The following is a 62,642-nucleotide window of genomic DNA, read 5'->3' on the forward strand; positions in this document are numbered from 1 at the left end:
CTTTATCTTGGGCAGGGTTCCATTAGATCAGGAGCTTTTCATGGAAACACTGGCAGTAATATACCCATGATAAAACATTAGTTTTAAAACATAGCAGGGCCACCATTCACACACATATTCACACACTTGTTCAAAAAAAATGTGTAACTCCACAGAGACAGTAAGACAATTTTAGCTTCACACTGGAGACTGTGGGGCTGTTACCTATCACACAGTTGTATATTTTTAAACTATTACAGACACTTCTTAGTGTTAAATCTTGTCAATGATCATAGTATATGGGAATAAACATGGATTGAGACACAGTCATCAACACTACACTGTGAACTTGACAATATAATGACTTATAACATTTGCTATATATGCTTGAAATGAAGTAAGAACACTATGTATGCATAAACTGTAGCTATTTTTTTTGTTTCCCATAATTCTTTTGTTGTATTAGAGTTTCATTATCTTTTGGCCAACTTGTGTTCACACATGTAGCGTGTTATTGGCTCGGGCTTGAAAAAAAAATCTATTCACATAGTTTGTTGTTGAAACACTCTCTTTCAGATTTTTCATCAACCCATTGTTACTTATAGAAAATTGCTTCATTTGTAAAACTACTGAGCCTTTTGTAGTGTATTCCATCCTCAGACAGCACTTGAATTATTTAGCTGATCAAAGCTCCAGCTCTTTTTTCTTAATTACAGGCTTCATAGAGTGGCCATTCAGGCAAAAAGGACTCAACACCAAACCAGCCACAACAAGCTTAATTACATTAACTGTTTTACCCCTTTCAAAAAGAAATCAATGCCTTTGTCTGCACTACATTCAGTTCCAAGTATCTGATATAATCCTGAGACTCACCTATCATTTAAAAGGTTACTAAATTCTGCAATGTGGAAAATAGCTAAATTGGTCAAGTTAAGTAAAAGGATGTAAATTGACAAGCATTGTTGTATACCTTGAAAAATGTAAAAATTTTGAAAACAACTTACTGATCTTCATTTGTGTCATGTTTACATTAAATGTGAGCTCATCCATGAGTTAAACCATTCTAGTTTTAAAATTCTCACAATTGACTCACAATTGTCTATGAGGGATGTCCAGAGTTTGTATCCAGTCACTATCCAGTCACTCACTGTATCCTGTTTGTATCCAGTTTCTGTTCATCTAACAAAACTGTGTTTTACATAAGCAGGAAATTATCGCTATCATGAATGGAATGTTTGTAGAGAATCATATATCGCAGAAAAAAAATAATATTGGCACATTCATAAGACCCTCAATGAAAGTTTTACTTCTTATCAATCTGCGCCCCAAGATCTTTTATTCAGTAGTCTGGTACAAAAAAATTTAACTAAAACTACTTCTTATGTGTTGGTATTTCTTATTTTTATTTTCATTTACTTGCAATGTATATATAATATTTTTGTGCTAATTTTTGTACAAAGTATTTGTCAGGACTCAGCCCGGACTTCGGCCATGTGCCTTTTGTTTATGTTCTTCGTCACGTGTCTGCCCCGCCTTTGTCTGCTCCTCCCGTTTCCACACACCTGTTTCCTATTGTCATCATCATTGTCTATTTAACTGTGCCGCGTTGCCTTGTGCAGCGCGGAATCAACTGTTGTCTTTGTCTGGTCTAGTCTGTGTTATGTTTCATGTTTATCCTTATTAAACCCTGTTTATTTTGCTATCCTGCGTTTGGGTCCCTTTTTATCCTGCGTTCATGACAGTATTGTATTATGTATTTATATTTTTAACTGAAGGTAAATGTGTTGAATTGTGCTACCTGCCACTTAGACTATTATATACTACATGCAAACCAATAACATTTATTATTATTATTATTATTATTATTATTATTATTATTATTATTATTATTATTAAATAGAAAAAAGCAGTTACCGAAGATGATTGAATAAATTAATTGGTTGGCCCAGCATATATTCTGTTGTTGTTTTTCACACCATGTAGTCCGTGATATTAAATACAGTTTTGAAGCTATACAAACATTATTACTTATTAAGAAAGTTTCCAAGCTTATCCACTGCATAAAAAATAAGTATTTAACTTCTTTAGCTGTATTTACTGTAGGATAGTTGTCAGAAATGTTTTCATTAGCGATCATATCAGTAGCTGTCTTTCAATACTGTTAGTCAGTCAGAATATTCTAAGCTAAGAAAACAGAAGGAGACACATTACCTATGACAGAGGTGAAGCTTCCATTACACTCATGAAGCCTGCTTTTCTGGTAGTTGGCTTAGACCTCTATCAATTCAAGTCATTGTCTGAGAGTCATACATTTCTGACAACTCCCTGCTGAACAGGGAGATATTTATGGTCACAGAGGTATCTGAGAGTGACTTAAAGTGTCCAGCAGTCAAATGTTCTACACACGGAGATAATTAAATTAAAGTTGACATTTTGTTCCATTAGCTATACTGGTGTGAATAAGGATAAACCAGAAATTACATAATGTCTAGAAAAGTTCTAGCAGGCCTTCTAGGATCCCTTCTGTGTAAATATGATTAACTGCCAGCAAACAGCGGATTTAGCAGTAAATAAGAACACCCGCTCAATAGAACTAGGTTCTAATAAGACAGAAAATCCATTTGGATGGCACGGTTTTGTGCCATTGTGCTTCTAATATTCAGTGATCCTAAAACTTACAACAAGGTAATAGCACAGCGTGTTGTAATAACACACATGCGATAAGGTAATAGCACCGTGCTCGTGATAGCACATTTACGACAAGGTATTAGCACAGTGGGTTTGCAATAATAATAATAATAATAATAATAATAATAATACACTTATGACAAGGTAATAAGACACGTGGCATAAGAAAACACTTACGACAAGGTAATAACACAGTTTGCTGTAATAACACACTTACAACAACGGAATAGTACAGTGAGTTGTAATAACATAAGTATGACAAGGTAATAGCACCGCATGGTGTGAAAAATATTTACGGCAAGGTGATGGCGCCGCATGGCGTAATAGCACATTTGCGACAAGGAAGTAGCACCGCGTGGCATAATAAAACATTTACGACAAGGTTATAGCACAGTGTGTAAAAATAACACACTTATGACAAGGTAATAGCACAGTGTGTTGTAATAACACAGTTTTTAAAAGGTAATAGCACAGTGTGTTGTAATAACACATTAAAGACAAGGTATTACCTTGTTGTTAAATAAAATAACAACCCTGACTAAATAAATTAAATAAAATAACTAAATTAAATTAAATTAAATTAAATAACAACCCCCTCCTTGAACCGCCACCTTATTGTGGTGGAGGGGTTTGCGTGCCTGAATGATCCTAGGAGCTATGTTGTCTGGGGCTTTCTGCCCCTGGTAGGGTCTCCCAAGGCAAACAGGTCCTGGGTGACGGGCCAGACAAAGAGCGGTTCATTACCCCTTATGAAGAAAAATACAGCAAGGTCCGTGACGTCGCCCGGGATGGCGCAACCGGGGCCCCACCCTGGAGCCAGGCCCGGGGTTGGGGCTCGCATGCGAGCGCCTGGTGGCCGGGTCTTACCCCACGGGGCCCGGCCGGGCTCAGCCCAAAGGAGCGACGTGGGGCCGATCTCCTGTGGGCCCACCACCTGCAGGAGAAACCGTAAGGGGCTGGTGCAATGTGGATTGGGTGGCAGTCGAAGGCAGGAGCCTAGGTGACCCAATCCCTGGACACGGAATCTGGCTCTAGGGACATGGAATGTCACCTCGCTGGGGGGGAAGGAGCCTGAGCTGGTGCGGGAGGTTGAGAGATACCGACTAGATATAGTTGGGCTCGCCTCCACGCACGGCTTGGGCTCTGGAACCCAACTCCTCGAGAGAGGCTGGGCTCTCTACTACTCTGGAGTTGCCCGTGGTGAGAGGCGGCGGGCTGGTGTGGGCTTGCTCGTAGACCCCCAGCTCAGCAGCCATGTGTTGGAGTTTACCCCGGTGAACGAGAGGGTCGTTTCCCTGCGCCTTCGGGTCGGGGAGAGGTCTCTCACTGTTACTGGTGCTTACGGGCCAAATGGCAGTGTAGAGTACCCGACCTTCTTGGCGTCTCTGGGAGGGGTGCTGGAAAGTGCTCCGACTGGGGACTCAGTCGTTCTACTGGGGGACTTCAACGCCCACAATGGCAGCGACAGTGACACCTGGAGGGGCGTGATTGGGAGGAACGGCCCCCCCGACCTGAACCCGAGTGGTGTTCTGTTATTGGACTTCTGTGCTAGTCATAGTTTGTCCATAACGAACACCATGTTCAAGCATAAGGGTGTCCATCAGTACACATGGCATCAGGAAACCCTAGGTCGGAAGGAGAGGAGAATTCGGCCAATAGTCGAACCTCGGATTCAGGAGGAACAATGCGGGTTTCGTCCCGGTCGTGGAACACTGGACCATCTCTATACCCTCACCAGGTTGCTGGAGGGTTCATGGGAGTTTGCCCAACCAGTCCACATGTGCTTTGTGGATCTGGAGAAGGCATTCGACTGTGTCCCTCGTGGTGATCTGTGGGGGGTGCTCTGGGAGTATGGGGTCCGGGGCCCTCTGCTAAGGGCTGTCCGGTCCCTATATGACCGGAGCAGGAGTTTGGTTCGCATTGCCGGCAGTAAGTCAGACTTGTTCCCAATGCATGTTGGACTCCGGCAGGGCTGCCCTTTGTCACCGGTCCTGTTCATTATTTATATGGACAGGATTTCTAGGCGCAGTCGGGTGCCAGAGGGAGTCCAGTTTGGGGACCACAGGATTTCGTCTCTGCTTTTTGCAGATGATGTTGTCCTGTTGGCTTCTTCAAATCAGGACCTTCAGCGTGCACTGGGACGGTTTGCAGCCGAGTGTGAAGCGGCGGGGATGAGAATCAGGCTGGGTGCTCCCTTAGAGATAGGGTGAGGAGCTCGGTCACTTGGGAGGAGCTCAGAGTAGAGCCGCTGCTCCTCCACATCGAGAGGAGTCAGCTGAGGTGGCTCGGGCATCTGTTCCGGATGCCTCCTGGACGCCTCCCTGGGGAGGTGTTCCGGGCATGTCCAACCGGGAGGAGGCCCCGGGGAAGACCTAGGACACGCTGGAGGGACTATGTCTCTCGGCTGGCCTGGGAACGCCTCGGTATTCCCCCGGAGGAGCTGGAGGAAGTGTCTGGGGAGAGGGAAGTCTGCTCAGACTGCTGCCCCCGCGACCCGGCCCCGGATAAGCGGTAGAAAATGGATGGATGGACAACCCTGTCATCAGTGTGTTATTACAACACACTATGCTATTAACTTGATGTACGTGTGTTATTACACCACACTGTGCTATTACCTTATCGTAAATGGGCAATTACACCACGCTGTGCTATTACCTTGTAATTAGTTAGTAATTAGATAACAGTTAGTCCAAAATGCAGCTGCCAGAGTTCTCACTAGGACTAGAAAGTATGACCATATAACCCCAATTTTATCATCTCTACACTGGCTACCTGTTAAGTTTAGAATTGATTACAAACTGCTGCTACTTACATACAAGGCTCTTAAAGGTTTAGCTCCCACGTATCTAACTAGTCTCCTAGCACGTTACAATCCTTCTCGCTCTCTGAGATCACAAAACTCAGGACTTCTGGTAGTTCCCAGAATATCTAAGTCCACTAAAGGTGGTAGAGCGTTTTCTTATTTAGCTCCCAAACTCTGGAATAGTCTTCCTGATAGTGTTCGGGGCTCAGACACACTTTCCCAGTTCAAAAGCAGATTAAAAACTCATCTCTTTAGTCAGGAGTACACATAGTACATCCCATAATCTTGTGCACTATTCTCTCTTTCTACCCATCCCGAGGCATCCAGGCATTGTACCAGCTCCGATCGTCTTCCGTGCGATGAAGATCTCGGACCTCCACTGAGATGAGGCCGACTGTGAGAATCCTGAGACATCTACCAATCTACCATCTCCAGTTGGACTCTGTGATAATAAGAGGAGATCTGAACTCCATGAATTACCAATTTATGGGAGTTTTTCCTTGCCACTGCTGCCTGAGTCACCTCAGACTTGCTCATTAGGGATAAACACATATACATACGTACATACATACATACATACATACATACATACATACATACATACATACATACTGTGAACTATATATATCTTGAATTTTTATTATATTAATTCTTTATACTTCTCCTTATGTTTACCTTCTGTTCTATGTTTATGTTCTGTAAAGCTGCTTTGAGACAATGTCCATTGTAAAAAGCGCTATACAAATAAACTTGAATTGAATTGAATTAATTACCTTGTTATAAGTTTGTTATATCAACACACTGTGCTTTTACTGTGTTGTAAATGTTCTATTAACCCATGCGGTGCTACTACCTTGTTGTAAATGTGCTATTATACCATGCAGTGCTATTACCATTTCATAAATGTGTTATTACAACACACTCTGCTATTATCTTGTTGTAAATGTGCAATTACGCCACATGGTGATATTACGTCCTCGTCTGTGTGTTTTTAGAAAACAATGTGCTATTACCTTGTTATAAGTGTGTTATTACTCCACGCAGTGCTATAACTTTGTCAAATATGTGGTATTACAACACATTGCGCTATTATCTTGTTGTAAATGTTTTATTAAACTATGCAGTGCTATTACCTTGTCTTTAATGTGTTATTACAACACACTCTGCTATTACATTGTCGTAAATGTTTTTTGGCAACAGACTGTGCTATTGCCTTGTTGTAAATGTGCTATTATGTCATGCAGTGCTATTACATTGTCGTAAATGTTTTATTAAGCCACACAGTGCAATTACCTTGTCATAAGTGTGCTTCAACACACTGTCCTATTACCTTATCATAAGTGTGTTATTAGGGGGGCATGGTGGTTTAGTGTTTAGCATGTTCGCCTCACACCTCCAGGGTTCGATTCCCGCCTCCGCCTTGTGTGTGTGGAGTTTGCATGTTCTCCCCGTGCCTCAGGGGTTTCCTCCAGGTACTCCGGTTTCCTCCCCCGGTCCAAAGACATGCATGGTAGGTTTATTGGCATCTCTGGAAAATTGTCCATAGTGTGTGATTGCGTGAGTGAATGAGAGTGTGTGTGTGCCCTGCGATGGGTTGGCACTCTGTCCAGGGTGTATCCTGCCTTGATGCCCGATGACGTCTGAGATAGGCACAGGCTCCCCGTGACCCGAGGTAGTTCGGATAAGCGGTAGAAGATGAATGAATGAATGAATGAATGAATGAATGAATGAATGAATGAATGAAGTGTGTTATTACAACACGCTTTGCTATTACCTTGTCATAAAATGTGTTATTACACCACAAGGTGCTTTTACCTTGTGGTATTACAAAAACTGTGATATTAAATGATCATAAATGTGTTATTATGACACACTGTGCTATTACAATGTTGTAAATGTTTTATTACCCATGCAGTACTACCTTGTTGAAAATGTGCTATTAAGCCACGTGGTGCTATTACATTATTAAGTGTGTTATTACAATATACTTTGCTATTACCGTGTCATAAATGTGTTATTACAACACACTGTGCTATTACCTTGTCATAAATGTGTTATTACACCATGTGGTGCTAGTACCTTGTTATACATGTGTTATCGCAACACATTGTGGTATTACCTTGTTGTAAATGTGCTATTACACAACACAATGTTATTACCTTGTAGTTACCTTGTCATAAGTTTCTTATTACAACACACTGTGCTGTTACCTTGTCATAAATGTGCAATTACATCAGGTGGTGCTATTACCATGTCGTACGTGTGTAATTACCACACATGTGATTTAATAGCACAACGTTTTGTAATAACACTCTTTTGACAAGGTAAAAGCACCTTGTGGCTTAATAGCTTAAATACATTTTCTATATTTGTTGTAAGTGTTTAATTACAACATATTGTGCTATTACCTTATTGTAAATGTTTTATTACATTACCTGGTGCTACCACCTTGTCATGTCTGTTATTACAATACACTGTGCTATTACCTTGTCATAAGTATGTTATTACAATACACTGTGCTATTACCTTGTTGTAAGTGTCTAATTACAACAGATTGTGCTATTAACTTGTCAGTAATGTTTTATTATAACTGTTATTACAACACACTGTGCTATTACCTTGTAAATGTGCTATTAAGCCACGCAGTGCTATTATTTTGCCATAAGTGTGTTATTACAATACACTGTCTGATTGCAACATACTGTGCTGATACCTGGTCGTAAATGTGTTATTATGCCACTCGGCACTATTACCTTGTTGCTAGTGTGTTGCAATTCCCAATGGAGGATTCCTCTTTCAAACCCACATTGCCTGTGATTGTGTATGTGTGCAATTGTGCATTGCATTGGTTTGACACCCCAAACAGCAATGTGTTTGAGTCCTCTGGGCTGGGCTCAAGATTCCCCATGACCCCAGATAAAAAATTCAGAAAATGGATATATGGACTATAAATTACTCCATATGGGCACCTTTTAAAGATAACCATATGCTTTACTGCAGTATAAATAAAAAAATCCAAAATAGGTTCTTAATGAATTCATTTTAGTCATAAGCAAATTATGCTTTGCAGCATTGCCAATTAAATAGCTGTGGTAGTAATATTACTTTTAGTAATGAAACTCATTTCACACAGCTGATGTGTCAGACCACTGAGAATGGAAGAGAATGAAAAGTGCTATAAAAACCATCAAGCAAATTTAGATGGCCCATTTAGAGAATTTACATGCACACTAATAATTTGATTATAATCAAATTATAGGCTGTTATTAGATTATTATGATATTATGTTAGTAGATACTGTAAGTGGTCATGTGAACAACTACAAAACATATTCTGATATCAAATGAATGCTGTAATTACATTTCAAGAATTAGGCTATTCATGTATGTAATTAATCAGATATCTTTAATTGTTCTACATCTATACATGTGTGGAAATGTTGGTGAAGGTGGAGAAAACGGCTTATATTTGAGTTCACTGTAAGAAATCTGACTCAGGCTCTCATCTTGACTGTGTTTTCCTGTTTTTCTGGTTGGGACGATACAAATTTGGCATACATTAGGACTAAATCAATGTTTGACATGTCTGATAGATTTTACTTTGTAAATATTGAAGTATACTGTATTTGTCAGTTTTAGACTAGATAAAGATAGTCGTTGTAGCAGGCTGTTTTTACTTTCATGAGGGCTGTCAATTAAAAATATAACATGGTAAAAAAAAATTAACCATTTATTTATATTTTGGAAAATAGAACCTACTAAAATTGTCTTAGATTTAGATTAGATTTAGATTGTCTAAATTGGTAAAGAGCGTTTGTGGAATTGGGTAGGATTGATTAAACTGTCTTTTGAGTGGGTAGGATTGTTCAGAATTTCTGCAGGAGCCTGTGGGTTAGGTCAGGAATATCTGTAGGAGCAGCCACAATTAAGTAATGAGAGTCTGAAGGAGTGTGTGTGTGATTGGTCAATAATGTCTGCGGATGCAAGCGTGATCAGTAAAGTGCATCTGAAAGAGTGTGCAGGATAGTTCAGAATTTCTCCTGGTAGGGATACTGTGGCTTTTATTTTGCATTTGGAAATAGACTAATTTTAATTTCCTCTGATTGTTATCGGGATAGTTTGGAATGTCAACTGGGATCATTTTGGACCCTGGATCTACATCAGTACATCTATTCACTTATTACTGTGTGGAGAGATACAGAGGAATAGACTATGCTGTATGATGAAAGCTTACAATGTCATCATTACTGTCAGACTGTACATAAGCATGCACAGTTCCATCCAGCAGAGCTCCAAGTCAGCAGAGGGGAGTTTACAAACAAACACCCCACACTAGCTGCGTCTTCACGCCGCTTAATTAGACCAGATCCCACCCACCCACTGATGTTTTATTTCACATTGTAGCCAAGGGGTGCTGTTCGAAAATAGCTACAGTAATTAATATTTCACTCTATTTTATCCCAAATGGGCTAGTTCAGGGACAATGAATGGTTTAATGAGATCTTATATATATATATATATATATATATATATATATATATATATATATATATATATATATATATATATATTCAACACTCAATAGGCTGTGGCTCTCAAGTGATGATTGATTGGTATTAAATTTTGGCACTACTACATGTTTGCCTCAGCAAAAATTGGGCTACATTTTTACCCTCTTCAGCTGTCCTGTTTTGGTGAGTTTGTGCCCACTGCAGCCTCAGCTTTCTGTTCTTGTCTGACAGAAGTAGAACCCGACATGGCCTTCTGCACTTGCAGCTCAGCCGTCTCCAGGTTTGACGTATTACCACAATTTTACAGAGTGGTTATCTAAGTTTCTGTCAGCTCTTCTGACCATTCTTTGTTGACCTCTCTCATTAACAAGGCGTTTGCGTCTGAAGAGCTGCCGCTCGCTGGATGTTGTCTCTTAATTGTGTCATTTTGAATAAACTCTACACACTGTTGGAGATCAGCAGTAATATTCAAACCATCCATCTGGCAAACAAACTCACTGAAACCACATGTTTTTTCCCTTCTGATGGTTGATGTGAACATAACCTGAAGCTGCTGTCCTGCATTTGCATGATTTTGTGACACATAATTGGCTGATTAGATAATTGAGAGTGTAAAGGTGTTCCTATTCATGTGCTGATAAATATTTATGCTCATGTACAGTATAAACATACATAGCCATCCATCCATTTGCTGTATCACCTATATTACACAGTTCTGTGCGGAGCCTGGAGCCAATCCCAACAGACTCACAGCACAAGGTGGTGGACACCCTGGATATGGTGCCAACCCAGGTTGTGGCACAATCCACAGACACACACACACACACGCACACACACACACCACCGACAATTTAGAGATCAGCCTACAACACATGTCTTTTCGACTGTGAGTGGAAACCAGAAAACCCTGAGGAAATCCCTAAAACTTGGGGAGAACATGCAAACACCATGCACACTATGGCAGGAATAGAACCCTCTACCTCAGAGGTGTGAGGCACATGTGCTAAATATATTGACGTACAACTACTCAAGTGCATCCAATAATGCATTTGTATCACATTATACTAAGATTGTGAACACACTAAAACTTTATGTTCCTAATAAAGTGCTTCGTGAGTGTATATAATTCAAAGCTGCATTAAAAGGGGTGTAATAACTCATTTTGCGTAGGCATTTTTCTACCATAAGGTGGCAGCATTGTGCCACAAAAAATATTTAGTTGTCCTCAGACATCGCCCGTTGGTCCTCTTTAATTTAACTACGGTTATCTGATTGAATTGTATTTAAGTGATTAAAATCATAACGCTCTATACGAGACCCTATTAATAATTTTCCAATAGATGTCTTGAAATCGAAAAAAAAGTCATGAACCAGTCATGAATTTCATGAATTGAAATATGATCAGGCAGTCTCAGTGACGTCATCTACCCGCTTGAGTCGGCAGTGAAGTTTTGTGTTCATGTATATATATATGTGTGTGTGAGCCGGCGAGTAGGAGTCGAGTCGGAAAGATGACTCGTAAAGTGTTATGCTGGAAATAACAAGTACAGATCCTGTCGTTTGTTCGCTTTGGTTTTCCTTCGTTCTCTTTTGTCGGTTTGAACTTATTTTAGTTCAGTGTTCGGACGTAGCGTTGCTTCATTCTGAGTCGGTAGAGTTTGGCAGAAACTTTGCTAGCCTCCTCCTCAGTTAGCCTCCTCCTCAGTTAGCCTCCTCCTCAGTTAGCCTCCTCCTCAGCTAGTAATCTATCTATTATTTCTCCGGGCTAATCATGCCGCCGGTAGAGACTGACACCGCTCAGGTTAAAGCTCGGATACAGGAGCTCGTCGACAACAATCTTGTTGTGATTTTCAGCAAATCCTTCTGTCCCTACTGTAAAAAGGTAAGTACACGTTAGTCGGCTGTCTAAGTGCTCCTGTCACTAGCCTGGCTAACTATAATTAGCTTGTAAGAAATGGCGCCGAAAAAGTCATCTTAAATCCGTGTGTAGAGATACAGAAAGTTCGAGTATATCTCAATGGTGTATTTGTTAGCTAGTTAGTTAGTTAGTTAGTACGACCGCTAGTTTACCCATTTCCTCCCTGTTACTTATTTGCTAGTTAGTTAGTAAAAGGTTTTGTTGTAGGAGCTTTATATATGTACATGGTGTAAAGTAACACTACTAGGAAATGGGATTTCTCAGTAACCAGTGAATTAAACATTAGCTGAACTTTAGTAAAGTGCTACATCAGGACATAAACCCACGGCTTTTTTCTTCAAGTGAATTGCATTAATAAATCTTTGCTCTCTGTGTGAAACGACATGCTGCCTGTATCACATTAGTAGGTAAATTCTCCTCTATTAGTAATTTGGTAGCAGGTTACTGTGTGTCTGTAAATCCTCTGATCTGATCTGATGTTTGTGTCTAATCACGTTTGATTTGACTTCATAGAGAAATGCTCTTGTGGTCGTGACACAGCTTTGAAAGCTTGCTATAAGGCCCATTCAAACAGAAACAAGTAGATTAATCTGGAAAATTCTCCTTACCAGTTGTATGCATAACACGATCATTGGTCTACTCTTGTTTGTCATTTTATTATTATGGACAATAAACATTTATATTTATTTTCTCTGATTGTGTTGATAAAACCCCTGCAGTTCTTAGAGGCCTTCTTCCAAATGCATTTTCATATATGTATATTTTTAATAACATACCTCCATTATTTAGTATATTCTATTCTATTCTAGTATATTCTAACCTTGTAGTGCTCACAGGCTACATATACTAACTGAATACTAATACATACTAATAGAAACTGTTCAACACTTGTCCATTTTTTTTAGACTGATTATAACTGAAATAATGTGTATAGACCTTTTGGTGTTACAAACAGACTCTTTTTGGTTTCTTTCAGGTGAAGGAGCTCTTTAAAGAGTTAAATGTGACATGTGAAGCTTTGGAACTGGATCTAATCGGTAAGCCTGACTTGACAATCTCAGAGTTGCTTTGCAAAAAATGTACATATTGCAACATTTATTGGCTTAGGATCACTTTTGCAAACACAAATTGTAACAACAGATGATAAAGGCCATTGGAAATGATAAGATGTCCATGATTAAGTTGTTGTCATAATCATGATACTGACAAGTTTTATTTTTACAAAGCACAGCATGTGTGGTCAAATCCGTACCGTAGGTACACAAGATTACAGTATTTCACATTTGAGCTGTGTGGTTTTTATTTTTATTTGCCTTACATTCAACACCTAGAAAGTGCATTCTACATCTAGAAAAAAGAAGCATGGAAATTGGTAATTTGAGAGCTGCCATTCAGACCAGGAAGCGCATGCACCGTGTTCCCGAACCTGAGACTGCTTGTTGTAGGAGGTGGTGTGAATTCAATTCCACTTGAACTGTTCTGCAATTCCTGTGAATGTGAACACAACTGGTACTCGGGTCTTTACTTGATTAAGAAGCAAATTATCCTGCGTGTATGTTTTAGCTGATGATTACATCATTCATTTTTATAACACAGGTGTACTGTGCGCAGCTGGGTAACATTGCAGGAATTACTAATAATGTTGTGGAGTGTTTTTTGTTCTCTATGTGCATTCATGTACAATGAAAACAAGTGCACCAGAGTTTAATAGAATCAAACATGGCTGGTGTGAAAACCACCTAAATGTTCTACACTTCCTAGTGGTGTGGAAACATCAGTGTTGTCTCGTTTTACTCAGCTGATTAAATAGCGTGCCTGGATGACCGATTACCTTTCCTGAATCAGTTAACCGTATGTATGTGTAAACTTGGACAAAAGTCTGGCAAAAAGATGGCTTAAAAAAGAAGGTTAAAACACTACATGCTTGTATTAAAAAACGTCTAAAGGATGATTTAAAGCTCTTTTAATTAGAGCTTTTATACTTTATTTTATAATTATAGCCACATTATTATATTGCATTAGCTGACTTTTTGTGTGGTAGGAGGGGTGGCCTTTGTCTGACTTAGTCATAAAATAAAAAAAAACACTCAGTGTTTATGCTGAGCTGCAACTTAGTCAGTTAATCAATCAGTGACCGATATGACCAAGCATCATGTATAGTCAGATAGAACTTAAGTTTCAGTCAGAATTATCCAGATTTTTTGAAACTTCCTCTCATATAGTTATGGTTTTGTTCTAATCATTTTGAATCTTATGCTGCTGTGAAATGCCTGAAGGCAGCATGCCTAGATGGTATTACATTTAAGGTAAATACAAGTTTCATGTCAACAAGCATATTGCTAACAAATTATGTAAGAGACACTCCAACCATAATGCTGGAGGTAATATTTCTTGTGGAATATGGGTAGAGAAATAAGTATGCTGAGCTTCTAAACAGTAAAGTTAGTGTGTATGCCTATGAGCTGTATCATACATCCTGTGCAACATATGAAAGCTGCCATTTTTCTATCTTTTTTGCAGCAGACTTTGTTAAACTTTAGAATTAGCTATTGGGGACAATTTCAAGTAATAAAACTTAATAAATTTAATTTAAAAAAATACACAGGAACAGAACAACCTTTACAAAATACCAGCTTATCGCAGGTCACAATTGCGCACACACTCACACACCCGATAAAACACTATGGACACTAATATTAGTCTTTGGAGAACATGCAGACTCCACACACTTGTGGTGGAAGCGGGAATCGAACCCCTAACCCTGGTTGTGTGACGTAATCACATGTTGGATGGATGAAGAACAAATTATTGTCCTGCTAAAGATTTTCAGGCAGACTGAGGGCTGGTCTTGGACAGGGTCATTCTAAAACTGCCAGACACAGGAACAGTTTCAGGAACAGTTTCTTTCCCCAGGCAATCTATTGTATCTCATCGTCTGCATTGTCTTGTATAGTTTGAATAGTATAATGTTATTTATGTCTGTACTTCTGAGAGTCACAAACAGCTGGAACCAAATTCCTTGTGTGTCAATACACTTGGCCAATAAACCTGATTCTGATTCTGATGCACTGAGGTTTTGTAGCAGTTCGGTTTAGCTTGGAGAGTATGATTAAGGCTTTTGTTCTATTGGTATGCGAATATCCTACTCCAGTCTCAAGTAAGTTTTCTACAAATATTACTTTGTATTCTGTAGCATCCACTTTGCCCTCAACCTTGACCTGACTCCCAGTCCCTGCTACATAAAAGCATCTTCACAATGTAATTCTAACAGCATCACACATTACAGTTTTGGTCTGATCAGAATGAGAACCTCAGACATGTGATTTCATGTGGCTTTTTTTTTAGTAATGGCTTTCTTCTCTCTTATCTTACACAAAGCCCGGCCTTTAGAATGATCCTTGGCCTATTGGCCTATCTGTGGCTAATGCCTTTCCTACCGGTCACTGATTTCTGGGGCATGGATTCTCTAGGCACTGCTGTGCAATAAATAAGTTTGTTAAACCCGGTAGTTTTCTTTCCGGGTATGAGACCAACACAGGAAACAGCTTTGTGCTGTTTACTCTTCTTAACATTGTTTAGCTTTGCTGTAATGTGATTTAGGCTGCTCTCTACGTCCATTTCAGTAAATGATGTAATTATTGCATCAAGTTTGTTTGACTGCTTTTTTTTTTTCTAATTGATTTCTTTGCCTTTTCCTCGTCTGCTGGCTTGAGAGCAGGCTTGCAGCAGATTGTACGTGTTATTTAGAAACACTTGTGCTGCAACCGAGGGATGTTTTTCACTTACGAAACGGCGCAAGATTGTGGTGTAGTAGTGTTTGTATGAAATGTAATGCAGCGGGCATTGAAGTTTTTTTTTTTTTTTTTTTTGTAGTTGTACAGTAGGCAACAAACCTGGCAGCAGTTTTGTTATAAATGTACAGAAAGAATTTTAATACCAATGCCAGCATGATAATGATTAACTATATAGAGAATAGAGTCAGTCTATAGCTACTTCAGGCAGCTTGTAGATCTTGCTGAGTCATTCACCACTGCTCTGCCTGGCAGGACGTCTTATCTGATCCTGTCTCTCTTTGAGCCTTTAAACTCTCAAATAGTTTATTGCTCTTTCTCCCTTCCTGACTACTGTATCTGTGTCCTGTTCTCCCTTCTGCTATCTTATTTCTCTACACAAAAGCATGTTTTGCAGTACTATCACTCATACAAGTAGTTCCTTTCAGATAGGTTTTCCTCATGTCCTTTTTATTTGTATTATTTAACTGGTTATGATTTCAATGTGATTGTGATTTCTTGAACTTGTCCGTTTGCTTTGGTTCATGAAGTTAAATTTATAACCGTTCTAAAAAAAACCTAACGTTAATAATGTGAGATGCACCCAAAGCTTGTTTTCTGTAAAAACCTGCAGCTTATTGACCTGTCAGCTTATTGTTCACCAGGCTTTTTCCTATCCTAACATCATCTTTTCAGATAGGTGTAAATAAAAGATCTCATATGACAGATGTTTAAGCAAACAAGGTAAAGAGCTGATAGAACAGTAGGTCACTAGAAGGCTTACCCAGAGTTGGCACACTAGACATGAAACACGAGCAACCGTATCACTCTGTCTGTCTGGCATGTTTTTCAGGGAATGGTTCCAGCTACCAGGATGTGCTGATGGAGATGACTGGACAGAAAACCGTCCCCAATGTCTTTGTCAACAAGACGCATGTTGGAGGCTGCGACAAGACCATGCAGGTAATGGCTTCTAAAAAAAACATGAAACCTGAAGTGCTGGTATGATTATTTTGTGCAGGGTCTGTAGGATGTAGCACATGAGAGAAAGAAAATGTATAGTTTCTTTTAATTTTTATTGGAAAGGAGTTAGTTTTATTGTAACTGTGCTCAAGAGACTTCAACTAAAATTTATATGAAAATAAGAATCTGTTAAGGGAGTCACAGTGATCCGTGTTATTACGAATTATTACAGACGGTTTTTTTCCTAAAATAATTGAGCCTGCCACAATACTTTCCAAGCCCCAGGTTGGATCTGCCGAGTCCATATCTAGACTGCAGTTTGCTCATTCAAGACACCAGAGTTAGATGTTGCAGGGAATGCTGACATAACCATCAACCTCATATTTAAGCTTTCACGCTACTTTTGAAGCTTTCCAGGGTTCCAAATGTACTTGCAATTTGTGCAAAATAAATAACTGACTGTTTTCCAACAGGGAGCCCCGAAGTTCTTGTTCATAAACTTTAAATGAACCAGTTAAGTTCTGCTGCCCTGTTTGTCACTATGCAATGCAAAGCAACACAAGTACAGTAACGAGCCTTTTGCATTTCATTAACTTGGTTTTGAAAGGCCTCCAGATCAAAAGTTTAGCCTGTAAAATAGCTTCAGTGCATTTAGTTGGACTTGCGTAGACAGTAGCAAACATTGTGTAGCCAGCACAATTAAGATCTACAAATATGACAAGACAGCACTTTTTTTTTCTTCTTCTTTTTTTCTTTCCTCTTGTCTATTGCTTTTACCTTGGTCTTGGTACCGACCGCTTAATCAGCCAGCAGTGCAGATATGTGCCCTTTCAAAATGATTCTTTAAAGTAATTGGGAAAAAAAGGCCTTTGTAATTGAAATGAATGATACATGAGCACCTTTTGTTATTATTACCTCTTATCACTTTTTTGTGCTTATGATAATTATCTCTCGGTATCATGGTAACAGGCGTATAAAGATGGCCACCTACAGCAGCTGCTGGGAGTGGAGAGCCAAGCGTACGACTATGACCTCATTGTGATAGGAGGTGGTTCTGGAGGTCTGGCCTGTTCAAAGGTGACTGCTCATACTTCACTGTCATTATAACACTGTACAAATATACACATGTTAATATTGTACATGTAATATTTCATATTGTGTTTTATGCGCTTTAATGTTTCACATTGTATAGGAAGCAGCTGCCTTGGGGAAGAAGGTCATGGTTCTGGATTATGTTGTCCCCACTCCTTTGGGCACATCTTGGGGTAAGAAATGCTGGATGTTGTATATTTTGATGGAAATGTTATGCATTGCTGAGTTCTTAATCATAACAGTGCCTGACTAACATGTCCAGGTCTTGGTGGCACATGTGTGAATGTGGGCTGTATTCCCAAGAAGTTGATGCATCAGACTGCCCTACTGCGCACTGCTCTGGAGGATGCTCGCAAATTTGGTTGGGAGTTCAGTGAGGCAGGTGAGAACTGCTGTTGGACTTGTGGTGCTGTATTACATGGCTTAACTACAGTTTTCTCAGGGGGGGAGGAAGTATGGATTGATTTTATTCCAGAGCATAACTGATCACTTGCATAGTAGTGTGTAAACTTGTGTAAACAAATGTGTGGACTAGGATCATATTATTAAAAGTAGACAAAAAAAAATTATTCTGTTATTTACAATTCAAAAGTTCAATTGTGCTCTCCAAATTTCAGTTATGATGAAATGTCCTCTAAAATAGGAACTGTATTAGATATGTGGTTTATGATGTAATGGTTTCTTTATTCTGTTGACTTGCATTGTGTCTGATTTTAGTTAAGCATTTTACTGCCTTGGATAAAATTTAGTTAATTAATTTAGCAATCCATAAACCTGACCACTTCTTCCATGCAGTAAGTCATAAATGGGAAACAATGAAGGATGCAGTGAATAACTACATCGGCTCTTTGAACTGGGGCTACAGAGTTGCCTTACGTGACAAAAATGTCAACTATGTAAATGCTTATGCAGAGTTTGTGGAGCCACACAAAATCAAGGTTAGTGTCTTGTTGATTTGGTTATACAATGCCAGACATTTTCTGAATTATATTTTGAAGTTTTTATCTGACTGACTTGTGATTTCATTAACTCAAAAAATCTTGTTCTGATCTTTCCCACCAGGCCACAAATAAGCGAGGCAAAGAGACATTCTACACTGCAGCCACATTTGTGCTGGCAACAGGAGAGCGGCCACGTTACCTGGGCATCCCTGGGGACAAAGAATACTGCATCACAAGGTGAGTGTGTTATTAAAGAACAGAAATGCACAGGAAGGCTCACATGCAGAGAGAAACTGTTGTCTCATGAGAGCCTAGCTTAATACTGAGCATCTCAACATGGAGCTTAGTTAAACTGCATGAGCCTGCTGGGGGAGAAATGGATACGGGAGCTTTATTCCTCTGAAGTGGTCAGGGAATAGGCTTATGGCCACGTACATCAACTTTTCACTATGCATTTTCGATGGTTTTGAGTAAGTATTGGTAAAACAATCTTTACCACGTGCTACATCTGTTAAATTCATATACAAAATGCTAGAAAGAAAATGTTATGCAAACTATATTTTCATAGACTGAAACCTATGTGGGGGCCATCAGACAAACCTGCACTACAGAACTGGGCAAAGGAATTTATTGAGTTAATCTCTCAGAATTGTTGCTTTACTGTCTTAATTTTGGGTGAAATGAAAAACTAAATCCTAGTGCTTTTTTGCTGTTCTTGCTGCTGTTGCTGAAACTGGTCTAACCATTGTGAAGGCAGTGTTCAGCTGCTCAAATGAAACCTGTGTAACCAATCCCCTCCAACAAAACTGTTATCAACATACATCTGGGCAGGTATTCCAGGAGTTTTTGAAATGCATCTGTCAGATGTGTGTCCATTCAGTTACACAAACATTAAGGTTGGGCAGTGATGATGGATGAGGAGACCTGCGTGTAGTCCGATGGTGTCATTTTGCTCACTCTATTGTATGCTTGTGTCTTAACCTCTCCTGCAGCGATGATCTGTTCTACTTGTCCTACTGTCCTGGTAAGACTCTAGTGATCGGCGCATCGTATGTGGCTCTGGAGTGTGGAGGATTTCTGGCAGGTCTGGGGCTTGATGTCACCATAATGGTGCGCTCTATTCTGCTGAGAGGCTTTGACCAGGATATGGCCAACCGTGCAGGGGACCACATGGAGACACATGGGGTCAAATTCCTCAGGAAGTTTGTCCCTGTTAAGGTGTGTGAAGAAAAAAACAGGGGGAGTGGATGTAAAATGTCACTGTGAATCTCATGGTTATGTAATAGGCAACAGTTTATTGTGAATGAGAGTACATATTTCTGAATCTTCCTATTTTTGTGTGTGTGTGTGTGTCAGGTAGAGCAACTTGAGGCTGGCTCTCCAGGCAGATTGAAAGTGACTGCCAAGTCTACAGAGACTGATGAGATCATTGAAGAAGAGTATAACACTGTAAGTGTAAATCCTGCTGCTTGCTGTTTTGGAAAATGATTATGTGCAATTATAAGTCTTGTCTTCTGTCATAGGTACTGATAGCTGTGGGTCGTGATGCTTGTACAGGAACTATAGGTCTAGACAAGGCTGGGGTGATTGTCAACCCAAAGTATGTCTGTCTTTCTGTTATCTGATTCTTCTTCTTATAAATGCTTTGTGGTTATTGTCCCGCCTTCCATTCATTCAAATTTTTTTTTTTTTTTGGGTGTGGGAGGTTAGGGGGACTTCATTGTAGCTGCACAGTCAGTGTGATTCAGCAGTATTACTACTGGGTGTGGGTACATGTGTGCAAGCAAATACTGTCAGGCATCTGAACAAAGGTTTCGATAAAATGGGGTTGTTTAAACAGGGCAGGGGAAAAAGGAGAAGCAGCTTTTTCAGCTTTATTACTCATCCACACACACACACAACATGCAGCTAATTTTCCAACAAGAAATTCATTGTGTAGAATGGGGTAGTACATGAGGCCATATGACTTCATGATTAAGATCATGACAGTTCGAAACTTTAATATTTTCTCTCTCTAATCATGTTGGATATTAACAGTGTTAGTCTCTGTTCTAAGCTGTGTTTACTTTGGAAACTCATTGTGTTGGGGTGGACTGTGATTTCTTTAGGAATGGGAAGATCCCAGTGAACGATGGAGAGCAGACCAACATTCCACACATCTACGCTATCGGGGATATCCTTGAGGACAAGTGGGAGCTGACTCCTGTGGCTATTCAGGCTGGAAGACTGCTGGCTCGAAGGCTGTATTCAGGTTCCTCTGTGAAGGTGCATATACACATGTGACTGAGCATTTAGATACCTTTTTAATTTCTTGATGTGCATGTTCATTTTGTGAAGTTCATGTGCTGTATAGTAGCTGCTTCTGTCCACTTAAACAATTTTGACTTTGTTTAATTAATTATGATTTACTCAATTTGTCAATTTTTATAAAATGTTTTCTTCATGGTTATTAAATAACACATGATCTAGGATGTCTTGTACTTTTGCTAATGTGTGTTTTTATTTGCAGTGTGACTATGTGAATGTTCCCACCACTGTATTCACACCTCTGGAGTATGGTAGCTGCGGTCTTTCAGAGGAAAAGGCTATAGAGCTTTATGGGGAAGAAAACCTGGAGGTGTGTATTACATCTTTCTCTTATTCTGTAAGGAATCTGTTCACTATATATAATACTGACTTTTATACATGTTCTGTGGTGTGTAGATTTTTCACAGTCTGTTTTGGCCTCTGGAGTGCACCATACCTAACAGAGACAACAACAGATGCTATTCCAAGATCATTTGCAACAAGTCTGACAATGTGAGTGGAGCATTTCCATTTTACCTAGACACAAAAAAAAAAAACACATTTTCTAAATCTAACATGAAAAGAAGTTACTTAAGTGAATAAATGATCATTAGCATGGCTTTTACAAGCCTGTATCCTGCCTCCGTACACCCATAGTGAAATCAGTTTGTTGGATGTAAAATAAGATGCAAAAATTCCAAGTGTCAAACTGGGGGGAAAAATCTGAGATTTGTCATTTTGAGCCCATGGACCTCTAGCAGACGTGCTGATTTTGCATGAATGTTTGTGTCTAGGAACGTGTCATAGGTTTTCACTACCTGGGCCCTAATGCTGGAGAGGTGACTCAAGGCTTTGGTGTTGCCATGAAGTGTGGAGTTACTAAGGAGCAGTTAGACAACACCATTGGGATACATCCTACCTGCGCTGAGGTGTGTGCATGTGTCTAATAATAAAGCTCAAAACTATAGCTTTGTCTTCTATAGCCTTTTGATATGGCCTTTAAGATTAAACTGTGGTTTAATGATCGTTTCATCTGTCTTCCCAGATCTTCACCACAATGGAAGTGACTAAACGGTCAGGTGGTGACATCAAACAAGCTGGTTGCTGAGGTTAAACCCTGCTAGTTTAATAGGCTGTCCTAAAAGTGTATGAACTGGTTCACACTAGTTTATACTGGCCTCATCCATCCTTTTAAGAGGTTTCTCTGCCTTTTTTTCTCCTCTGCATTCAAAAGAACTTTTCCTATTAGATTCCTAGCTTTTGAGCTCTACTCAAGGATAAACCAAGTCTCCAAAGAGACAGTCAGCCACAGAGCAATAAAAGATGAAATTGGATAAAAGCGCAAGCTTGCTTAGAGAGCACTTAAGAGTTTAAATGTAGTAAGGAAACATGGGTTGACTGTTGATTCTTTAAATTCAACTGCTGGATATCACTGAGCTTTTAGGGTTTCTCCTTAGGAGCGAGTGCCTTTAGTGGTTGCATATAAAGAAGCTGAGCTTAGCCTGCTGCAGAGGAGAGATGCTGAAGAAACTAAAGTCTGGTAGGACAGCCTGTTAAACAGCGGGGTTACTCTGCTGCTATAAATCCTCAAAAAAACTAAGTCAGAGATGCTCTGGGAGGACACATGCTATTGTGTTGACACTCCTAAGTGCTGTGTGACGTTTTAGCCCTTAACCTGAATTCTGAGGTGGGCTAAGACTGATAATGATCTCTGCTTAGGCCTAAGAGGTAAACACACTTTCTTGTACAAACACTCTAGTCAACCTCAGCTCCAGGCTCATAAGTAGGACTTTGGGCTATCGATTTTTCTCAAAACTACTGCAGTGCTGCACAATCATGACTGTTAGAACTGGGTCTCTGGAAATGTGATTAATACATGTATAGGCCAGACAGAATTACTCTTAATGATTTAATCCACCATAGCCTAGGGCATTCATGTTAAACGTGTTTGGTAAACATTAAAATATTCTGGCCTGTGTTCCCCTAAAACAGTAAAGTTAGTGGTGTTTGGTCTACATTTGTTTGCTTTCTATTATTTTGTCATTTATTCTTGTATCATTTCCAACATTCCGTCCATAGATCATTAAAAATTTTTTTTTTTTTTTTTTTTTTTAAACAGCCATTTGAGAAAGTAAATTGTGGTCTAACTACAGCTCAAAACAAAACTCAAAAATAATTTGCCAATATATCTATACATCAAGTAAATAGAAATTTGTGTACATTAAATCATCACTGGGTTTGATTATAAATGCATGCAAATTTCAGAACTTAAAAATTATTTAAATGTTGTTCATGTCCTAACCAAATGCCTTGTTTATCAGCTTGGTCTCCCTGATCATTTTTGAACTATATAGACCCCCTGGTTGCTGTGGACTTTATTATATGTAAATGCTGAGGTGTTACTTAGCAACAATGCCTGGTAAATGTACAAAGCAGTGTTTCCATGGTATCATTGTTTTCCTAGTAATTGAAAGAACTTTTAATAAAGTTATGTACACTGAACCTTATCGTTTGATTGCACTGACTTTTTTTTCTTAAGCATAATGTAGAGAACTAACTGGAAAAAATCCCCAGTTTTTAGTCTTGTCCTAAGATATGATGCTAGAAATTACTAGTGTTAACTGTTGGGAGAAAAGAACAACAGAAGGCAAATGGGCTTATGAAATTTGGGTTTCTACATACAATAGAGGAAGCAGGTGAACTGTTAATTATGAAATATCCCTGCTTTGGTCAGTGTTAAAATGTTTCTTCATAAGGCAGCTCAGTACTTCTGTTGACACAACCTGAAACTGCTTGGGGTTAAGTGTGGCCTGAATCACATTGTTTGTTTGTGTGGTTATAAATATTTGTGTACAACCCAACCCTGGGGGGGGAAAAATGGTTTTAATTCCATATATTTATTTAGCGCCTTACACAATTCACATTGTCTCAAGCAGCTGTATGCAAGTATGGAAACAGAAAAAAATTAAGTCACTATATACAGTGGTATGAAAATGTTTGCCCCATTCCTGATTTATTTTATTTTTTGCACATTTTTCACACTTTAATGTTTCAGATCATTAAACCGATTTAAATATTAGTTAAAGATAACACAAGAAAACACAACATGCAGTATTTTAAAAGAAGGTTTCTATTATTAATGGAAAACAAAATCCAAACCCGCATGGCCCTGTTGCCCCTAAACCTAACTGCTTGAGCCACCCTTAGCAGCAAGAACTGCAATCAAGCGTTTGCGATAACTTGCAATTAGCCTGTTACAGCACTGTGGAGGAGTTGTAATTCAGCCACATTGGAGGGTTTTTGAGCATGAACTGCCTTTTTACGGTCATGCCACAGCATCTCAATAGGATTCAGTTCAGGACTTTGACTAGGCCACTCCAAAGTCTTAATTTTGTTTTTCTTCAGCCATTCAGAGGTGGACTTGCTGGTGTGTTTTGGATCAATGTCCTGCTACAGAACCCAAGTTCGCTTCAGCTTTAGGTCACGGGCAGATGGCCGCACATTGTGCTTCAGGATTTTTTGGTAGGCAGCAAAATTCATGGTTCCATTTATCACAGCAAGTCTTCCAGGTCCTGAAGCAGCAAAACAGCCCCAGACCATCACACTACCACCACCATATTTTACTGTTGGTATGATGTTCTTTTTCTGAAATGCAGTGTTTCTTTTACATTAGATGTAATGGGACACACACCTACCAAATAGTTCAACTTTTGTCTCGTCAGTCCACAGAATATTTTCCCAAAAGTCAAGATGTTTTCTTGCAAATCTGAGACAAGCCTTTATGCTTGCGAACACTTACACACAGGGCCCTGTAGGTTTGGATTTTGTTTTTTCCTTAATAATAAATATTTAAATTTTTGTTTTATCTGAAACATTTAAGTGTGCCAAATGTGCAAAAAAAATAAAACATCAGGAAGGGGCAAAGACTTTCACACTACTGTTAACACTTAACGATTTTCCCTAATGAGCAAGCTGCATGTGACGAAAAACTCCCTGAGATGAAATGAAATGAGAAAGAAACCTTGAGAGGAACCAGGCTCAGAAGGGAACCTCATCCTCATTTGAGTGACACAGGAAAATAAACAACTGTTTTTAGTTGAGTGGCATTAAGCAACCAAGAGCTCCTGAGGAACTAACAGATTAGCGCAATTTCTGAGTTCACCATAGACCCAACACTACTTCCTTCTTGCTGAAGTCTTCAAATGATCATTGATTAAGACCTGACCACAAAGCTGACTGATGCAACAGTAGCTCAAAGAAGGTGTGACCGTCTCCAGGCAGCCCAATCACAGCAATCCCATGAGTCATGGGCTGCCTATGCAGATCTATCCACAACAGAGCGCACACCAGGCGTCGAGACTCCAATGAGGGATTGGGTGTCAGAATGAAGTAGGTCAGGAAGAAGCAGTAATCAGACTCGGGACTCAGAACACTGGAAGCTGAGGAGTGGCATGTATAGCGAGAAAGAGAGCGGGAGAAAAAGATTGAGGAAAATATTATGTATATTTGTAATCATGTGAAAGCTAAAGACAATGTACATTATGTGCAAAGTGCAGGCAGCGACTCCAGCAAGACTAACTATGACTGCATAACTAAAAGGTAGAGCCACAGACAAGGGCTTCCTGGACATAAAGTGTCCAAACACTCCACAGTCAGCAAACCTGAGCGACTTGCAAGAGTTCCAGTTCACCAAACACTCTACTTTTTTTAAAAATATCAATCCATTCAGAACTGTTAGAAATCAGCTGACATACACATTAGCTGACTTGTTTCCACATGATTATTGCTGTGCATTTTCCCTTTTTTCCCCATGTTGTTTATACCTGCACCAAATTTTAGACTAAACTGACTGAGAACAGCTAAAATCTTTTTTCAAGATTTAAAAAAAAAGTCATATTCAGTGTTGGATTTCCTACTTGAAGGAATTTTATAACCCTTTCCATTCTTTCAGTTGACAACTTTATTGGTGGGCAGTGTTTCCTTTCAGTTAGCCAAGCTTATCAACTTGCAACTGTCAGCCCCCTGTTTGCAAACTAATCTGCATTTTTAGACGTGTTATTTGTTTTAGACATGCAGATTACACGATTCCATAACTTTTTCCTTTACCTGATCTGGAAAAAGGGGGGCACGGTGGCTTAGTGGTTAGCATATTCGCCTCACACCTCCAGAGTTGGGGGTTCGATTCCCGCCTCCACCTTGTGTGTGTGGAGTTTGCATGTTCTCTCCCCGTGCCTCGGGGGTTTCCTCCGGGTACTCCGGCTTCCTCCCCCGGTCCAAAGACATGCATGGTAGGTTGATTGGCATCTCTGGAAAATTGTCCGTAGTGTGTGAGTGAATGAGAGTGTGTGTGCCCTGCAATGGGTTGGCACTCCGTCCAGGGTGTATCCTGCCTTGATGCCTGAGAGGCACAGGCTCCCCGTGACCCGAGGTAGTTCGGATAAATGGTAGAAAATGAATGAATGAATGAATGATCTGGAAAAAAAAATGTGCTTAATTAAAATAAATTAACTGAATTGAACTGTCTGGTTCAGAAATGCAGAATGTCAAGCTAATAAACAAAAATGTTTTGTGTTATCTGTGACAAAAGAAAACCTGGGTCAACACCCTCTAAGCGAGTTGATTATATAATTTGCAAACAGTTTTATTATGACACGGGCATCAACATTTTATATAAGGTACCATTGTCAGTGAGTGAACAGTGGTTTAGATGAAGCAACAGCAAAGTATCTGTGAACTGAAGTGAGTTCATTACTAATTACTGTATAAGAAATAATAAATATTTAAAAACCTGGCCATTGTTCATTGTATTTTAACAGAATTCCGAATTCCATTTCAGCTTCTGTAGAGTATCAATGGATTTTCTACTTTCTGCAGATGTATGTGTTTATTCTCCAGTTTAAGTTCAAAACCAATTTCTCATCTGTTTATGATCCATGGTGCTTTTCAAATTTAGGAACATGAACTGCTTCTGTGAAACAGATGCTGATGGCTTATTTATGCTGTAGCAATGATTTAATCATTAAAAGTGATTTATTTAGCTGGAACTTCACAAATTTTAGGAGAATACAACTGACCTAGTGCATTTGATAACAGAAGAATAGTCGTCATAAATACAGCCTTTTGTGGCAAGGAATGAATATTAATACATCTCCAATTATACTAACAGATACAAAACACTTCAATTCCTGGACAGGAACAAAGCAGCCCACACCTGTCCCTGTGAAGTAGGTTCTGTGTTCATTGATAAACATCAGAGAAGACCTGGCAGTCTAATAAAATATCGCCTCCTTTTTATCTGCTCTTATTCAATGGGTTAATTTTGACGGTACTTACAGGCTTGAAGATCAGACGTGGTTTGACTGGTGTGAAGCTTTTGTGTGTCCGTGTGTTTGTGTTCTGTCTGTTATTTTCCATCCGGGTGGTCATTTAATATTCCCACATGGACATGTAGGAATAATGTAGGAACCTTGACTTTGGGAGCATGCTTTACTGCTTTACTCTCAGTTTTATCCCTACCAAACAGTGAAGGTGTGTGTATCTATCAAATAACTTGACAATGACAACTACTGAGTGTTGAGTGATGCATTATATCACAGGGTGTCTGGAATGTCTTCAGTGGAAACCCTTCTGTCTCTACATGTAATCCCAGACAGACTCAATGATGTTAAAACTCCAACTCCATCTGCAGAAATGCAACCCCAAAACTGATCAAACTGCTCAGTCCACAGCACCTTCTGCCATTTTCTTCACCCCAATTCCTGTTTTCTTGCATAGTTGAGCCATTTAGCCTTGTTTCCATGCCTGAAGTATGCCGTTTTGGCCAAAAATATTCCATGGAGACGTGTCTTTCCTTCTGATCAGACTTTTCCAGATAGTAGATGGGTGTACTTGGGTCCCACTGGTTTCCACCAGTTCTTTGCTGATGCCCCTGCTGGACATATTCTGATGTTGAAGGGAAGTAAGCGTGGTGTGACTTTTATCTTCTGCATTAAGATCCCATGGCCAACCACTGAAACTTCAGTCCTCAACATTTCCCTTTTTTATTTATTCTTCATTGCCTGGGAGAGACTTTGCTGATGCAGTATAACTAACCACCTTGTGTCATGCCATTATGTTTGACCTGTGACATGAAACTGACATGAAACTAGACAAAAGTTTGGCTGTTCCTCACCCAGGTTCAAGCCTCTTACACAGCTGTTTCTGTTTCAGTTAATGATAGTGATAATGATACTATGATCCTGCAAAATCCCTGACTTTGTGCAAGTGTGCAAGATGCTGGTTTGAAGCCAAAGGATAGTCACAGCAAATATTGATTTATTGAGATTTTTATCCTGTTTGCTCACTTTGCATTTTGTAAATTGATAAAAAATAAACAATTAAGATCTATATTTTGAAAGCATTCTTACTTTACAGCATTTCTTCAAACATGACTAAAACCTTTGAACAGATGTTTGCACACATGTTAAATTGTGAGATGGTCATGGGAACCCAAAGGTCACAGCACACCTTCTTGTGAAGTCCAGGCTTCAACAAAACTGCTTTGTTGGCAAATGTGTGACCTACACAATATTAGGCAGGTGGTTTTATATATTTTCATATATACATACATACAGTACATATATATATATGTGTGTGCATATAAGTATATAAAAATATATATATTTCCAGCTCTTTACCACAATGTTCTTAAAATACAGTATAATGTCTTATTACGATTCCTATAAATCAGCTTATAGCCACACTGTCTGCCTCTAGTCACATATTTCCTATTACATATGCCTTATAAATCTCCCTTAACTGAAACTGGCTTGCTGTGTGTGTGTGTGTGTGTGTGTGTGTGTGTGTGTGTGTGTGTGTGTGTGTGTGTGTGTTTGTATTGGAGTGTATAGTTGGGGGTTTTGTTTATGTAGATTGGTTAATATTGGAATTTATAAATGGAAAGGAAATAATGCTCTGGCTGTTTTGTCATTTTCATTTGTGTTCCTTGACTTTTTACTCCCACACCAGTCCAGCCAGTGTCACTTACTAAGAACACTATATGCATTGTCATCATGAGAATTGGAGTTTGAGTTTCCAATTTCATAGAAATCTAAAATGATTTAGTACAATCATACAATAATAATGCACTCCATATAGGGCTTGTTTTTTTTCTACTTAAGAGTGTGTTGAAACTAATAGACCAGATGGATATTTTATGATGACAGAGGTAATAGTTGTGTGTGCTTTAGGCATCATAGTAGACTATTCATTCAACTGAAAGTATGAAGTTCTTTTTAAGTTAGCAATTGGGGGAATTTGCATGATGACAGTGCAGTTTGAATGTTAAACCGATGTGTGATTTCCCAATATTTCATTATATTCCCATCACTATAAAACAGGAACTTTTTTCCAATGGCATTGAGTTGACGCTTTCAAGTTCAGCATTTCTGAGTGTCTGTCTCCACCTGCAGATCTAGACAGGCAGTGGCTACTGCTATGTGACAGTCACTGTATTGTAATACTGTATATACCGTTTAGCAAATTTATTAGCATTATTTTAAGAAGGTTTTAGACAGATAAGTCATATACAAGTAAAGTGTTCTTTAAAATGAAAACAAACAAACAAACAAATAAATAAATAAATAAAGAGAACAGCATTGTCATCTAGTAAGGAAGTTGAATAGGGAAGTCTGATCATGTTTAATACATGTCTGTGACTCACATGTCACCAGATACTAGAAATCTTCCCTGTTCAAAAAAACAAAAAAAGGTTTCAGTTACAGCATTGTGGCAGTTAATTCAAAGAATCTGATCTCTGGCCAATCTCTTTATCTTATTATTCATTCCTGTTTTGAAAGAAAATGCCATTGTTCTGTTTCAACTTGATTTTACCAAATCTAGAGTGATATACTTCAGTGCTTTACTTTATTCAGTATAAATAACACATTAATACTTACTCATTCACAGTGATTAGGAATTTAATTGTATGGTGTAACAGACTGTTCCTGTAAATATGACATTAAACTCTTGAATCACATTCTTAGCCATACTGTATGTGCAATCATTAACAAAATGATGATATAAAAAATGTTTCATACATTTTCCTGCCTGCTCATGTCCAATGTATGTATGCATGTGTTCCACTACTACTGTATATGTTCCCACTATATGACTTCAATCTTCCAGTATAACTTTCAGCATGTAAAACCCATGCTGAGGATTTAGATCAGGGCAAGTTTTAGCTATTTTAGAATCTTAGATTTGGCAAGGTTTCAGTCATTTATTCATCTTCAGTAGTCTGGTCAGGATCGTGGAGGATCTCGAGCCTATCCCAGGAACGCTGGGCAAAGGAAATTGTGGTTATTTGGAGTTGCCAATCCATCTGTTTTGAAAAGGTGAGAGGAAATTGGAAAACCTGAATGAAACACACAGGGTGAAAATGGGATACGTATTTCAGTAGCTCAGTGGTTAAAATGTTGGACTACTGACTAGAAGTTTGTGATTGTCAAGCTGCTACTTGAGCAAGGTCCTTAACCCTTCATTGTTTAGTTGTGTAAATGAGATAAATGTAAATTGCTCTGGATAAGGCTGTCATACAAAGTTTTTTTGTCCTTATCCTTCAGGTTGCAATATGACTGGCTTGCCATTGTTACATGATGACAGACACATAACCTGTCACATTCTTTTCTTGCAAGCTGGATTTCACAACATTCATGATTTGTGGTTGTAGCCACAAAGGTGTTAGGTGGCTGTATTTGTGCTTGTAGCACATGTTACTTATTAAATGAGTCAGCTCTAAAGTCAGGAACAGTACAATCTGTTGCTGTAAAATAATGGAAACACACTCGCAAGTTCTACAAGTTCTCATTTCATTCTTTTCTCCAGAACAATAAAGAATTTTTAAACGTTTCTTAAAAATTTCACCACTCCAAGGAATAATGTTGTACTACACCTTAGTCTCCTCTATCAGAATTGTTTCCATTGCTGAGTGCACATTCCTTATTCTTTTATGATACAAAACAGCTGAGTTTGGTGTGGCAATGAACTATTCATTTTTTTTACCCTTACTTTCAAAAAAAACATGTAACTTGTCATCTCACCTACTGACCCACATTAAAATGAAAAGACCAGATACTCAGAAAATGTATATGCATGCTATACAACTACTGCTAAAGTCTTCAGGACAGCAAAATGTTAAGTAATAATCAGAGCTTATAATAATGTTAAGTAATAATGCAGAGCTTCCCAGTAATTGTTGTGGAATTGTCGACTCATGAACCGTTTGATTTATTTAGTTGGGAAAATTCCACCTAGTTTAAACCTAGTTGTGAATTTTTTTAATCCTTATGAAAAGCAATAATGTATCTAATAATATTAGTGTATTCAGTTATTTTTTTCAGTAGGTGGCAGCAGAGTACTTAATTAATTTTTTTAAATATTGCTTATAAAAGTTCAATGGTCTGTGGTATGACTATACAGCTACAAGCCCTACCATAAAGGCAGTCAGCATGTGATTAACTGAAGTAAAGAAAGATAAAGTACCTAGAGTAAATAAGTTTGAGATTTACTGCATCCAGAGTGTGTATGTGAAAAAACAGTGTGTATGTGATTGGGAAAGCTGTGTTTGAAGAGATCCAGGAAAAGGGAGGAGGCATCTGGACTTGGTGATCTAATCTGTTGGAGTTAGAATGGGCAAGTGTTAGGAACACAAAGAACCTACACACAAAATACAACTTCATGTTGAATTGGTGGTTCTGCTTTAACCTTCATATTTTAATTTGTTGGTATAAATTATTTAGCACCTAATAAATTTGAACAAACTATTATCAGCAGTTGTCATTAACAAGTAACTATATTTGTTTTTCCACCAAATGTAGGATGGCCTCAAAAGGCTTTGAAGAAGAAACAAATCTTGAATTCAAATTGGTGAATGAGATGCAATTTTCTTGTTAATAGTAAGAACGAATGGTCTCCCAAATCTGTCCGTCTGATAATTGTCAAGAAGTTTATTCCAGTCTAAATGGATTATTTGCATAATTAAATTCTACAGTAAAATAACTTTCCTGATTGCCAGACCACACTAGATGCCATTTAGTCATTGTAATGGTTATAAATTAAATTGTAAAAATGTCTCTTTTAATATTGAATCTGAGAAAGCATGCAGTTAAACATTCCAAAATGTTATCATTGCAAGATGTTTTTTATTTTCAATGGATTTTGCACATAAATAGTAAAAGAAGCTGCAGAGTAACACACAAAAATAGTTAACTAGCATCAGTCTAGATCTAGTAGGATCCTGTAAATCATTTTGGTGGTTATTTTAGTGGTTATCACATTTGCCTTATACCTCCAGGGTTGTGGAGTCAATTCCCACCTCAACCCTACCCTGTGTGTGTGTGTGTGTGTGTGTGTGTGTGTGTGTGTGCAGTTTTCACTGTGCTTCAGGGGTTTCCTCTCCTATTCAAAGTGGTTTTGTTGTTTTGTTATTTTCTAGTTTTTGTTCTTAACAACAGATTTTATCTTACATACAGTATTTATTTAGGCGATGGTGAAGAACACAATAAGTGTAAAACTTTCTTTGCTTTCACTATAAAATGTTTAAAATGTAAATAGCATCGAGATATAAACAGCTCCCTTATTAGCAGTAGCACAGCGTATTAGTATGGAGAGACTGCCAACCAGGAAAAGCTAACCTTACAGGAGTTCTGGGACTTAAAGCTAACAATTCATACAAATGCCAAGTGTGTGTGTGTGTGTGTGTGTGTGTGTGTGTGTGTGTGTGTGTGTGTGTGTATGTATATATATATATATATATATATATATATATATATATATATATATATATATGACCCAAACAAATTGTCTTAGGCCTAGAAATATTTAAGGGAGTAAATGAAAAGGTGCTAAAGGAAAAGTAGGCTATCATCTTTCTTTACATAGAACATAGCATGTAAAGCTAATATCAATCAATAGTCGACTACTGCACGCGACCGCCGGAAGTTCGCTGGCTGCCATGTCAGGGAGGCTTTAGCCAACTCCTACTTTTTTCTTTCCTAATAGCGTCCAGCTGATTAGTTGGCAGCTGCTAAGTGAGAAGAGGCTGTCCTGCCTCCATCGTTTTCACATTCGGACTGCTTCTGCTCCAGACCGGTTCGATACACACACACACACACACACACACACACACACAGTGATGAAGAACCGGACGAGTGAAGAGCGACTTCTGGCTTCCCAGGAGAACCGTGTGGGTTTTCTGTGCGACTCACGGAGCTCAGCGACACACTGAAAGCCTTTACACGGTCTTTCTCTATGAAGTACAGAACCACAGACACAGCGCAATATGAGAAAGCCGAAAATCAACCGCATGGTGCTTGCTATGTGCCTGGGGTCCTTCATTATGCTTATATTTTATTTTCAGAGTCACTTGAAACTAGGTGAGTGATCTTACTGTTCTGCACTGAACCGATTCCGCATGGTTACGATTCTACTCAACACATTTCTGTTCTTATACCCGTTCTTTTTTGTCCGCTTTGTTACGACTCTATTCATCTCTTTTTGTCCTGTGTCGATTCCGCTTTGTTACGACTCTATTCATCTCTTTTTGTCCTGTGTCGATTCCGCTTTGTTACGACTCTATTCAGCTCTTTTCTGAACCTGGTGATTCTGTGATTACGCTTAAGCTAAATTACCAAGGTTCACAGTAAAGATGGCATTGTTCTTACATTAGGTTTTACTATGCTTGCAAATCTAGTTGAATTTTGTACTCATATTATTGGATATTGCTGCATATTTGTACACAGAGTTCTATGTTTAGACCAATATTCCCCATGAAATCGACTGAATTAGGAAAACTAGACACTGCCAACACATCAGTGGAATACTTCCCATGTGGAAACTCCTGAGGTTTGTTTAATGAGTGTTTAATTCATCAAACAGTGTGTGCGCGCCTGTGTGTGTGTGCCCTGTGTGTGCGCGCCTGTGTGTGTGTGCGCCCTGTGTGTGCGCGCCTGTGTGTGTGTGCCCTGTGTGTGCGCGCCTGTGTGGTAACCACTGTAAAAGTAAACTAATTGATACGCCCATTAATGTATGATGTGTAATAGTAATGCAAGTTTGAACTCTCTCAACTCATCTCTTTCCCTCCTCTCAAACCTCACCTACAAAGAGAGCTTTCAGACAAGCTAAAAGTGTTTAGATTTGCCTTCAGGACAGTTGTGTGCGTAGAGCCAATACCAGCTGCATGTAGAGACTGATGGCTTTAAAATGAATTCAGTATGTTTTGTTATAGTTTACATAATCAGCAACATGATTTGTGATCTTGAATTGATTTTGCCACAATGGCTTTCGGAGAATTGATGTTTCTGGTGTCTGCCACATCAAAACGCGTTGCCAGTGTGTAATATGACTTACCATTTATCAGTGCAACAGTGAAGATAATTTTTTAAAGAAATGTTCAATTTTAATAAATTTAGTGTACTTGTATAGTCTTCAGCAAAATCCATACAGGATTGTTAGAGCTTGTGTATGTGACCAAATCAACCAAATCACGCAACCAGCACCAGCTGATGTGCCATATCTACTTTTCCCCAAACATCTTGGCCAGTCTATTCAGCCAGCACATGCCAGCTTGGCATGTAGTTTAGCAGCGGATAACTAGACAGATTCAGCTTAATATTTATACCTAATTTTCATGCTCATCAAACCATCCGGTGAGCCTATAAGTTTTTCCATTTTTTTTTTTTTTAGATATGCTTACTTCTGGAAATCCTTCAGAAATCCTGTTCTGTTGGTAGATAATTTTGCTAAATAAATTTTGAGAAAGAAGCAAAAATCATCTGCCAATAGAACAGAAATATTCAAAACTTGAAATAAATAAAAAAATCTTGAAATTGGCCTTATTGAAAAATATATAAATTTGGCTTATTACATTAAGCTTATCCAGGAAATACTAGATATATTTGACTATAATCAGGATATTTTCACCTGCTAATATGACTTTTTTGCCATGTAGGAAGAAGGAGGTACTTCAGCTGTGGTCTTTCTTCAGTTATTCCTTATCTCCATTGAATTGTAAATGTCTGAAATTAGCATTAAAATATTTCTTGTATAATAACATGTATATGTATTATGTATACATGCTGTGGCACTTTAAAATGCTGGCTATACACAAAGCTTTTAAGTAATAGCTTTGCTTCTGAGCTGAACTCCCAGCATGACTGGCCTCTTCATCCTCCCCCTTTACCTGAACTAGGGCACTGTGAGGTGAGGAATGTTGTTATTAGTCTGCGCTGTCTAATGCTTTGTACACCGTCTGCTGTGCTTTTTTTTTTTTTTTTAAACAAATTTAATAACATAAACGTATTTGTGTTTGTTTTTTCGTTTGGACTGTTCTTTATCGTTTTATCTAGATGTCGTTTTAAAAAAAAAATCTTTTTATTTCAACATTATATCTCATATAACAAAAATATCTTATGGAGTTTTTGTTTTTTTTTAAAAAGGAAGTAAAAAATATTTTAACAGTCTTTAAATTAACCTTTAAAATCAGACTGGGAAATAAAACGCATTTGATTTGTTCTTTGTTGGCATTTAAAATGAACTAACATTCAGGAAAAAAAATTGAAAATTCTTTGGTTCCTCTTACTAGATATAGAGCAGCCCTCAGCCCAACACTAGCTGTTATACGTTTGCAGAGGTCGTTCATTCCCTAAAGGGTCTTCATACAGAACTCCCTTCATAGCCAGCACAGGGACCCACATTATCCTCCTCAAACTGCCTGAAAAAAAGAGAGGTGTGGGGGCAGGATGTTGGTGGGGTGAGGCCACAGTGAACACACTCTGTGAATAAGCTGGGGCCTCAGTGAACACGCCAAAGATTTCTAACAACAACTAAAACATGCAGCTATATCAACCACCATGTACAGACGCAGAGGAATGTTATTTAAGCTAAAGTGAAATTCTCAAGGGAAATAATGCCGCAGCAGACAGTTCTCTTTCGTACACACACACACACACACACACACACACACACACACACACACACACACACACACACACACACACACTGCTGCTATTCAGAGTCACAAATTCTGGTTTGTCCTCTATGTTTGTTCCTCTGCTGTAGCGCTGGATATCGCTTGATCAGGGAATTTATATATAGTGCTGACACTGATGCATGAAATCTACTTGTGGAAGGATTCAGTAAAACATGCACACAGTAATGGTTCACAGTGACGCAGGCGATTTGACACCAAAGAGTCAAGTGATCCGAACCCCAAGAAAGCGTCATAGGTTAAAAGCATAGTGTAGAAAGGTGTACAGGCTCATAATGGATTTAGGTGAAGTGGAGCTGACAGACTGAAGTGCTTTAATATTTAATAGATATTAAATATCTACTGCTGGTTATCAGTAGATTTTTGTGTTAACGTAGAGACAATTATCTGTAGTTAGACTTCACATATTTGCTCTTTTTCTCCATTTTATATTATGGTTGGAGTGCTGTGGATTAGAGACACTTTGTTGTTCTCATGTGGCTTAAAGCCATGCTCTAATAACTGTCTCATATCTGCAAATTATATCTGTAACCAAAGCCAACCTGCTTACATAAAACCCATGATTCAGCCTGCACTATCAGTCATCCAAATGGAGATTACTTTACTCTAGACATGATGGGCTTAAAGATATATTAATGATCTTGGATCATCGCTTTCTCTATGTTGATATTCTGTCATTTGTTGGTTTCACATTGCCTGCTGTTTAGTCTGTTTTACATCCTGTTTTTCGTTCTTTTTGCTATTTGTTTTTCATTTTCATTGACGTTATATCTGATCTTTTCCTGTTATTTTGCTATACAACATTGTTATACACACTGTTTGCAGGTACATCATGCCCAAGGGATGAGTGACCTAGTGCACTAACTGAGGTCCATGATTTATTTTATTTATTTATTTATTTTCATTTTTACATAGTAAATTGCATAATGGCACAGTCCATTAGATCTGATGACGTGCAGTAATGTTCTGGTAAACTTTGGGCAATAGTGCAACTTGGTGTCATTGAAATCTTTAATGGATGAAATCTCTGACTGTCTTTAACTCTGTCCCTGAGCTTTTAGGTCTTTAAAAAGTATGCTTTGTCCAATGTAGTGCTTTTTGTTTTCCAGGATAGACTTTCCAATTGGGTGGAGGCTGCTTTTTTAGACTGTGTTAAGAGCTGATCGTTTTTATGTGACGTACATTCACAGGCCACTCTATTAAAAACATCTGTACACTTGCATATTTGTGCAATTATTATCCAGTCCGCAAAATCTTCTGACAGGAGCACAATGCAGAGAATCATGCAGATACAGGTCAAGAGCTGTTAATGTTCACATCAGACATGAGATCCTGTCTGAGATGACATGAGGAAAGTGTGGTGGTACCAGATTGGCAGTGCTGATCTTCTGCATTTTTCACACTCAGCGCTCTCTGTAGAGTTTACACGAAATGGTGTGAAAAACAAAAACATCCAGCAGCAGTTCTGCGGGTGGAAACACCTTGCTGATGAGAAAGGTCAGTGGAGAATGACCAGACAGGTTCCACTCAACAGAAAAGCTAGGATAACTCAAATAGCCATTCTTTACAAGTGTAGTGAGTAGAAACACATCTCAGAACTGCCAAGAACAGTGGACTACAGTGCACAACGTTCACTAGGTTTGATGAATCTCGATTTTTACTGAAACTTGCAGATTGTAGGGTCAGAATTTGGCATGAATTCATGGCTCCAACCTGCCTGGTGTCAGCAGTTTGATGATGGTGGTGGTGTAATGGTCTGGGTTATGTCTTCCTGACACAGAATAGACTTGATTGAATGTTCCAGCCTACATCAGTATTGTTGCTAACCACATCCATCCAGCTACATTCAGGTGTGTATTTGCAGGTGCTTTGTCATATAATAAAGTATGGTGTGTGGATTTGAGTTGAATGTGAGTATTAATCACACCATGAGAGTCTTTAATGTGTTTCAGGCTATCATTGGTGTGGACAGGGTGAGTGGGTTCACTGTTCACAGACAAGTGCAGTACTGCTTTGCCAAGTCTCACTGGAGCGTGGACACACAAACACACACACAGAAAGAGAGAGAGAGAGAGAGAGAGAGAGAGAGAGAGATGGAGAAAAGGCAAGAACCAAAAAGAGAACACTTTTTTTTCTAATCCACTTTCCTAACTTTGACATTCTCTTGGCCTCTTTACATTTTCTCACACTCCCACAGTTTCCAGAAACTCATTCAATATGTTGAATTACTCCGTACCGACACGTACAGTATACAATTTATATAGCAGTGAATATAGTAGTAAATATTTTAAACAAGACTGAGAATAGTGTAAAAAAACTGTGTGCATTTATGATTATAATTTCTAAACATGTAATCTATTTTGATGGTGATAATTTGGCTGACGGTGAATATACTGCATATTAAGTGTCAAAGGTTAACCATATTAAGTGCATATTGTTTTGCTATAACCATCTGTGTGTTCCCACAACCATAAAGATACTTGGCATAGGATCTCATAGCAACTTAGTGAATTTAAATACATAGATTTTTATAAATATTGAAGCATTGTGAATTTTTTGAGTAAGATCAAAACTGACAAGTTGAGAAGCCTTGTTTAATGATGTTGAAATAATTCAGATATTATTTTAAACTTTTATGTGACTGGAAAAATGTTGTAAATAACTGAGGAATCTTATTTTATAGCAGCCTCTGGCGGTGCCACAATACCCACTAGTTTCATTCTCTTCATCCACCAGGTGCAAACATCTTACTAATACAAGCCTACACTGAATTATTTGTGTTGAGAAACATAGTGATATGTCAGTGATACTTGATTAGTTTGTTTACATTTTAAAGACAACATTCAATTTATATATATATATATATATATATATATATATATATATATGACATTGTGCCTACAACACATGTCTTAGGACTCGTGGAGAAAACCAGAGAAGCAGAGAGAACCTGAAGCAGGGGGAGAATATGCAAACTATGCACCAGGGAGGAAGCAGGAATTGGACCAACAACCCCAGAGATGCAATGAGAACCACTAAGCCACCATAACCACTACGGTTAGGTTCTAAACACAAAAGAGAAAGAACTTCTTTTCTCACTCTCCATTTTCTGACAGTGTTCAATGCGATATTAATGAGAAATCCAGCAGAGAAGTAGTAGAGACCACAAAACTTTAGCCTCAGTGTTGAAGAGTGCAATGCAGTTATGCCATACAGTTGTGCTGAGTTGCAACAGAGACTTGGATGGTTAGTAAACCATGTGAACGATGGCACAGATGGTATTCGCATGAAAGTTAAAGCTTTGGATTCTTGTAAGTAGAATGCATAGATGATGAGGTGAGAGAGATGGATGACAAAAGGATTAAAGCGCGTCTTTTTAGCTCAAAATGAAGCAGGGGCTAAAAAAAGACAGCAGCATTTTGATAAATCAAGCTTCAACCGAAAAATACAGAATTTCATAAAACATTTGTACATTAATTTTAATAAGAGACTAATAGTTCAAGGCAGAGACTTCCTTTAGTTGTGTGTTTCTGTCAGACTTTTGTCACAGATTTGACCGGGGACAGCAAAGATTTTCTAAAAGACTAATGAACATTTTAGCATCCGAGACCTCCAGGAGAGTTGAGTGTTGTATGTTTGCTCAGTGTGTGAGTGTGGTGTAAACATTGTCGAGTCCAAACCTGCACAGGAATCCATTTACCCTGCAATCCATCAAAATTCAATCTACTCTCTGCACTATAAAATACTCGCTGTAAGCATACGGTACCTGGCACAGACACAAATACACACCGGTATGGAAGGAATGTAGGCAGTGTTTGCTGCTTGAAAGTGAACGCTAGAAAGTGAGTGGCCAGTCAAGCCAAATTCACACCCAGAATACATAGTTTTAGGGTGAGGATTTTTCTTGGTCACACTGGGGTTTGTATGATTTAAAGACTCTGAACTATACTAGTCAGCACCTGGACATCTATATGAATAATGACCTTGTTTTTCTCTTTCATCTAACCTCAGTTTCCTATTCAATCTTAATAGACGTCATGTAAAACACTTGAGCGACTCTGTATCTTACTGTAAACACAGTCTGCACTGCTTAACTTTTAAATGTTTTAATTACTATTTTCTACCACTAACTACAGATACATTATTAGGTTTGCTAATAATCCTAGCAGTTTACATTGACCTTTTCAATACACTGGAAATGATGCATGGAAATCATATATATGTTCGGTAAATCTCATACAATAGCCCCTGAAAATCCCTGTTCACTTTTGTTTTTATCCAAAATGATTGCCCTTAACTAGAAAGAGGCTGTTAACAGCCACAATCAAATCTGTAGTAAGACAGTATTTTTTCAATCTTGTCCAAGTCCAACACAGACACAGCTAAAATCAGAATCGGTCCTCATGGAAACATGCGTTAAATATATTACAGAAACGCGACTTCATTGTTCTGTTATTTTAGACACCTGAATTCAAATAAATAAATAAATAATATGAACTATTTGTATGTACTCTTCTGGCGGATGCCCTCATCCAAATCGACTTACATTTATCTCTTTTTTTTTTATTTTTTATTTTTTTTTTTTTTTTAGATAACATAATCACTGTGCTACTAGTAACTATGAAGTGTTACACTGGACACTTAAAGGTTTTGCCAAGCATTCTTTTTTTCTTTAATTACAGTTACATTTATATTTCCAGCATTTAGCAGATGCTAATTTCCTGAGCTACTGCTTTAATTGCTTTGTAATCTTCATCCAAAAAAAACAAATCCTCATGCTAATTCAATAGGTCTCTGTCTAATTCTGTGCTCAAATAAAGCTTGTAACTCATAATGTTTGACCTCCAGCTGCTGTAGGAAAATTCTTTTAAAATGCCCTGGACTTTTTACTCAGAACTCTGCGCATGTTGTCATGTAAAACCTGGATGCTCACTTCGTCAGCTCTAAATAAACCAATTCGTTATTCTACTGTATATTGTACTGTTTGCTTTATATCAATCAGCATGGACACATTCATGTTGTCACCCTACAGGATTTTGTAATATCGTACGTCACCTGATCCTCAACATTGAACCCATCTGCTTTAAATAATCTGTGTTAAAGCTGTTTTGCAATTGTTTTTTTTTTAAAACAATTGCTGTCCAAAGGGAAAGGGTGAAAGGTGTCAGTCTTTCTTGGCTGTAAAAGAGATCTGTGGTCAGTCTATGGTATAGTAACGTCTTACTCACAGAGCACACATTTATTATTTTTCTGTATCAGACTTTATCAGTAATCTTGCCATTACTTTCTGGTGTATTGTAGCACCAGTATTTCTATTTGGTTTTTCAAGTTTTAAAAAGAAAAAGAAAAAAATTAGTTTCTTTGTCTTTCTTTGGCACCAGCACAGGACAGTGGGGAGGCCGGAGGAGGCAGGAAGTCAGTGAGGAGTCCACTCCAAGCTCTTTATACTACTGACGCTGTGAGTATAACTCACAGAACACAGCTTTCTCACATGACACTTTATCTTCTGCCTCACAGAGACTTATTAAATCCAAGAGACGAGATACAAAGGTGGTAAATTCACTGCTATCCAAATTGAGTTTTTGAAAAATGTATTTTCTTTAGTATTGAAGAAGACACACAGAGAGACAGGGAAAGTTTAATGTCCAATTCTGGAAGGAATCATTTTGAACTGATTCTTTTCACTGAATAAGTCGAACCAAACTTTCTCTTTTTTAACTTACATGCCAGCCTTTTTGATAACTGAGCTTTGACTAGACGAACCAAGCCCAAAATGTACACAGGACAGGTCGAACAGGAAGTTAGTGAGTAAAACAAATGTTACTGATTTGTTTAGCAGCCATTTTTTTAGCCAATTCCAAGATCAACAAAAATCACCACAAAAGTGGACTAATTTGGGGTGTGGTGTTTTCTGTCATGTTTTACTTTAATTCCTCAGAAAAACACAAAAGAGCCCATTCTATTCTATATGTCCAATTCTATAAAGTACTGTAATGTTAAGTTCCAGCTAGAGTTATTTTATAACAGTTCCAGACACTAACAGACACATCGTAGCTTAAAAAAAATCGGTTTAGATGTACATAAACTTATGCATGTTGACGTCATGAATATGAGCTAAAGATACTTAAAATAAGAGAGCTTAAAATAATCCACTAAAAATGATATACACACACTATGAATGTGCCTCATTGTAAAAACTGACATTATAGAAAGCTAAAATATATTAAGTATATTGTAAAATATATTTTCTATTAAAAGATTCAAAATGTAGAAACAAAATATTAGATGTTAAGCTTATTTTGAGACATTTTCTGATTTATGTTTGAAAACCTCTTGTTCTATTGGCAGCTAATTTAGCTTTTTTTATAGAAGTAAATGTGTTAAATAAATAAAATGATCTAACAATTGAACAAGAATTTCAAAAATGAACTTAATAATAATAATATAGTAGTAATCTTAAATTTGGTTTATGGTAATCTTAAAATAGGAAATATTAGCAAAATGTGACAAGATATTTTAAGCTAAGACAATTAATTTTTGCAGTGTTTATATGCTGCAGTCAAAATGGAATTAATCAAATCAGTTGTTTGATTCATTGAAATCAGGGGCGTAGCCATCATTTAAAAAGTGGGGGGGACGAAATGTCTAGTGTTATCTGTTTTTTTTAGTTAACCCTTGTGTAAATGACAGGTTTTATTTTTAATCATGATTTTTTTAATCATGCTTTATATGCGTTATGATTATATATGATTATAAAACAGAAAGAAAGAAAGAAATAGAACAGCTTGCCACTGGGACAGTACCATTAAAAGGACATCTTTGTACCTTATTTACATTTTTTTTACATTACCCATCATCCTTTGCACCCCGTCATCCACCATGTTTGTTTCCCGTCTTCACCTGTCTGTTCACCCGGACTCTATTTATACTCATCACCACTGTCTTCACTCATTGTCGGTTATCGTCTTTACTACGTTGTATGTATGTGTGATTTACCTGCTCCTTATTATTAAATGACATCTTTAATGTCACTATTCGTCGTCCTCGTCTCTGTCATGTACATACAGTGACACATACTTGATATTATGTGGAATTGGCAGAGTTAAACATGCTGTAAAATCTCAGTTCAACATTATCTTTATTCTTATATGAAGGGTTTTGATAACACACTTGTTAAAACAAAAGACGTTATAAAAGAGTTTATATAACGTTTGTCAAAGCAGCTATTTTTCCTTATAATCCTTTAAATTAAAACTTGCTAATTATTCAACAAGAGCAACAGGCAGAGTTACTAAACATTGTGCAACACAATTCGGATACCATATGCCAACTTACACTGCTTGACATTTTTATAAAAAAGGAGTGAAGCGTTTTTTGGCACTTTGAGCTCATCGTAACTGAATGCTGGACTGCGGGTGCGACTCGAGCTACAGTACTGGGGGCGCGTGATGATGACGTGACAAGTGAGTGACTGATTGCCGTGAACGTCATGTATAGACTATCTTAAACTTTCTTGTCTCTTTGAATTTTAAATCACTCTGCATTTATATACATTGCTCCATTAAAACCTCAACATGTGGTGAACACAACTCTCCACTAAAAAAGTGAGGGGGACGAATTTACTTTTTATAAAAGGTGCGGGGGACATGTCCCCCGTGTAATCTACGCCCCTGATTGAAATCAAAACAATCGGCTCAGGAAATTGATTCAAATTTACAATGACTAACTCAGAATATATTTTTTATATATTATAATAGTATTTTTTTATTCTTATTTCTCTTATGAGTTTTGGCAGTTAGAGGAAGGCAAATATGACAAAGATCAGAAAGTTTAGGATATGCTTAAATTTCATTTTTGTAAACATTTTGTAATCCCGTTTTTATTTATAAAAACTGTTGCATTCAACAATTTAATCAGCTTTAATTGCAGCCCGCTTTTGTGCTTCCCATCTTTATAATATGTTGCCCTACCCCTGCAAGAAACTTTTAGTTTTATAAAGTTCTTTTTTATATCCGTAACATTCATTAGCCTCTAGAGTGTCATTGATTTTTCTGGTTTTTAATGTCATTTCTAAAGCTGACTTGGCTCCTTCTACTCCTCTCTCTTTATTCTAACTGCTTCATTTGGGTGGGAGCTGTGCCGCATTCTCGGGTTTCTCACTAATAGCTAATAAATGTCCTTTAACAGCGAGCTCATCTGTATGTTCAGGCCAGACGGCTCATGAAGGAAAGGCTTTTTCCACGTGGCCACATTTCTTTCCTCTACCTTCACATAAGGAATGAACAGTTCTTTCACATCACAGCTCGCACTGCTGAGGGGCTTTAAAAAAAAACAGACATATGGATGTGTGCAGGGGTCACTGAAACAGCATGTGTGTGTAAGGGTTTTGTAAGCTCCAAGTAGCTAGAAGGAAATAGAGCAAGAGTGAAGAATAGAGCCTAATCTGTTTTGACTTAAACTCCAGGAAAGCACATCCACTTCAAATAATTAAGCATATTTTAGATGTAATGATAGACCCTGTTGATTTTCATGTTGTTGCTGTTTTTCTGTGTAATTTCTGTAGTCTCCTACAGAAAGACCTGTGGTGAAGTTATAACTGGGTACAAGCTGAGCCTGCTGCTAGCCTAGCAATTTCCCAGCAATTAAGTCTGTCACCACATTTCAGCTTATGAAATGTTTTCAGTTTACTGCAACACAGACAGCTGCACGGTAAATAACAGCCTCAGGATAGTTTTCCCCGTCTTTGCTTAAAAGACAGGTAAATATGTGCTCTCAGTGTGCATCTGGTACTGAGGAAAAAAACATCTGACTCAGTGGGTAAACGGAAAATTACTCAGCGCATGACTTTAATTGGAAGACATTGGCACTTCGTACTGTGACACAGTGTTGAGAGTGAGAGAGAGAGTGTTTCTGTGCTGTCTGTGCTGCTACAGATTTAGAGCTAAACAATCACACAACACACTCCGTGCACATCAATTACCCTGACAAGTTTGTCGTACTAGGATCAAAAGGATCAAACTGAATATGAAAGATTTGACAAGCAATTTAGCACGGATTGAAGAGATGTCCGGGAGAAATGATGAAATACACACAAGCGGTTGAGGTTACAGGGCTAAAACGCAAAAAGCTGAAGAAAGATTACAGCTATAAATTCATACCCTTTTTGAACAGTCCATTCCAGATTTTATAACTTTGCTGATATATTAACCTCCACCCTTCAAAGGCTTTCCACTATATTTTGGAGAGTGATTGTGGGGATTTGCTTACTTAGGGACTGATGAGTACAGCTGGCAATTCAACTCATCTAGTTAATCATCGCAAACCATGCCTTCATGGAGCTCGCTTTGTGTACAGGGGTATTGTCATGCTGGAATGTTTGGGCCTCTTCTCCCCTTTTCCACCAAGGCAGTTTGAGTGCTGGTTCAGAGCCAGAGCCTAATTTAAAATCAGTTCTTTCTTTTTCGACAGCCAAAGCACCGGCTCTGAAGCAGGAAAAGTGGTGCTTAAGTAGTACCAAAACATTGCTGGTCTAGACCTAAGAACTGGTTGCGTCAGGGGTTGGGGGTGGGGCTACTGTGACCAACAAGACAAAAGAGAACGTTGTTAGCACCATTTTTAAATCATTTTAAATCAGGAGTCGCCGTGTTTGGATGTCACTGTAGGTTCACAAAGCCATGAGCATTAACAGTAAAGCAACAACCGCATGTTGTTGTGTTTGTGTTTCCCGCTGCTGCGCTAACGTTGCTGTATAACATTGTATATGCCTCTGCGATGGCTCTCTAGCCCATGGAAAGGCAAACCGGTTCTTAGAAGGCTCGCCAGTGGAACCAACTTCGAACCAGCACTGAGAACCAGCACCTGGTTCTTTGTGATGGAAAGCGGGCATTAGTTCTAGTGACATGAAATCTGAAGCGAACAGAAACACCCTTTGCAAATCTGTGTTTCCAACTTTGTGGTAAAAATTAGGGAAATATTGGCATATTGGTGTGATGGCCAGGTGTCCACATACTTTTGGCCATCTAGTGTCTGATTTTGATTTTGGAACTGGTGTTATTTATTTCAAAGATAAGTCATTTTAAAGATACTTTTAAAAATGTCACAGATGGTAAAGAATCTTTATAGATAGGATTTATGAAATGCTCTCCGATCTTCTCTCTCTTTCAGACAGAACTGTCTCCACTTCAACTGATGCATCAAAGTCGACGTGACCTCCTGGAGGATGTGTGCCACTCTTACACTCATAAACGTCGTGTCCTGATCCCAGAGGACCTCAAGCACCTGATCGTGGATGATCGCCAAGGCCTGCTTTACTGCTACGTGCCCAAAGTCGCTTGCACAAACTGGAAGCGCGTTCTGATGGTCCTGACAGGCGACACGCAAAGAGACCCCCTTCAGATTCCAGCCAATATGGCACATGTTCCAGGCACCCTGCGCACTCTGTCTGAGTATTCTACCTCTGAAATCAACCAGCGTCTACGCACCTACCTAAAGTTTGTCTTTGTGCGTGAACCCTTTGAGCGCCTTGTTTCAGCATACCGCAACAAGTTCACACGCAGCTACAACACAGCCTTTCACAAGCGTTACGGCACCAAGATAATCCAGCGGCACCGCGCCGAGGCAAGTCCTGAGGCACTAGAGCGTGGAGACGACGTGTCATTCTCTGAGTTTGTGCGCTACCTGGTGGACCCAGGCACGCAGAATGAAGAGCCTTTTAACGAGCATTGGGAGCGCGTACACTCTCTGTGTCACCCCTGCCTCATACACTACAACATTCTAGGCAAGTACGAGACGCTGCAGCAGGACTCCAGCTACGTGCTCAAACTGGCTGGTGTGGACGACAAAGTCACATTTCCCAGCTCGACCAAAAGTACACGCACCACAGCAGACATGGTCGCCAGCTACTTTAAGGATATCAGCACGGCGTATCAGAAAAAGCTGTACAACCTGTACAAGATGGACTTTCTGCTTTTTAATTATTCCATGCCTGTCTACCTGAAGTTCAAATAAGGCCTGGTGCCTTTTACTACTATTTACAGAAAAGAGTTTTATTTTTGTTCGCACAAGTTCATCTGTGAGTACTAAAACCTTCACTGGTTACTATATGGTCCTTTGGACCCTGAATGCAATGCAGTGGAACTGCAGTTATCAATTTGCACGAAGAGCAGTTCTATTTGAACGATCTGGAAGTGCTTGCTCTCTCAAGCTGGGGTTTCATCTCTGCTCGTCTCTTCAGCTTTTTTTTGCCTTTCAGTTTAATTAAGGTTAAAGTGAGAGAACACATTACAGTGTTGCCGTTTGAGTTGTAGAGAAAACAGGATTCATGTAGGGCATCTTTCAGGATGATGTCTCAGAAGTCTGCTGTCTGTACCTTCTTATTTCCTAATGAATACTGACTTGGCCTTCCCAGGTGTCTGTCCTCTGTGGAGAATTTGATGGAAGCATACCAAGTGAGCTGGAGGTGATGCATAACATGTTACTGATCTTGTGCCTTGAGGACGAGGATTGTAAGGAATCAGAAACATTGAGGGAGAACCGTCACTGTTTGCCAGAACAGTATTAGAAACGTGTCTTATTCACTTTGATACAAAGCATGAAATTTACAGTTATTTATTACGGCATTTAATGGTGGAGAATCTCTCCACTTCACGCAGTTTAGACTCTGCATTCGACAGGTCTGTTATTACAGATGCTATTACAGATGCTCAAATAAAGCAGAAAATCGGACCTCACTTTTCCCCACCTTTGGAACTGAACCGTTTGTGTGTGTGTTTCTATGATGTGTTTTATGGAAATATTTACATATCAAATACATAGACAAGTTTTATGCAGATTAGTTACACTTCAGCAAATCAAAAAATCTTAATATATACAAGATATTAGACAATAAAATGAATTTTTCAGGAGCAGGATGCAGATTGGTGCAGCTTGTATTGTCTATAGGTCTGGACTTCAATCCCAAACTACTTCTGCCTGGGTGATGTTTAACATGTATTTTTGTGCACTCTATTTTTGGGCACTCTATTTTTCTCCCTCCACCCAAAAACACACCAGCAGATGAATTGGCTACTTTAAATTGCCCCAAGGTGTGAGTGTTTGTCCTGTACAGGGTTTATTTTACCTTGCACCCAGTGTTTTCAGGAATATGCACTAGATCCTCCAGTTGGAGATAATAATTATACACTAATACAATGGATCAGTTGCTCTAAATTACAGAAGGATCAGGACTTTTTAGGAGTTTTAATGGACTTGACTGTGAATACAGCTATGTGCAATCTATTTGTAACCTGAGGCAGATACCAGGCTTGATGAGAAAATTGAAATTCAGCAATGCAAAACATATCAGTCCAGCTGTTGGCCATGATTCATAGGATTTTCCAAAGCCTGCTGAGAGCAAGATTAGTCTGAATACCATTTCAGTACACTTAAGACTTTTAAGACAGCTTTTATTGGATGGCTACAGTGTAAGGCTCTGTTTTTTGAAACTGTGGAAGACATTGCAGCATAAAGGCAAAGAAATTTAAGTATAAAATATGCAACAATATCATTTCTTTTGCATAGTCTATCACAGGAAACCTAAATTGTACAATTAATAAACATAGAAGTAGCTCAGGTTTTTTAATTCACAAGATGAATACTAAAGGCCACATTCATTACAAACATCTGTATAATGTAAAACATTGCTCTTTCTAATCATGAAGTCTACATCCTCAAGACAATATAGTGTTATGTTCTAGATTAGAACTGGTACAACACAGAATATAGCATCTATGTGCCAGATTACATGTTATTGTCATGTTAATAACACCATATGATGCATTTATTGCCTTCATTGGTGAGGTGAAAGAACTTTCTTACTTTTGGGATTCGTTTGCAATAAATGGCCTTCATAAAAATTACAGTCACATGACAATAATACACCATCATCCATAAATTATAGAACATGAACAATGTTTCTTCTCACTGGATCTAATAAAGGAAACAATGTTGAAGAAGGTAAAGTACAGACATTCTGTTGTAGGTAGATCTCAATCTTATTGCAACCTTTTGCAGAGTTCGTTAACTGTAAAATCAAAACCATGGACCAGATTAAAGAGTTCATGAATATTATGTAAATGTGTACAGTAATATGTATTAGGGTCAGCTGGGTGGGTGGGGATACATATAGGCTTCTATTGCTATATAATTTGCCTTTAACCTTTTTCTTTTAAGGAAGTACAAAGGAACACTGGACTGTATATTTGCTATTTGCCGTTTGTTCTCATATATGATACTTGTTTGTTTAGGAGAAGCCCCTAGAAATTGCCACTAAGGCAAACAACTATGAAATAAAATTATATTTTTGAACTGTAGACATCCATCCATCCATCTATACTCTAATGAGTCATAAACAACCTGGAGCCTATTTTCAGGAGACTCTGGGCACAGGGCAGGGTACACTGTGGACAGGACGCTAGTCTATCACAGGGCACAATTGCACACAAACACCCGCACACCTAATCACAAACAATGAACAATTTATAGACACCAATCAGCCTACAAAGCGTGTTTTTTGGGTGACAAAAGTACCCAGCGGATGGCCCCAAGGAACAGGAAGAGCATGCAAGGTCCACATACACGTGGCGGAGGCAGGAGTCAAACTCCCAGTGCTGGAGGTGCAAGGCAAACATTCTAACCACCAAACCACCATAATCCCCCAACTGTAGACATACATACAGTAATTCTACATAATGAATCACAGTGGTCTGTGAGAGTGGAAAATCTGGAAAGTTAGTCTAATACATTTTTAAGTCTTTTCTCCAAAATGAAATAAAATAATGCTATTTTGGACCAGTTTTTGTTTCTCTTTAATTTGTGTATGTTAAAAAAATATTCAGACAAGGGAACTGATCTGATCTCAGTTTGCTCTGAAAGTGAGAGCGAGGAGGCTGGTGCCCAGCAGATCCCCCAGTGAAGTCAGGTATGGGATGGAGTAATTATCAGGGTCCAGACCACGTCGCCAGATCAACCACACCAACACATCTGCCACGTACAGCAGTATTAGTACCTGCAGCAAGAGGGAATAAGACAGAACAGAGCAGTGTGCTACAAGCCTCTCGTTTACATATGGCTCATGTCTGGAGCTGGGTGTGAGCCAGCCTTAGTAATTAGAACAATCACTTTACACCTGGTATAGTACAGTATACACTACTATGGATAGTAAGCACTAGAGATGAGCCGGATACTCGGCTGAAACGTGTATCCGGTACGGATAAAGCACTTCTGCCGAGTACGAGTATTATACGAGTAATACGAGTCAATATCTGTGCTCGGATTGTATGAAAATCATCATTGGGTAGCTGATTGTGTCAGCGTTCTGTGATAGGCTAGTCACAGTGCCCCTCCACTACACACATACAGATGTATTGTGTTGCTGTGTCTCGCTCTGCTCACTCACAGTCACACACAGAACTGCTCTCTGTCTCTCCCTCAGTCACTCGGGTTCGCGGGTCTTTTCCGTTAACGTTTAGGGTTTCTTCAGCTTTTTACTTCGGGTTGTTGCGTTAATAATACATATTTACTAACCAGTCGAGTTCTGGTAAACGTGGGTTCCTTCAGACGTGGTGCTTGCTTGGTAGAATGCGACTCGCATTGCGTCTCTGTCTGTCGGAGATTTTTTTCTTTTTTAAACCTTCAGCTGTCTCTAACCAGTAACCAGACACTGAGTGTCTGACACGTTTTTGCTGTATTTCATAAAAACATAAAGGTAGTAAGCTAGTGTTATAAATATTACAAATTAATTATTACCAGTAAAGCCCCGCCCATTTCAAGACAAGTCCCGCTTACTTCCGGGTTAGGCCCCACCCACTCCGAGTACAGATACATATACTGATAATTCATATGGTTAACAGATACAGATACAGCTGTACTCGTTCATCCCTAGTAAGCACTACATATACAATTCAAAAAGGGATGGCATTTTCTTCAGAAACGACTACTATCAGTGAAAGCTTGAAAGTCTGAGTGAAAGCCACGTTTTGGGTCTGAAGTAGAGTGTGATTACAGATTGAAGATGCTGCTACAGTTTTTAAGGTAGACAACGTCCCATTTTTTTCCAAATTTCGTCTTGGTAATTTGTGTCCATTCCCTAACCCCATTCGAAAGCTCCACTATCTCACAACAGCTACCACCTGGGGAAAGTGGGGCAAATACTTGCTGAGTCACAGAGTAGCATAACAAATTTGGAGGAAAGCTTTATATTCCCTGTTCAGAACACATCATCACACAGCCACCTGTCATTAGGTAATGTAGCGTCAAATTGATTGACAAGAGAGAGAAAAAGAGTATGACATTCATCCCACCCATAGAGCAAGGCTAATTTTGCTTTCTTGACTCCTTAGCTCCTGAAGACACTCAGACAAAAGATAAAAAACTCTTGTTGGTTTATATACAGTTACCAATGTTGCACTGTGGCAAACCCACAAAAGAAAAATATAATCATTAATATTCTGATACAGCTTAAAGCATGCATATCACACTTTAGACATGTTGTTTTGAAATAAAGAAACTTCAGACGCTAATCAGAGAGAAGAGAGGTAACCACTGATGAGTTTTTCTAAAGCTGTATCCTTAATTGAGTCTGTGTTTATGTTTGCGCCAGTGGCCCAAACCTGCAGGAGTGCAGCACACAGGTAACAGCAGACAAATGCAGATGTCATGGCAATGTGTCCACCCCGTAGCATCTGGACTGTGTAAAGGAAGAGCAGGTGACCTGGAACCACCAGCATCAAGAGAACTCTAGCAGATCTGGAGTTCACTGTTTACACATAGACACACAATTTAATAATCCTATTTCCTGACATTGATTAGTAAACAGAATTTTGTAAATGAGATTTTTAAAAACCCTGGACGTTTGACTGGCCTCTGACCTGAGGAGCAGAAAGTCATGCTGGGATGAGGGCAGTGTGTTTTAACGTGTGAGGATGTGTCTCCAGGAACACAGATGCAGTGCATGTAGGTGGAAATGCGGCTGGCCTGAATGCCCACCAGGTTCCCACCTACACCTGAGACAGAGGGAAGAATGATTATTTAATGCCAGACAAACTCTGAAATCCTGTTCACATAAATTCTGAACTTTATTTTATTTCAGAATGTAACTGTTTGAGGCTGAATACAATTGAAAAGTAGCTGTTCTGTTATCAGAGCTGAAATGAACACACATTAAAGTGGCATACATGTGTCAAAGCAGGACAAAAATCACAAAGCATGCATGAGCCCATGTGATGGTATGTTGATGGTATGTAGGTGAACTCCAAGCGAATCTAGTTTTTGTTTCTTTTAATCACATTTACCCCGTTCCAGAATAAGTCTGGCTATAATCATCACTCACATAGCTCATAGATTTAAGAACATGCGGGTTTACAGTCTTTTAAAAGAGCAGCATTGTGTTCATTTTTAAAGATGATCTTGAATACTGCAGGCTAGGAAATGAAGCTTCCTCAAAGTGGATAATTACAGAGTAGAAAGAACAAAGCTAACATTTATTTTCATGATTGTGTACAGCTGCTGGCATTTTATAATCTTCAGTGTTGGCATATTGCACTTGCCTCCAAGACAGCTGACAATAAAAATGTTAACGCTGATCTGATCAAATCAAGTGGAACAAAAGGAGAAATAGTGTGTGAGAACGAGGCATGTTAAAGAAGAGAAATGAAAAGTGAGAGCCAGAAAAAGAGACAGGATAGAATAGATAAAGCCAAAGCAATGAGCTAGATCAGTGGATAAGAGGAAGTGCTGTGAAGAAAGATTACATGGTGGAAAATGGGATAAGGATGTGGGCACAGTCTACTACAATAGGATATCTTAGAAAGGGAAAACATTTTGAATATAGGCAATTGCAACTAAAATTGAATTTATTTACTTTTTTATTGAATTGATTACTATGCTTATTTAAATATGTAAATATTTGTCCTAATTCAAATCTTCTTATTCTAATAATAAGAGCAAAATGATCTGCTAAAAGTATATAAAAAAGTCTAAGAATCAGTAAATGTGTCTTAAAACGCACTTAATGATTTTATATTTGTTATAAGAATATATTATACATATTACCAAATAAATTGTGTATGGTGTAAAATAAGGTGTCACTAACTAAATGTTAGGGGCCTTGAGAAATATGGTAGCATTGGGTTGAAAGGTGAATGAGTAAGAGGAGGATGGAAAATGATCTGAAGTGAACAGAAGGAAAAAGAGATGTCAGAAGTAAAAGAAAAATGGATTAGGTTCATACTGTGTCATTATGAGAACTGGATGACATGGAATTGTGTGGAATACAAAATATATCTTGCAATATATTTAAAGTTGTTTAGTGTGAGAATAATGACAAACTAGGAATTATGGAAGTAAACAAGAAGACTGTATAATCATATTATGCTGGGTTCAGTGTTTAATGTAGTCTGTGAATACTGAGAAATAGTAAAGAGAGAAAGAATATAAATGATTGAAAAAGAATCACTGAACCATTTTCTGGTAATCACTATGATTTTAAATGTTATTATACTGTACTGTATTTGTATAGCGCATCATTTTATGTCAGAAAGCAGCTTTACAGGAATATAAAAATTCAGACCAAACCGAAAAGGAAACTCATCCTCATCTGGATGACACAAGATAGAGTGATCCTATATCCAAAATGACACAATAACAGAAAGAAAACGGATTCTTGTTTATAATCATGGTGTCACCCAGATGAGGGTGGCTTCTCTTTTGAGTCTGGTTCCTCTCAATGCTTCTTTCGTTTCAGGGAGTTTTGAGGGATGAATTTCAATTTAAAGTGTCATTTGCCAATTAAATATATTTCTATTTTTTGAATTGATTGATTTTAAAGTGATATATTCCTGTCAAGCTGCTTTGCGACAATTCGTATTGTTAAACGCACTCTACAAAATAAAATTGAATTGATCTGAAAACAACCTAATAATCCTGAACCTGTAAAAGTTTCCAGAATCCTTGCTCTATAAACACAAAGTAAACTGTGTTGTTTAACCAAATAAGATAATTTTAGCATCTGGGAGTGACATTAATTAATTAATAAATTCATATATTAATAGATTAATTGATTAATAGTTTTAATTCATGAATAATCTTTTTTTTATAGGTTTATACAATAAATACCTCCATTTGCACTGACCAGACTCTGCTTGGACACTTTTAACTTGTTTTCACACACAGTGATGTTTACACCACAGTGCTTACAGGAAATGTACCCCTTGGCTGGTGCACCTACCGTTAATGATGGGTGTGAACACAGCCATGCCTTCAAACCGAGGGTCACTTACAGTCTTATCAAGAATCAGACCTCCAGCACTGTGAACACACCAGAGAAGCAGAGGTTTACCAACATAGCCTGGTTTGCACAGTTTAACAATGTACAGATGGTGTAATTGTCTTACTTTGTTAAGAACTCACCAAAGTGACTATCTCCATTTTTTTTTTTTACTGATTATACGGATTCTGTACTCATGTGAATGTTAATGAAAGCCAGTAACCCAAGAAGGTTCAAATGCACAAATCCCACAGCATGTATTGATGCCCACAAAACTTCATAAACGATAAAGGTCACAGAGCGCAGCACAAAATGAGTACAAAATGGCAAAATAAAAGAACTTCCTCTGAGGCAGATGTGGAAGTAATTTTGATTTATATCTATAGCCATACAGATATATATATCTGGCCATACAGCCATATATCTAGAGCCCCATTGTTGCATAATAGAAATGATTATTCTTGATGTTTTACCTGCTGATTAGCATAGCAGTGATAACAGGTTGCCAGCCTGACTTCAGCACCTCTCTGATTGGTGGACTGCGGCGAGCGATGGCCAAACAGAGAGGAATGAGCAACAGCAGCACAACACATATCAGCATAAGTAAATACCACATCTCTGAAACAAAGGAAACAGGAACAAGAAATTAGCACTAACAAGGACAAGCTCATGAACGTGTTTTCTAAATCTAAACCCAATGTGCAGGGGCTTGTTGACCCACGTCCTACTTCCCTGTAAATGTAAACACTGTTGTGAAATTTTCCAAAACCATACAACACCTTTTTTAACCAAATTTTTGCAAAATTTTCGTCGTCCTCTGCTGTCCTCTAGAGGTAAATTAGCACTAATACTGCATTAGTAAGTAAAACACTCGTAGGTTTGTCATCCCTTTAAGCCATTGAGTATATTCAAATATTCACTACTGCTAATTTTGAGTAACTATAGCTAACAGAAAAATAATATCAATTCTGACACTACATGTCAATAAATGTCACTCTCATTCCCATTCCTGACAGTGTAGCAGCCACTAAATAATTTTACATAAGCATACACCAGTAAGTGATTTCTATCTTAACTAGCAGCAGGATGGACATGGTTGGTTTTATTATGTAAATCAATATTGCAGCAAGCTGAGATGCCCAGTTAAAGTGCAAACACAAATATTGAGGCAAGGTCAGGAGCCATGGCTGCATTAATATTTATTAGCAAGACAACAAAACCACAACTGGCAACAACAGCTTTGTGTGAAACTATGAAACTGAAAGCTTGTACTTATGGAACATGGCTTGGCTACCAGATGAAACTGGTCCCAATTGTACTCCGCACACAATGTACATTACAATGTCCTTGACCATTATGTGATCACAAGCATACCTAATATTCTCTCTCTCCCTCCCTCTCCCTCTCTCTCTTCCTGCCTTGATCCATTCTCATGCCGTACTTCCTGTTGGAGTTCTCATTACATATCACACAACCGCTTGCTGATGAGGATGGCCCCACATGAACAGTCTGGAGATAATACCACTTAGAAACAATGGAGATGGCTTTTGGACTGATATTATCATAATGAGTTAATAGTTGATAACTTCAACAAGACTGGTTATAACAGGTATGTAAGCAGATACCTCTCAACTGGAAGAAGCAGCTGCCAATCCCTGCCAGCAACGAGAGGGTGATGAGGTCACCGAGGCTTGCAGCTATAGGGGTTGCTACATTATCAGGGTTAATGCCCAGCTTTCGAGATCCAATGATCACAGCTACCATCAGCAACCCTGTATGCACAGAAAAATAATGGAAACTATGTTTTATATAAAATACATCCTATGTGGTGTAACACTAAAAAACACAGCTATTCAAAGAAAAACACTGAATCCACTTTCACAGTGGTAAGTGTTTGAACAGAGGCAAAGAAAGAAAATGACTTATCACTCTATGAGCTGACCCAAAGTGAAAGCAGAGATGAAGGCTGTGGTCACACTGCTAGCAAACAGTACAGCAGCCTGATGAAGGTCTATGCGGCCCTTAATCAAGCTTCCCAAACCTACTGCAGCCAGTGCAGCCAGAAAACCAACCACTATGGCCTGCACCTGCCAGAGAGAGAGAGAGAGAGAGAGAGAGAGAGAGAGAGAGAGAGAGAGAGAGAGAGAGAGAGAGAGAGAGAGAGAGAGAGAGAGAGGAAGAGAGAGAGAGAGAGAGAGAGAGAAAGAGAGAGAGAGAGCGACAGAGAGAAAGAGAGGGAGAGAGAGAGGTAGAAGGTGCACGTCAATCAAATACGGGGTCATTTGATGATTTAATGATTATGTGTTTGTATATGTGCATGTGTGAGTGTCCAGTGAGAAAGACCTGGACTAAAGCTAGATTGGAGTACACCATCAGTGTCCGCTGCCTGGGATTGTCTAGCTGTCCGGTGTTGGCCTGGATGAAGATGAGATAAAAATGAAACAGTTAATAGGAGTTAATTCTTGAGTTAATTTATGTATTTTTCATATACCATCAAATATTAAATGTCTGTTATTGACATTTGTGTGGAACTACAGATTGGGTTGAAAACTGATTTCTTAATGGAAATTATTCTACTGTAATATTTATTTGTTTTATGTTTGTTTGATTGTTAATCAAAAATATCTATCTTTGAAATTAAATATATATCTTAGATTTTATTTAATTTATTTAATCTAAAAACATGCAGGACAAAAAAAATGCAGGATTTATGACACAGGCTTTGAATATCTGTATTCTACTGACAGACATTTTGATTCTTTTTAAAAAATAATCTGGAAAAGAAAAACATTTCAAGCTTTGAATTGTAAATGGAAGTACAAACGACTAGAAATTCTAGAGGATTAGGATTATTGTCAAGATACATCCACTTTGCATTGTATTTCTTCGTTTGTTCATTAAACACTTGATATTTTTGTTTTGTGTATGTGTGCTCACTGCTGTGGAAAGTCTGGATGCCAAAGTCATCTCCAGATTTCCCTTTAAACCCACTAGTGCAGGAACCAATATAAACACTTCAGATATTTCTTTAAGCATTTCCCAGTGCTGCAACATAGAAAGACTAAGAATTAATGCAAAAAAGTAACAAAATTATTTAATCTATAATTAAACCATGCACCTTTTTGCACACACACACACACACACACACACACACACACACACACACACACACACACACACACACACACAGAAACATACTTGTACTGTATTCATGATCATTCCTGCAGCCACCAGACTGAGGCCTGCCAAAAGGTAAGGAACTCTGGAAGGTAGCCACTGGCTGGATGTGTCAGCTTACAGGTGAACCCTCACAGCTTCTGTCCCACAAATGCTAGCTCCAGCTCCAGGTGCGCAAAAACCATCACAACCACCATAAATTCAAACACACAGCTCGGCTTCGACGATGACACTGAGTGTATAGTGCATAACATTGTGTCCTTCAAATCACACCCAAAGCTTTCTGAGATACAATTCTAGAAGAATGCAACATGAAGGACTGCAGGGTCATGTTGTGGAGAAGACAAATAAACATTTCACTGGTGGCATATTTATGATCAGCAAGACCTCTGAAGAACCAAATATATTGTTGATTTAAAGATGATGGGATGAGATGATACACTTGTTGATTCCCTGTCCTTAACTGTTGTTTTACTGTCCTGTTGCTCAGCCATTTTCCATCACGTCCTGTTTCAATGTCATTGTATTTGAAGGGCAGATTTGATCTTGATCTGAAGGGGTCATTTCTATATTTCTATGCATACAAATGTACAAATGTCTAAACTTAAAAATGTATCTTTCTCTCTCTCATACACACACACACACACACACACACACACACACACATACACACACACACACACACACACACACACGCACTCTTACACTTCACTCCTTATCAGCCCTGCTACTGACGAACTCCTGTGGAAGCCACTGCGTTGTCCGAGTCTAAAGAGCATTCTGGTGCGCTGGGACAGAGAGACCCAGAAGGCAGCCAGCTTCTTCTCTGATGAGTTTGTCCTTCGTTGCTCGGTGGTCACATTCTGCAGCAGCAGGTCCCCCCTCATCATCTCTCACACACGGACACCAGGTGCAGGCAGCTCACAATCCTGCAGATTTTAGATCAGGCTTTTCCTCAAGCACAGTGTACTTGTACTTGTGTCTGCAGAGTGGGTATCCTCTGATCAGTGCCGTCTGATCTGTGGCACAGTCGTGAGTCCTAAAGTGACGCAGGTATGAGAATGCTGGGTGGTTGGTTCTTCCAGAAGCAAGCACTCTCTCTCTCTCTCTCTCTCTCTCTCTCTCTCTCTCTCTCTCTCTCTCTCTCTCTCTCTCTCTCTCTCTCTCTCTCAGGAGTGAGTGAGGGAAAGACAGGCTAATTCCAGCCTGATATGGTTCTTTCTTCTTTCTCATTTTTTCTGCTCAATCTATTAAAAGCCTCTGCTCCTCCCCTCTTTTAAATCAATTTAATGTCTTCTTGTCCTTTCCTCTGCTCTTCATTTTTCTGCAGAAAGGTGTGAAACTACATGTGCATACACATATGTCATTACCTCAATTGTCATTCCAGAACCTGTACAATTTAATCACCTCTCCTGGGCACATTTAATAGATTCATTTTTTTAAATACTGACAGTGCTTTACCCCTGTCACTTAATTCAGAGGACAACACAAAGGACAGCCGGTGAGTCAGCAAATACGTGATGAGTCATAAGGTATATGGGCCAATAACTGACAGGCTTCTCTCTATCCTCTGCAGACATGACGATGCTGTGATAACAGATTTTCAAAACAGTTCCTTTGCATTGCAGAGAAATCATGCATCTAAAAAATTCAATCTGAATGCTATAGCAGTTAGTTAATGTTTCCTAAGTGCTTCTATTAAAGTCAAGATGCATTATGTAATATGGCACCTGTTACAACATTGATATATCTGAGTAATCTCTGGTACATTCATAACTCTTTCCCCCTCCACACTCTGGCACGCACAGTAGTCTAAATACTGCTGCTTACTTTTTTACTTTTCCATATAATAAATGTTTGATTTATTTGCAACAAATCTGGATTGTTATCAAATATCTCGTAGTGTTAATGTATACAAAAAAAAACACTTAACAAACAAAACAGAGTCTGGCTCGGCCTTGGGATGCTCTCTGGATGGTTTTGAGATGGTGCTGGAAAAGACTCAATAAACTCACAGCTATTCTTGACAATAAACAGCATCCTCTCTTCACGACCTACTGGGGAAATTTCAGAGCGGTCATCTGCTGTAGAAAGGAGCAGCACAGGAGGTAATTTGTACCAACAGCGATCACACTGTACAACATTTTCTCTCTGTGCTGGGACATTATTTTGCACTGAGCCACAGTCTCAGGATAATCTCAGTGTACAATAGTTGAAAGTTACCACTTTCATATTCATGTTCATAACCATAAGCACTCCACCATTCTACATATAGAGAGCTAAATAGCTAGTTAAGCTAGTCAGCTAATGTTAGAAAACTGTTAGCACCATGTATTCAAACTACTCTATAAATGTAACCTTACATACAAGTAGAAAATGAATTCATGCAATGGTTAACATTGTTCTATTTAAATTAAGGACTGAATTAGCATCCTAGCTTTGTTGTGATTCCTGCAGTTTAGACATGACTTTTGTAGCATGTCTTAAAATAAATTTCTCTGTTTACAATAAAAAGTTAAATACATCACAGTTCACCTCCAATCAAGCCCAACCTGGTAGACATTGTTTACCAGCAATTTTTCATTAAATAGCATTTGTTTAACAAGATGGTGTCTTGACAAGTTCAGCATGTGTGTTTTGGTAACTGGTCAGACCAGCAATATCTTTCAGCAGAGCAGGATTTTTTTCTAACCAGGCATGTGTTATAGTTCTTTAAGCATAGACAAATTGTGATGAATGGAAACTGTTCATTAAAGACTTAAACATACCAGGAATCGAAAATAGGCCTATATTTTTTTAAGCTATGCAAACAAAAATCTATTGTAGAAGCTTTAATTTAATTTCATGTTCCACTGTAGACTAACAGTCACAATAAACTGGGTCAGGGTGATCATGACATCTAGTACTGTTGAACAACTCTGACATGCTTACATGTATTGTCAACATTGCTAAACTAAGCATTTATATCTTTTCCACAACATGCTTTTCATATAATGTTAAAACACGATATAAATTAAAAAAAAAACCAAAAACACAGATGAATAAGCACATATATATTATCAGCACTAACCTGTATTTCATCCAGCACCATTCCAGCTGTGACTGTTCCTAGTCCTGCAAGCCAGAAAGGAACCAGCACCTGCTGAAAAATGACCGAGGAAGATTCTGTAGTCATTGGGTCCATCTTGACATCAAACTAGCTGTCTTAAATTCAGGTTGTTGTAGTAGACAGGTAGACGGGTGTCATTCATTTAAATATTCTTCTACAATATGGAACTATGCACAGAGCTTGACTATATAGCTTATAGAATTGTTCAGCTTTTTCTAAGCTTCCACTAATGTTTTATTCAGTAAAAGATGATGAAATAAATGTAAAAAAGAAGTAAAAGTAAAAAGATGTCAGAATCCTGTAATCCACTGAAGATTGGGCAGTAAAACACCTGATGTGCTTTGCCCACATGAACTGGGCAGCAGCCTTATGGTGCACTGGGAAGAGCATTGTACATGACCTGTCCTTTTGTACACTCATTGGTCAATAATCTGTTTGGCATGATTGATATACCAGAGCTTATGAATGTCAAGAAAACAAAGATAAACACCAAGAATTTTCACTTTAAGAAGACGTTTTATATATAGAGAGAAATGACCAAAATCATAAATATTAAAAATATCATTACATTAAAAATCTGGGACAGTTAAAAGTAGAGGCATGAACATACTGCTCCACTGCACATTTAGCAAGAGAGACCAATTAAGACACTGGCTTCCATTTAAACCAAGACTTTTTGGTTTGCCTAAAAAAATATATTATTAGTTAGGATTCATTACTTACCCAGCCTTAATGTGTAAGCCCAAAACAACACACACTGAATTTATTTATTTATTTATTTTTTTGTTTGTTTCTATTTTTGTGAAGTTCAAAAATGCTGGAATTGTTGAGGTTTTATTAATATTGCCATCATTTCAGGTTCATTTTTTTCACTTACAGTATATTTACATTTATTCATGTGGCAGGCTCATGAGTGAGGCAGAATACAGTCCATGGAAATAACTCATTAATAGATGAGTGTTTGTATTAGTTTATACTACAAAGCCAAAAATGGAGCAGCTCCCTCTTACCTCAAAGCCCTTATCACTCCTTGCACTGCACCTCGCACCCTCAGATCTATCAGTACTGCTCGACTGGTCCCACCATCTCTCAGGCAAGCATACTACAAGACTCATTTCTGTTCTGGCACCAAGATGGTGGAATGAACTTCCCCTAGGGGTCCAGACAGCTGAGTCACTGGCTATTTTCAAATGACGGTTGAAGACCTGCTTATAAATGAAACACTTCAACTAGCACTTTCTTCTTTGTTTGTTGCAAATATGTTTATTAAAAAAAAAAACTTGAACAATGTTTTAGACTTATAGTATCTTAAGTATGTAACCTAGTGAACCAGCATTAATGTATCCAATGATAGAGACTTAAGCACTTCTGTACATCGCTCTGGATAAGGGCGTCTGCCAAATGCTGTAAATGTAAATGTACTAGTAATACCAACAATTACAACAACACCAACCATAATAACACCATACAAACATTCAAGTGAGAAAATATTAGGTTCATTTTATTTCTGTGTGGCCTGTGATTAAAATACATCAGTGCATTTACAAAAGGCAATGATAATTACACATAATAAACAGCTATTGAACATTTATAATCGTTCTTTGGCTATAAATATGTTAATGTCCTTTTTCAGTGTTCTCACTGTTCTCTTTGTGTCTGAATTATTATTAAGATGAGTGGAAAAATAAGGGGAAAATCTAAAATGCTTAGTTACAACAAAGGTGTAATATTCTTTAAAATAACTATGCTTTTCATTTTAACAGTTTGTTCAGTTTAGAACAGTGAAGCTCCTTTATTTCTGAAATAATTAAGCTGACTGTAACTGATGCTTCATCTGGACAAATCAGTACTCTATTGTCACTGCTTTCGTCTTCAAATATTCATTAAGAGCTTCTTGTCCTGTTGGGAAAAAAACAGAGAAAATCGAATTTTAAAACATGAAGGTTGGAAGATAGATATTTATCTTCATAAAAGCACACACACACACAGACACACACACACACACACAGACACATCTTACCCAGATCTTTGCCAAAACCAGACTGCTTGAAACCACCGAAGGGAGCTGCCACATCGGTCT

At 38.5% G+C, this 62,642-nt stretch overlaps 4 protein-coding genes across 7 annotated transcripts in view; 2 read left to right on the forward strand and 2 right to left on the reverse strand.

Moving 5' to 3' along the window:
- Nucleotides 1–11,447: 11,447 nt before the first annotated feature.
- txnrd3 (thioredoxin reductase 3) lies at nt 11,448–23,457 on the forward strand. Its single transcript, XM_060868022.1, has 16 exons — nt 11,448–11,862; nt 12,875–12,935; nt 16,522–16,631; nt 17,601–17,708; nt 17,824–17,896; nt 17,986–18,105; nt 18,519–18,661; nt 18,786–18,901; nt 19,657–19,882; nt 20,021–20,113; nt 20,188–20,264; nt 20,773–20,929; nt 21,174–21,281; nt 21,368–21,463; nt 21,745–21,879; nt 21,996–23,457. The coding sequence occupies exons 1-16, from the start codon at nt 11,752–11,754 to the stop codon at nt 22,056–22,058; spliced, it is 1,797 nt and encodes a 598-aa protein (XP_060724005.1). The 5' UTR covers nt 11,448–11,751; the 3' UTR covers nt 22,059–23,457.
- A 9,381-nt stretch (nt 23,458–32,838) lies between these two features.
- Nucleotides 32,839–49,054, forward strand: LOC132844517 (carbohydrate sulfotransferase 11-like). Of its 2 annotated transcripts, none has more exons than XM_060868026.1 (3): nt 32,839–33,363; nt 41,357–41,433; nt 46,140–49,054. In XM_060868026.1, exons 1-3 carry the CDS (start codon nt 33,270–33,272, stop codon nt 46,980–46,982), a joined length of 1,014 nt encoding a protein of 337 aa, XP_060724009.1. In that variant the 5' UTR covers nt 32,839–33,269; the 3' UTR covers nt 46,983–49,054. The 2 variants fall into 2 exon arrangements, with proteins under 2 accessions (XP_060724009.1, XP_060724010.1); XM_060868027.1 differs by lacking the exon at nt 32,839–33,363 and adding an exon at nt 38,892–39,032.
- Nucleotides 49,055–49,561: 507 nt separating this feature from the next.
- Nucleotides 49,562–60,682, reverse strand: LOC132844516 (solute carrier family 41 member 1-like). 2 transcript variants are annotated; one of them, XM_060868024.1, is made up of 10 exons: nt 60,524–60,682; nt 57,214–57,321; nt 56,620–56,691; nt 56,219–56,363; nt 55,902–56,048; nt 54,750–54,894; nt 54,238–54,317; nt 51,881–52,015; nt 51,623–51,768; nt 49,562–50,019 (listed from the first exon to the last, which is right to left on the reverse strand). In XM_060868024.1, exons 1-10 carry the CDS (start codon nt 60,635–60,637, stop codon nt 49,870–49,872), a joined length of 1,242 nt encoding a protein of 413 aa, XP_060724007.1. In that variant the 5' UTR covers nt 60,638–60,682; the 3' UTR covers nt 49,562–49,869. The 2 variants fall into 2 exon arrangements, with proteins under 2 accessions (XP_060724007.1, XP_060724008.1); XM_060868025.1 differs by lacking the exon at nt 60,524–60,682 and adding an exon at nt 57,475–57,633.
- Nucleotides 60,683–62,036: 1,354 nt separating this feature from the next.
- The window catches only part of aldh1l1 (aldehyde dehydrogenase 1 family, member L1), a 12,993-nt gene continuing 12,387 nt past the window's right edge, over nt 62,037–62,642 (reverse strand). For both annotated transcript variants that reach the window (XM_060868028.1, XM_060868029.1), the window contains exons 22-23: nt 62,583–62,642; nt 62,037–62,461 (exon numbers count right to left, since the gene is read on the reverse strand). The exon at nt 62,583–62,642 is cut by the window's right edge and continues 140 nt beyond it. In XM_060868028.1, the coding sequence (XP_060724011.1) occupies nt 62,406–62,461; nt 62,583–62,642 (116 nt within the window). In that variant the 3' untranslated portion in view covers nt 62,037–62,405. The remainder of the gene's footprint in view (nt 62,462–62,582) is intronic.

Source organism: Tachysurus vachellii, chromosome 4 (genome assembly GCF_030014155.1).
Source record: "Tachysurus vachellii isolate PV-2020 chromosome 4, HZAU_Pvac_v1, whole genome shotgun sequence".
Lineage (NCBI taxonomy): Eukaryota > Metazoa > Chordata > Actinopteri > Siluriformes > Bagridae > Tachysurus > Tachysurus vachellii.

Coding starts and splice junctions, on each gene's coding strand:
- txnrd3 (XM_060868022.1), top strand. CDS start 11,752: ATGCCGCCGGTAGAGACTGACACCGCTCAGGTTAAAGCTCGGATACAG. Junction 11,863..12,874: donor TCTGTCCCTACTGTAAAAAG/GTAAGTACACGT, acceptor GGTTTCTTTCAG/GTGAAGGAGCTCTTTAAAGA. Junction 19,883..20,020: donor GGAAGTTTGTCCCTGTTAAG/GTGTGTGAAGAA, acceptor TGTGTGTGTCAG/GTAGAGCAACTTGAGGCTGG.
- LOC132844517 (XM_060868026.1), top strand. CDS start 33,270: ATGAGAAAGCCGAAAATCAACCGCATGGTGCTTGCTATGTGCCTGGGG. Junction 33,364..41,356: donor TCAGAGTCACTTGAAACTAG/GTGAGTGATCTT, acceptor CTTTGGCACCAG/CACAGGACAGTGGGGAGGCC. Junction 41,434..46,139: donor CTCTTTATACTACTGACGCT/GTGAGTATAACT, acceptor TCTCTCTTTCAG/ACAGAACTGTCTCCACTTCA.
- LOC132844516 (XM_060868024.1), bottom strand. CDS start 60,637: ATGGACCCAATGACTACAGAATCTTCCTCGGTCATTTTTCAGCAGGTG. Junction 56,049..56,218: donor CATCTCTGCTTTCACTTTGG/GTCAGCTCATAG, acceptor CTGTGCATACAG/GGTTGCTGATGGTAGCTGTG. Junction 50,020..51,622: donor TGTGTGCTGCACTCCTGCAG/GTTTGGGCCACT, acceptor CTCTTGCTGCAG/GTACTAATACTGCTGTACGT.